Source organism: Sphaerodactylus townsendi, linkage group LG03 (assembly GCF_021028975.2).
Source record: "Sphaerodactylus townsendi isolate TG3544 linkage group LG03, MPM_Stown_v2.3, whole genome shotgun sequence".
In the NCBI taxonomy this organism is placed as follows: Eukaryota; Metazoa; Chordata; class Lepidosauria; order Squamata; family Sphaerodactylidae; genus Sphaerodactylus; species Sphaerodactylus townsendi.
In genome coordinates, this window is record NC_059427.1 from 65,271,201 (window position 1) to 65,343,289 (window position 72,089).

At 42.4% G+C, this 72,089-nt stretch overlaps 1 protein-coding gene across 1 annotated transcript; it reads right to left on the reverse strand.

The window, feature by feature from the left end:
- Positions 1–29,515: 29,515 nt before the first annotated feature.
- DUSP7 (dual specificity phosphatase 7) lies at positions 29,516–39,705 on the reverse strand. Its single transcript, XM_048490303.1, has 3 exons — positions 38,793–39,705; positions 34,717–35,145; positions 29,516–31,910 (listed from the first exon to the last, which is right to left on the reverse strand). Exons 1-3 carry the CDS (start codon positions 39,205–39,207, stop codon positions 31,603–31,605), a joined length of 1,152 nt encoding a protein of 383 aa, XP_048346260.1. The 5' UTR covers positions 39,208–39,705; the 3' UTR covers positions 29,516–31,602.
- Between the last annotated feature and the right edge of the window lie 32,384 nt (positions 39,706–72,089).

A 72,089-nucleotide genomic window follows, 5' to 3' on the forward strand; every position in this document is an offset into this window, starting at 1 on the left:
CACCATTTGGAGTGTGTCAAACTTATGTTTGAATAATTCAACCAAGTAATAATTCAACCAACTAACAAAATGAATTTCATCAGAGATAAATGTAAGATTCTACACTTAGGCAGAAAAAATGAAATGCACAGATATAGGATGGGTGACACCTGGCTTGACAACACTACATGCGAAAGGGATCTGGGAGTCTTAGTAGACCACAAATTGAACATGAGTCAGCAGTGTGATATGGCAGCCAGGAAAGTCAATGCAATTCTGGGATGCATCAATAAGAGTATAGTGTCTAGATCGAGGGAATTGTACCACTCTACTCTGCATTGGTCAGACCTCAACTAAAGTACTGTGTTCAGGTGCCAACATAGGACAACCAAAATGGTAAAAGATCTGGATTCCATTCCCTATGAAGAGACACTTAGGAAGCTAGGGATGTTCAGTCTGGAGAAGCGGAGGTTAAGGGGGGACTTGATAGCCATGTTTAAATATTTGACGGGATGTCATGTCAAAGAGGGAGCAAGCTTGTTTTCTGCTGCCTCAGAGAGTAGGACACGGAGTAATGGATTCAAGGTGCAGGAAAAGAGATTCCACCTAAACATTAGGAAGAACTTTCTGACTGTCAGGGCTGTTTGACAGTGGAATTCACTGCCTCGGAGAGTGGTGGAGTCTCCTTCTTTGGAGGTTTTTAAACAGAGGGTGGATGATATATGTCAGGGGTGCTTTGATTGTGTGTTCGTGTTCCTGCATGGCAGGGGGTTGGACTTCATGGTCCTTGGGGTCTCTTCCAACGCTATGATTCTATGAATTATTGGAAGTAGGCATTCTCCCCTTGCATTTGCTTTGCTTGCAGTGCATAAAAATGAAAATTGTTCAGTTCTGAATTTATGTTTATGTTTAGCATTTAGTATTGTCTAAACCTTGTGCCTTTTGAAGTGGCAAGACTTTAAATGTTATGAAAATTGCAAGTTCTTTATTTTACAAATTAATAGCCTTGCTTATTAAGTTGCAATATATTTCACAGTTTAAAAGTTTGTAAGTGCATTGCTAACTTGTGCAAATAGATAGTGCTGTGAGGAAATAGTTTATAGGAACAGGAAGTTACATAATTACAAATCCATATATTAGAAAACAAGCATGTAGATAAGGGAGTATTTCACAAGACTTGTGTGACATGGTTTGCAACACTTTCTTATTTAACCACTGGCTGTTAAGCAAAAGAGCAGAGCTGTGTATCAGATAACCACATCTGCACAGTTGGAAGCTCTAAAATGCAGGGAGGGCTCTCACATTTTTTTCCCACAGCAAAACCTCTCAAAACAGTAACCAAACAACATTGCTGTAATAGGGGAAAGGAAAGGCTGATCCTAAGTTAAGGGAGAATTTCAATTGCGCTGCCCATTGAGACAGACAAGCAAACCTGCTGTACTCTGACTTAAGCCTAAACCAGTTCTAGAGATAAAACCTATAACAACAATTACATAGAGTCTGCCCTTGTATCATTATCTCTCACTGCAGAACACAACTCTTGCTGCTCTCACATAAACTTGCCAACTACCAGGCAGGGCCTGAATAGGGATGCCAGCCTCCAGGTGGAACCTGTGGATGGTCTGGAATTGCAGCTTATCTCTAGACTACAGAGATTTGTTCCCCTAGAAAAATGGATATTCTGGAGGATGGACTCTGCAGCATTGTACTCCACTGAAGTTCCTGTCCTTCCCAGGCTCCATCCCTATATCTCCAGGAGTTTCCCAACCTGGATTAGGCAACCCTACTTCCCTGTCTCCTGCCAATGGTCTGGGGCAGGGGTAGGGAACCTGTGGCTCTCCAGATGTTCAGGAACTACAATTCCCATCAGCCCCTACCAGCATGGCCAATTGGCCATGCTGATAGAGGCTGATGGGAATTGTAGTTCCTGAACATCTGGAGAGCCGCAGGTTCCCTACCCCTGGTCTGGGGGGATCTGGCAACCCTAGGTCTGAAGTTCTCCTGGAATTATAACTGATCTCCAGAGAAAACAACAGCTTTGGAGAGTGGGGTCTATGGCATCACATCCCCACTGAGCTCTCTCTCCTCCCCACATCCTGTCCTCTGAAGGCACAACCCCCAAATCTTCAGGAATTTTCCAAGCTGCAGTTGGCAACATATTGCCTATCTGAGCTTTTACAATAGGCTGGAAAGCTACATCACAGAACTGAACAGTGGTGAATCTGTGATGGGTCAGCAGTTTGTATAAGTACTATGGAGCTTCCTATCTGAAGAAGAAATGGGGCCCCCACAAAGGACAGATTATTTTTTGCCTGGGCCCAGTTCACTGAGGAAACAGGAGGAAAAAAATAGCCTCCACATAGTAACAGAATAATTTCCAATAGTCTCTATGGTAAAATCCATAGAAACTACAGAGGCAGGCTGAAAGTGACATCACATCCTCCCCAAATGCTGCCCTCCCCAGGTACCAGAATTTGCTAAGACATTTTGGGAACCCTAAAATTATAAAACTATAATAAACAATAATACACTAAAATATATAAAACATATAAAGATGGTACTTGGTCCAACCAAGGATGGAATGGCTCAGAAAGTTCCCAATCCTATATCCTAAAACAAATTCAGTATAAACATGAGAAAGGAAAGGAAAGGAGGCAAGCTAGGATGGAAACATACCAATTGCTGCCCTTAACTGAGGTGGGTTCTACAGGGCCCTGTTCTCATTTGAGCATTCCACCAGGTCAGGGCCAGGGCAGGGCAGGCCAGGGCAGGGCAGGGCAGAAAAAGCCCTTCCTCTAACTGAGGACAGCTGGACACACTTTGGGCCGAGGATCACATACAATGTTCTCCGGGGGATATATCGGAAGAGGCGGTGCTGCAGGTACGCTGCTCCCAGACCATTTAGAGTTTTAAATGTCAAAACTAAAGCCTTCTACCAGATTCAGTACTCCACTAGGAGCAAATGCAGCTGATGGAACACAGGTCAATATGGTCCTTCCACGATGTCTCCCTGAATCCCTATGCAACTATATTTTGAACAAACTGGAGCTTCCAGATCCAACCCAAGGGCAGCCCTGCTTAGACCAAGTTACAGTAATTCAATCTGAAGGTGATCATTGCATGGATCGCTGTAGCAAGGTCAGGGAGAGACAGGTAGAACATGCAGGTTCTTAAAAAACATGTGATAAGGGGGAGAGGGAGCACCAGATCCGGGATGAATCCATGTTCGGCAGCTAAGCAGTGGGGAGTTCTTCCTGAAACCTTGATATTTTGTGTATCGCGTGATAAATTGACCATGGGGATTCGACCATTATTTCTACTGCCCAAATGTCTTACTTTCATTTTTGTCATTCACGCTCCTCATTTTGTGTGCTGCAGCAGACATTCTCTGTGAAGGGTCCTTACAGAGGTTTCCTCTGCTTGCGATTCATTCATGAGTGATTTCTGTGTAAAAAGTAGATGAATAAAGTTTGTTTTGCCTGGTAATCTAGCCCACATGTCATTTTGGGAGGGAAATGTGTGCGAAGCTACACATATATGTCCTGATGATGTGTGGTATGGCCTATGAAAGTTTATGGTACAATAAATATGTTAATTTTTCATGTACTGCAGGACACCTTTTTAAAAATTACCTCTCATAATAGTTGAATGGGGGGGAGATCACCCAATAAAACTTATGAACACTAAGTTTAGAAACATTTTTTCACACATCAAATCCACTAACATGTAATGTGGCTGTGACCTTTAGCATTAGAGAGCTATTTAAAGGTATTAGACAAATGAATGCAGAAGAAGAACGACTATTAGCCCTGGTAGCTAAATGGACTTCCACATTCAGTGGCAGAACTCCTCTGATAACTAGGTGCTAGGACAAATGCTCTAGAGTAGTTGTCACGCCCTTACCTTGTGCCTGTGAACTTCAGAGAAGCATCTGGCTGGTCAAGCACTGGGTTAGATGGACCTTGATCAGTAATTCTTCTGCTATTAAATATTTTTGCTCATTAATAATTCCATGGTATGATTCATTGTTTATACTAAGTCCGTGATGGTGAACTTTTTTGAGACCGAGTGCCCAAATTGCAACCCAATACCCACTTATTTATCACAAAGTGCCAACACGGCAATCTAACCTGAATTCTGAGGTTTTAGTTTAGAAAAAAACAGTTGGCTCCAAGGCACATGTTACTCAGGAGTAAGCTTGGTGAAGCAACCGTGCAATGCTTCGAATGGGTGAATCACGACTCTAGGAGGGTTTATTCAGAAGCAATCCCCATTGCCAGCAACCGAGCTTACTCCCAGGTAAAAGATCATGCCCAGGCCAGCCTAGGGGTGTATGTGTGTAGGGGGGGTGATTCTCCCCCCACATGATTAACTCTGTGCACACGTGCCCACAGAAAGAGCTCTGAGTGCCACCTCTGGCACCCATGCCATAGGTTCGCCACCGCTGTGCTAAGTCATGGTTCTGTAGTGAGTATACTCTAATCCCATTCTAAATAAACATTTCCTTTACCAAATATTAGGATCATGCTCTCAGTATGACTTCCACACAAAATCTACTCTTTAAGAATTTTGTCAACTGACCATGCCATGATTTACAATATCAACCTTTCTGTCTTACATTATAACCCATCACTACTGTGCCAACATCTTAGCTAAATAAAATGGAAATTAACCAGGAATGACAATAAAATATATGAAACCCAACCAACAAATGGGTCACTGAACATATTCTCATGGCCCAAAAAACAGGAGGATGTTCAAACAAGTTCAGACATGTAAGGAGACTTGATTGGTTCTCAAGAACTTGCAACATTGTCTTTGGGGTGTGAATACAATAATAGGAGTTCACACCCTACAGAGTATTACTAATTATTCAACTGTGTTAAAGAATTAGCCCAATAGTCATTGCATTGCAAAATTTCTCCCCTTATCTAAACATGGTCCTATTCAAGTTTATTATTGTTAATTCCTTTTGTTGAATTTATTGAAAGCCAATACTTGAAAATGGCATCTATCTACTAAAACATTTTTTAAAAAACCTAGAGTCAGTGTGGTATAGTAGTTAACAGTAGTTAACAGCTGGTCAGTGTGGTATAGTAGTTAAAACCCTAGAGTCAGTGTGGTATAGTAGTTAACTAGTATCAAACTAGTATTAAATCCCCCCTAATGACATGGAAGCTCACTGGGTAACCTTGGGCCAGTCACAAGCTCTCACCCTAATCTACCTGACAAGGTTGTTATGAGGATAAAATGAAAGAGAGGAAAATAATGTAAGGTGCTTTACATCACCATTGTAGAGAAAGTTGGGATATAAATGAATGAAATAAAATACAAATAAATAATTAAATAAACAAATAGATCATAAGTTCACCAGAAAAAGGTTGACAAAGGAAACCAAAACCAGCCATTGTAGTGCTTCTTATTTATTTATTTTCCTAGAGTCCAGGGAAGTGTGCATGCTCTCTCTCTCTCTCTCTCTGTGTGTGTGTGTGTGTGTGTGTGTGTGTGTGTGTGTGTGCGCGTGCGCGCACCTCCCCCCACAAATTTTATCCTCATAACAATTATTTATTTATTTATTTATTTATTATTTAGACTTTTATACCGCCCTATCCCCGAGGGGCTCCAGAACAAGTGGAGAACTGCAAGAAACTTGCTGGAGCAGCCATCCTATTGCTCTGACTTTTTCTTTCTTCCTTCTCCCCCTCGGTCTTTCTCCTTTCTGCAGTGGCGTAGCACCAAGGGAATGGGGGGTGATGCAGGGGCAGTGATGGTGGGGGGCAGACGGGGGGCGTGGCAGGGGCGCAGGACGCAGGCATGCCCCGGGCGCAGTTCCCCCTTGTTCCACCCCTGCCTTTCTGCTACCCTTTTTCTTACTCTCTCCCTCCTCCATACCTGTCACTTTCTCTCTCATTCTGCTCCCCATCTTCCTCCCAGCCTCCCACCTGCCTCCTTCTCTCCACAATAGCAGTGGCAGCAGCAGCTCTCCTGGAATCACAGTGGATCACCCAACTACAGACATCATTTTCCCTTAGGGCTGTCAGATCCAGGTTGGAAAATTCCTAGAGATTTGGGGGTGGAGCTTTAAGAGGTTGAGGTTTGGGGAGGGAAATGTCCTCAGCAGGGCATAATGCCATAGAGTCCAGCCTCCAAAGCATTCATTTTCTCCAGGGGAACTGATCTCTGTCATCTGGAGAGCAGTTGTAATTCTGGGCGGTCTCCAGCCCTCCCCTGGAGATTACAATCACACCACTCTGCACCAAATGCTAAAGGATTAAAACACCCTGCACATTCAAAACTACTTCTTTTTACTCACTGTTGTACAGCGTACCTTCCCTGGAGGTTGGCAACCCTAGTTCCCCTAAAAGAAAGAAATCATTTTCTGACTTTCAGTCTTTAGTGACTTTTTGCACCAATCTTCTGCTGTTTCACAACCAGTAGGGTTGTTGTTGCTGTTGTTGTTTTAAAAAATTGAAATTTCTCTTTTATTGCATACTGCTAACTAATATTGATCTGTGTGGTAAATACTGTGATGTCATAAATTTAATTCAGCAGAAATCCTTCCAAAATATAGTTGGCCTGAGACGCATGAAGTCAAGTTGGTTTCAGTCCTATGAGCCACAAGTGGAGGTGCGCACAATGACAGGCCATTCCCTACCTTCTTTCTCCCTTAAATAGCTCCCTCCAACATGCCTATGCAGGATGTAGCACAGGATGAAACATAGGTATATAAAAATGTTATCCCATCTGCTAACCATCTGGAATTATCTCCAGCAAAAAAGGAATGGAAAACAGGGCCAGTCAAATAAAAGAGCTAGAGATAGAGCAACAGGCAGTTTAAAACAGGTCAGGACAAATCAAATAGTCTTTACCTGGCATGAAAAATAGTTGTCATGTAAAATTATGACATCTTTCCTAACAGTAGCATGTACATCTGGATATTATTTTACAAATATATTTCTTCTCTTGTATTTCCCACATAATCATTTCATAATTTGCATACCAATTAAAATATGTAAGTGCTTCCAATTCCTTTGTTGTTACTCCTCAAGGGAACCACACAGTACAGGATTATCTTCAGCACTGAACAACAGTAATATCTTGAATAGCGTCAAAAGCTATTTTTGTGAACAACCACCCCAAGTAAAGCTATTATAGTACTGAAATACTGTATAACCATAGGCCATGTATGCCTTAGAAAAGGATATCTTGAGGTGGTCCAGATTTTAAATTCCTGTTTTTCATATCCAAATGCCAGTTACTGATACTGGATTTTCTACCATGTTAAGGGTTGCTGAATCTTTCACAGATCTGTCTTTTTGACAGAGCTGTCCTCACCAAAATTATATCCTTCTGAGGACACTGGGATCAATGGGCTCTGAATGGGCAGGACAAATCATGACTACCTTGTCCCCTGCTTCATAGGGGGAGTCAAAGGTATGTGCTCAGTGCCCAGAATCGAAGAGGGCAACCCGATCAAAGTCCTGCATTGTAGTTTAAATGTTGAACGTTGAAGTTAAATGTAATATCTGAAGAGCATATTTATTAAATGCATTGAACAAGCTTATCATCCATATAATAGAGACATCCAGTTCCACACTCTTCCTTTCCTTTGATATGGTGTATTAGATTTTTATCTTGCCCATCCTCCAAAGATGCTGTTTTCTCCTCACATGTCAGCACTTGCAGGCTCTATCAGCACAATCAGATCTTCTTTTGAGGTTCCTCCCCATTGATAAGGAGTATCTAATATCTGCACACTAGGAGTATCTGCTATATGGAGCCTGGCATCAGTTTAAAAGATTATAATCAGTACCAAAAAGAGGATTGCTGCCAGTTTAGCAGAAACACAACAGGAGAGCAATGGACTATCCAGAGTCTTGTTCTAAGAGACATAAGGGAAGCAGAATAATTCCTCAAAACCAACCACCTCTTACATTAGAACATGACCAAGACTTTCACTTTCCAAGTCTCACTAGTTATTAGTTAACAAAAAATCTGGCAGTGACAGTTAAGTTCCAAATAAAACACCTTAAAATTGGTCCCATCCTGTATTTGGGAGCAAAGTGTAGAAGACTGATAATTTTGGTCTGTGTGATCATACAGGGAGTGGGGGCCTGAACATACCAAGCTATCTGGCAGAACCTGTGACAAACACTTTCCCTGGGAAATGACAACTTGCCAGCATAGTATATCTGCCTCAGGACATTACATGTATGTGTAAGAAAGTGTTATGATGATGCCATGACACAGGCCCTTTCCGCACAGCAAATGTATAGCGGGTTGAAGTTGGGATAAAGTAACCCGTTTTCCTGTTTTTGCATTCACATGCATCCGTGCGGGCAGTGATTGGAGCCTACGGAAACAATGTGGGGATGCTATACAGTGAGTTGGTTCCACCAGAAGTCAGACACAAATGACATAACCTCCCTTTTTCCTGACATCATAAATACCCAAATGTACATCTTTTATTCCATCACTATTTTTTTAAAACAACCAGAATAAAATTATTCTAAGTACAAAAGGAGATCCCTGCAGGAACAGTCAAAGGGTTCATTTAATACAATATACTTGTACCCACTAGATCTAACTTGTGGTTCACAGAAATCCACAAGATTTGCCATCTCAACAGATCAGTATGTTAGCATATTATGTTAGAAACAGTATGTCAGGATACTATTACACTGAGATATTGTTTTAAAGAAAAACTGTCTCGGGCTGGCTGTCACGGAAGCGCAGGAGACAGATTGCAGCTGACAAACATTTACTAACTTTATTTAAGCAAGTTTGAACAGTCTCTAAAGCACCAGGCAAGCACTGGTCAGAGTGCAGGGGGGTGCTTTCATCGTCACTCTCCGACAAGGACAGAACAGCTGGACATGTGTTCATGTGCTGTACTGAAAAGATATGTGCTATCTGTGACAGCACACATTATTCCTGATAGTACAGGCAAACTCCCTTTTATTAACACTACTCATCAGTCATCCATATTGACATAATTTATCCTACAATATGGACTTGTCACAGTTAATAAAGCAAGAGGTTTAAGGCAAAACATGCCTAATATTACCATTTATTGGATGTGGCTCTTGCAGATTCAGGAGGAAAGCAGCTGGCTAGAAGAAAGGGCCTTTCCTGTTCAGTGCAAAGGGTGTGTCTTGCCACCCAACTGGTTAGGTCATGTATTACCTAAAGCACTGGAAGCAGGTTAGTTCCCATGAAGGCTAATGATAGTGGTGAAAGCCAGGTAGAGTGTAGGCAAGAACTGTTCAATCTCATAATGAGGAGCATAGTAATTTGGTTACTTCGATCAGTTCTGTTCAAGCTTTCACTGCTGATGGAATGTGATAGCTTAATTAACACATCTCTCTACTGACCTACAAACAAAACACGTCTCACCAATAAAGAAAGTGTTCAGGTGAGTACAGTGTTTCTGCAAGAGGCTAGGAGGAAGAGACCTACTTTTCTGAGGCAGATGGCATCATTCATCATCCACAGTAGTCCAAGTTCATCCATAGAGAGAAGAATAATATTTTTGCCTTGAAAAGGCTTTCAGAAAGGAAAGAACTTTCTTAGCTCAGTATAGGTCCCCATTACACTACACCTGAAACAGAAGTTTGGAAACATTTTGGAATTTGTTGCAATTTTATATTTTGAACTTAAGATGTTTTAAACTTTGACTTCAAGAACAAGATCTACCAGACCATAGCCACACAGCCCAGAAAACCCACCACAACCAGTTTGACTTCAATATTCAAAAACTAAGTATGTGTCAGACTTTTTACTTGAAATTTGTTATACATCAAAAGTGATTTACAACTTAAAATGGAATAGTACACAATTAGATTAATTAAGATCCTAATATTAGTTGAGTACAAAATACTAAATGTTTCAGTTGCAGCTGTTTCTTGATTCAAACCACGGGGGGGGGGGGATGTAGATCCTATAGAGGCCTCTATGCTCCTGTGTCTGATATCAACATGGCTGTACGTCAGGCCCTCATAGGTTTGCCAACTTCCAGATGGTGGGTGGAGATCTCCTGGGATTACAATTGATCCCCAGGCAGCAGAGATCAGTTCACTTGGAGAAAGACAGGATTTGAGGATGGGAGACTCTTCAATGGGATCTCCAACTACCATCTGTAGGTTGGCAACCCTACTTGCAGCCTGACTTCAGTTTCTCCATTTTAATATCAAACTTGACTTCCCTTCCACATTCTCAAATACCACATGGCCTGAGAAGTCATGAAGGGAGTCCAATATCATGGCTCCTGACTCAACTGTTTCCAGGGTTACAGCCTCTCCCCCAACGGCCTATGTCTTCAAAGCCACCTGATTGTTACGACACTCAGATATCATGTATACATCTAATGGTGTGTGAAAATATTACTGTTAAGACTACTATTCACTGTGATATCCACCAGAACTGCCCCACCATACTGCTGGACCCCCCACTCATAACATAATTAGGTCCCACCCAGTGAATCACTGAATTTAAGGTGAAGGGCAACTCTACCCACTTCTCCTTCACACTTCTCTCATAAAATTTCAACCTGGTTCCCGGCTTGGAATGTTTGACAGTTTTAGAGGCAAAAGGAGGAAATAGGGACACATGGCAGCCAATTTGTAGGCCAGTCCCTCTGCTATCCCTTTAATGTAAGTTTGACCTGCAGCAAATATGAGGTGATGTTATTTACCTCCATGCCATGAAAAGATTGAATGCCCATCTCCACACACTGAGCCCCTGTTAAAGGATGGGACATTTACTCCCTGAAGGCCAGATGTCAGCCCTAGATGTGATTCTCATTCATTCCCTTCAACCCTAAGTGTTTCATTTGCTGCATTTTCTAGCTTTGTGGGGAAGCCACCCATGCCTTTTGAAGTGCTGAAATAGCCATGGTGTATGGGGGAGGGGCTACTGAAGCATAAGAAAAGGCTTGGGTGGGAAATAAGGCCATCTGATCTCACTGCCCTATGGGCCTGATCAGAACTGGGCCCTCATAGCATTTTTAAATGGCCAGAATGCTGCACATAGCAGTGGCATTCCTGGGGCATCCACACTGACACTGTAGTCTAGTTGTGTCCCAAGTGACCATGTCTATTGAGCAGCATCTTGCTACTGCTTAGAATTTAAAGTTATGTGGCACATGGCGCTGGTGTTTGGTTTAAAACTTGTTCCCAATTATCCTTGCTTTCATATACTTCAAAAGGCTGACTAAGCAGGGGCAGGGACATTGAGTAATACACAGAGAGAAATATTACTCTTGGGGCATTTGTGCACTTATGGTCTGCTTTACAGATTTTTGATTGTGCACACATTTTCCCTGCTCCTAAACTCACCACACCACAAATGAGAGAATCCACACAGTTTCAAAAAGTGGGGAAAGTGCAACATTTTCCTCTGCCTGCAGAGAGAAAGTGAAGTAGATGGTCATGTGTTACTCTCTCTTTGGGTTTTCTTGTTCCTCTCCACCTTCCCCCACCTTAGTTCCACCATTGGAGGTCAAACAAAAGGACTTTTTTTTCAGGTCTATCGATGAAGCAAAGGACTGTGCCGGCGAAGTAATGCAGAGAGGAAGGGGGGGTGGGGAATAAGTCAGTAAACAAACAAAATGGAAGAAGGAAGCAGCTAGCGGGTCATAGTTCCACCAGTTCCACCAGTGATCTGAAGGGTTTGCTTCTTGTGTTTTGCCTCCCTGCATCATCAAAGAGCCCTCTGAATGTGGCAGTGAGGTACTACGGCAGTGCGGGCTCCAACCTCTGAGGGCTCTTGATTGGACTGTTAAACTCTGTTTTGTGGTTATTGATTGTGTTTGCTGAGACCCAGCCCTATTTCAACATATTTTATCATTGCCTAATATCTTGCTAATAAAATAACCCTATATATTATTTCTCCCTGTGTCATTGGAATATGTACCATTTATTTTCCTTGTTGAAGGCAGAGAATGAAGAGTTGTGACTTGAGAAGCTCTGCTATCACCTCCTGCTCTTCTTGCCAGTACAGAAGTAGCACAAGTGATTAAGGGAGTGCATTAATAGTTTTCTTCCACTTTAAACACACTAGGGAGATCAAATATCTCTCTTTAGCGGGAGACCTCCCACTCCTGTTTGTCATTGACCACCAGCCTGCTGAGACCCAGCAGGAGGAAAATGCTTTTTAAAATGGTACTGCACGAGCTGTACAATGTTACTTCTACTGAATACCTGGAAGTGATGTCATGTTACCGGTGTGATGTGCTAGGATTAAAAAAAAAACACTAGAGCATCATTTCAGCATCACACCAATGATATGAAGCCACTTCTGGGTAATTGCTGGAAATGATATCACACTACCAGAATGCTGCCATCCCCCCCCCCTCCACACTTTTTCCTCTCTGCTCTTCAGTGGATTACATCAATCATCCAGTATCAGGTACCAGATATAAATATCGATATCTGTTGAATATTGAGTGTACATGTTCAAGGTATCAATGATCACTGAATGTAAAATATTACATATTGGATATTAGCTAGACCAGCGGTCCCCAACTTTTCCAGCCTGTGGGTACCTTTTGGATTCTGTCACAGGGTGATGGGTGCAGCCACAAAATGGCTGCCACAAGAAGCAGAGCCATATGCACAGAGGAAGCCCAAATGCAATGCAGAAGAAGGGTATTTTTTTTAAAAAAAAAATACACTGGCAAAGAAGAGTGAGATAAACTAAAATGAATACTGTGGTGGCAGCTGCTGCTGAAACAATATTCTTTGAATGGGCATAACCAGTCATATTTTCAGTGGTCAAACCAAGCTCTATCTGGTCCCACCTACTTTCTAAAAACACTTGGTGGGTGCCAAACATGGTGCCCACAGGCACCATTCTGGAAACCCCTGAGCTAGGCAGGCTATAAAAGAATATTTTGAGGTACCGGTATATCCCTGAAAATTAAGCACATTAGTATTAGCCTATAAAAGCCTTGTATGTGCTGAGATCCAGCCTTCTCTGTTGGTTTCTTTTCTTAAAGTTAAAAGATTATAAAATAAAATAATATAATCACCATCAAAAGCAAACATGTAAAAAAGGATGGACATCTCATGTGAATAAATAACAGACTCAATTTTTACAGGAAGTCTTTGCAGGATCGATAAAGTAGGAAAAGGAAATATTTTTTTTAATTAGAGGAACTTTTATCCACTATGAAAATTTCCCAGCCTTGTCATGTTTGGCCTGACCTGGAAGAGGTGTCTTCCATTTCTAGTGTGCTGGTATCTGTTAATTGCCGTTAACATAATAATAGTCAATTCTCTCCTAATTTTAAGGTATTCATTCATTATCACAGTTCAGTTTCTTAGAATTAACTTCCAAGGGAGTCAAACCTTACCCCAGAAAAGGCAATACCTGTTCTGAGAAGGACTCATAACTTGGCACCGTGACTACCATTTAGTAAGTTGAGTCAGCTTTTGGATCAAAATGAGAAATGTTGCTTCATCTGCTTTTAATAACAGCCCCCACTCCACGCCCTTCAAATGCTCCTCGCTTCCATTAACAACAACAACAGAAAGCTCTTGGTACATAAATAATCGCAGTTGAATTTTAGCCCTCAACTAGGTTATCACTGCATGCTTGGGCACAGGCAGGTACAGACTGAAGTCAGCACAAGTTAAGAAATACAAACACTTCCCACACAAATTGGAGACAGAGGAAGCAGCAACAACTTGTAGACAGATAGAGACCTGTCAGAACAGGACTGGACTATCCCAGCAGACGGAAGCTGGAGTGCTATATGGAGAATAAGTGAACGCATACCAAACTTTATAGTTACCACCTCTAATTCTCTTCCAGCATACCTTAGTTTTCTTCAACCAAAATGGGGAAGGCATGATTATTAAGGAAATTTCTGTGGCTTGCAACAAAAGACTGTTGGTCACTGACAGTTAATCTGCTAGTAAGATGTCAACATAACATGGGATGGCTAAGAATGGTGAAACGCAAGTTCTAGGTTAAGATTTTACTATAAGCTCAGTCTTATGGTAATTCAGGCAAACCACTATCCAGACAAACCACTATTGTGTTTTCTCAGATCAACTTCCTATCTATGGTTCTTCATTGCTGTTTGTTGTAAGGGTTGCTGAGAAAATGTTTGTGAAATGATTAGAAAACTCCAAAAGTACTACATGAAAGTACAGTAGTAAGTAGGGGTTGCCTTGAGTTTGGAAATACCTGGAGATGTGAGGGTGGTGTCTGGGAGTTTGGGATAATGCCATGCAGTCCATCATCCAAAGCAGCCATTTTCTCCAGGAGAAGTGGAATACATGTTTTAAATAAATAATAACCCCAAAACTGATAGGATCATTTTTCATTTTAAAAAAATCAGGCATAGGCTATCTCTACCAAACATGCTTATAACAGATATAAAACATTTTACCTATCATGGCTTTCTTCCAAAGGATCTTGGAAACTACAATTCAGTGAACTTTTTATATAGAAGACTATTAAATTATCCCCCAACCAGAGGTGGGATTCAGGGGGTTCTGAAGGTTCTATAGAACCTGTTGTTAAAATTTAAAATACTTAATTTTTTTAATACTTAAAATATTTTATTAAGTATTAATATTTTAATACTTAAAATAAAAAAGTGATATTAAAAATATTTTAAAATACTTTTAAACAGTCATTATTTGAATCCCACCACCATCGGAACCTGTTGTTCAAATGTTTGAATCCCACCACTGCCCCCAATTCTTTTTAAAATTGAAATGTAGCCACAAGAGGGTACCACTTCATTCAAAACAGGAGTGCTCATGTGTATGTGTTGTGTGTGTGTGGGGGGGGGCGTTTAATGCTGTTCTCTCAGTAACATTTTTTCTCATTAAAATCTCATAACACCTCAAGCTGTACCTGTATTTTTGCCTTGGGAGGCAAAATGACACTGGCGAGATCAATTTTGATCAGGAGAATTGTAAAACATCCTCTCCCCATTGCTACTGAGAGCCTCTCCCATCTGTATTTTGTTAAAAAACAATTGTCAGAACATCAGTCTTGTCTATCCCATGTAATTTAGCCTTAGGAATTCTCTATTTGAGAGCATAAAGCTTTCCTCAAACAACTACAGTTCTCAGAGTTCTCTGGGATGGTGTGCCTTTTTTCTATTTTTTGCCTCTTTTGCTGGAGGAAAGAAAAAAACATCATGTTTGGAATCTGACATTTCGGAGGGTTGCTGTATATCACTTAGTAGTTAAGGCCAGACTGGCTGTGGCCATATGAGCTTCAGATTCCCTGCCACAAACTCTTTCCCCCAGTTTTCTGAGCTGCCTGTCTTGGAAATAGTAGGACTGAGGCCAGTCTGTTGCTGCCAATCCCCTGCACAGGAGTGTCAAAAGATTTCAGGAACAGTGGCTACCATATACTCATCATGCCAAATTAAGTGACAACTTTTCAGGCTCCCAGTAGGATTTGGAGAATCAAGTAAGTGCAACTGTTAAGTGCATTTAACAGCGTGGGCATACTTTACTGTAATTTTGTTTATTGGAAGGGTGAAATAAAGAACAAAAAAGGGGGAAAGGGTGGAGTGGCTGAGAAAAGTAAGGAGAGTTGAGAAAGGTAACAGGTCTCAAGCTCCAAGGTGATGGGAAAGGAAGGGTCACAACAGAGGAAAAGGGATCAAATACACAATTGATCAATTGTTCATCACATTCCTTTACAGACAATAGAACACTAGCTATTTTTTTAAGAGTCCAAATCTCAGTGTTTGTATACACAGTCCATATGCTATGATAACTCTCTTCCTGGTATTGCCAGTGACATATTAAGAATTTATGGCCACTTATGCACTTGTGGTCACCTTTGCATTGAGCATTCATTCTCTGGATTCTTGGATATACACACATTTTCCCCACTCCCAAACTCACCATAACTCAGATCAGAGAATCCCCATGCTTTCTGACACTTCTGAAAGTGCAACTTTTCCTTTGTGAAGGGACTCAATACGCATTTCGCTTTCTTTGGGTTTTTCTCACTCCTCCTGGCTTTCTCCACCCACACGGCAGCAGTTTCTCCTGCTCTTCCAGGCACCACTTCAGAAGGATCAAGAGGGCTGGTTTGGTTTTTTTTTTCATGCTGAGTGTCTGTTTCTTGAACAATAGATCCTTGTAATTGACCTAAAATTAACACTAGACCAAAGGCAGCACCAAAAAGAAAAAGGCATCAGGCAACCTCCCCAGCTGCAGCTTGCACAGGTAGAACAAAGAAGTGGGGCCAGCTCAACTGGGGACATTTCATGGCAGGAGAATCCCCTGTTTAAAACACAAAAATGCAGGGAAAAAACCCACTGAGAAGCAAAAAGCTGTGAGCCAAGCACTGTATGCAGAAATGGCCTGTGACTGGAAGACTCAAATCCCTTCCTCCTCCTCCTCCTCCTCCTCCTCCTCCTCCTCCTCCTCCTCCTCCTCCTCCTCCTCCTCCTCCTCCTCCATATGACACAAACATCAGGCAATAGAAATGTCTTCTAGCTTCTTGCTGGCAAAGACGGTTCACAGAATCCATAATGAAAGACTTATGTTTAGGTTTCAAATAACATATTCCAATAATAGGAATGTAGCCACTGGCAGAATGAAATGATACTAACATTAAATTAATGTTTTTCTAGCTATTAACCAGCCACTGCTTGGCAATTCGATGACATGTGCATCAAAGTACCAACACTGGGAGGAAATACTTTATCAGCTTATATAGGGCATCCAATATACTCAGAAGAGCAGTTTCACAATAAATTCAGCTCAGTTTAAGATCCAGAGTAGAAGATCAAACAAAGCACATTTTAAAAAATCCATTGTTCACACAACGTTGGCTATTCCATTTCTAAGTAGTTAAGAACATAAGAACATAAGAACAAGCCAGCTGGATCAGACCAAAGTCCATCTAGTCCAGCTCTCTGCTACTCGCAGTGGCCCACCAGGTGCCTTCGGGAGCTCACATGTAGGATGTGAAAGCAATGGCCTTCTGCGGCTGTTGCTCCCGAGCACCTGGACTGTTAAGGCATTTGCAATCTCAGATCAAGGAGGATCAAGATTGGTAGCCATAGATCGACTTCTCCTCCATAAATCTGTCCAAGCCCCTTTTAAAGCTATCCAGGTGAGTGGCCATCACCACCTCCTGTGGCAGCATATTCCAAACACTAATCACATCGCCATGCGTGAAGCAAGTGTTTCCTTTTATTAGTCCTAATTCTTTTCCCCCCAGCATTTTCACAATGGATGCCCCTGGTTCTAGTAGATTGTGAGAAAGAGAGAAAAAATTCCTCTCTGTCAACATTTTCACCACCCATGCATAATTTTATAGACTTCAATCATATCCCCTCCTCAGTCATGCTTCTCCTCCTTCCAAACTAAAAGAGTCCCAAACGCGTGCAGCCTTCTCCCTCATAAGGAAGGTGCTCCAGTCCTCAATCATCCTTGTTAGCCCTTCTCTGCACTTTTTTTCTATCTCCTCAATATCCTTTTTTGAGATCACGGCGACCAGAACTGGACACCCAAGTACTCCAAGTGCGGTTGCAATTCACTGCTTTTTATATAAGGGCATGACAATCTTTGCACAGTTTTATTCTCAATTCCTTTTCTAATGATCCCCAGCATAGAGTTTGCCTTTTTCACAGCTGCCATGCATAGAGTTGACATTCCCATGGAACTATCAACTAAGACGCCTAAATCCCTTTCCTGGTCTGTGACTGATAGCACTGACCCCTGTAGCGTGTATGTGAAGTTTGGATTTTTTGCCCCTATGTGCATCACTTTACATTTTGCTACATTGAACTGCATTTGCCATTTCTGGAGCCCACTCACCTAATTTATCAAAGGTCCGGCTTGGAGCTCTTAGCAAGAATCCTTTTGTGGTTCTCCACCCACCCTCACATAATTTGGTATCATCTGCAAACTTGGCCACCACGCTACCCACCCCTACTTCCAGGTCATTTATGAATAGGTTAAAGAGCACTGGTCCCAAAACGGATCCTTGGGGGACACCACTCCCGACATCTCTCCATTGTGAGAACTTCCCATTTACACCCACTCTTTGTTTCCTGTTTCTCAACCAGTTTTTAATCCATAGGAGGACTTCCCCTCTTATTCCTTGATTGCTGAGTTTTCTCAACAGTCTCTGGTGAGGAACTTTGTCAAAAGCCTTTTGGAAATCCAAGTAGACAATGTCCACCGGTTCACCCCTGTCCACATGCCTGTTTACACCCTCATGCCAGACTTGAATTTACTGGAAAGTTTCCTACAGAATGGCTGCTTTTGAAGAAGCCCAGGCTTTAAAGTCCAGGTGTCAGGCACAGAGCCAGCTCTTCAGGGAAGGCAGTAGCCTCACCTAATCAGATTATCATTCCATAACTGAAAACAAAGGAAGGGAGACAGGAACCAACCAAGCCCTTCCATTAAGTGAAGCTGCACTATAGAAAGCCTTCCTCAAGCTTGTCATTGATATATATCATGAATACTAGGCAAGGAGGGACATGCCAAACCAAAACAAGACTACGGGCTAACTCTGAATTACGGGCTAACTCTGAATTACAGGCTAACTCTGAATTACGGGCTAACTCTGAATTAGGATCTAGCACAGTTCCCTCCTTACTTTGTCATCCATACATGCAAACTGAATAATATGGAACTCAGGGCTAGCATCTGTAACATGTATAAAGCCCCCCTAAGATATCCTCTCACTTAGTAGTCCAAGATACATTCTTTCATTACTGGTGGTGTTTCCAGACAGTTTTCAGAAGTGGCCCCATGTTATGTTAATGTAACCTGCATATGATCAGACTGTAGGTCACTGACCAAATCATACTAATGTGCTCCCAACTTCCCCTAGTGTTAGGACAGTGCTAATTGGGTTTGGTTTATTTTGAATGGGAAAACACTGGACATTTATGGTCCCTGTTCAGTACATTTGCAAATTAAGCAAATATATTGAAAGTTTTGGGCTGTGTGACCTTGGTCTCGTTGTTTTTGCTCCTAATCCTTTGCCTGCATTTATGGCTTGCATCTTCAGAGGCATGTCATAGTAAAATGTGTTTCTCTCTGTGGCACAGTGTGACATGCCTTACTATGATATGCCCCTGAAGATGCGGGCAAAATGCTAGAAGCAAAAACTACAAGATTATGGCTACACAGCCCAGAAAACTCACAACCACCAATTGATTCCATCTGTGAAAGCCTTCGACAATGCAAAAAAGAACTAGGTTTGATTCCCTGCTCCTCCAAATGAGGGGCAGACTAATCAGGTGAACCAGGTTTATTTTCCCATTTTCCCATTCCTACACATAAAGCTTTCTTGGTGACCTCTCAGAACTCTTGGCCCCATCTGCCTCACAAGGTGTCTGCTGTGGGGAAAGGAAGAGAAAAGAGTGTGTAAGCCACTTTGAGACTCCTTATGATTGGGGGATTCTGCACAGCATAAATATAACATTCTTTTTTTTAAAAAAGATCCATTTTGGCAATTTGTGTTCCCACAAAGGGAGAACACAAGTGTTGCCAGCCAAAATGGATCTTTTTTTCCTGCCTGCTTCACAGAAGTCTTGTTTTTTTCACAATTGCTCATCGGCATGTGATTTTGCTGCAAAAAGTCAAAATCCACTATTGAGAAAAGCAGGGTATAAATCCAAACTACTGCTGCTGCTGCTGCTGCTGCTACTGCTACTACTATTCATCTTCTTCTTCATGTCAGGTTTCTTGTGTACTGTTAAGTTCGTGCCTCACTTGCTTTGACAATATCTGTTGTCCACGCTAAACATCTCAAAAAGATTCTTGTGCCAGTTTCATTTCTGCATAGGACACACACGGTAACTCTTTTCAGTTTACACGTGGGAAAAACATGTAAGTGAAGAGATTTCAAGACATAAATATTTATTATTTATTATTTATTTTATTGGACTTTTATACCGCCCATCCCCGAAGGGCTCTGGGCGGTGTACAATATATAAGGATACAATATAAAAAGAAGTAGACAATTAAGAGCAGCGATAAAAATTTACATAGCTGTAGTTCTAATTATATAAAAGCTCAGTGGGTTAAAATGGCGTCCAATTCAGATCACAGTCCATTAACTATTTCCATTTACTTTTTCAACTAATAAATTAATGCAAATTTAAATCCATTCTGGCAACAAAAAATCATGTCTAGGGGCTTACTAAAATATTTATCATTTGCTTTTTAACAGCTGCTTTATTTTTAATGCAAGGCTCAGGGGAACTGGTTCATGTGAGACACAGCTGCAGATTCCGTTGCATGATATAGCTTTACCAGATTTGGTTCTATAATCTTTGAGCACTGGGTAGATTAAGTAAACCACAGCCCTACATAATCCATTTCCAGAGCTTCTAGCTTTTAGAAACATTTGGGGAAACCAGTAGGATCCTTATATATTTAGATGCTGCCCCCTGGCCCCATTCTGGCTGTACAGACAATATACACATTCAAAGAGTAAGGGACAGTTTCCCCTCTTCTTGGTCAGTGTGAGAACTGCAGTGGCTGTCCTTCTGTCTAGGTTGCCATCTCCAGATTGGGAAATACCTGGCGATTTTCAGGGTGGAACTTGAAGAGGGCAGGGTTTTGGAGGGGAGAGACTTCAATGGGGTATAAGGCCATAGAATCCACCATCCGAAGTGGCCATTTTCTCCAGGTAAACTGACCTCTATTGGCGGAGATCAATTGTAATTCCAGGTGATCTCCAGCTACTACATGGAGGTTGTATTGTTACCATTCTGCCATTGTTACTATCTACCATCCCTGTTACTATCTACCATCCCTGGCTCAAGTCAGGTCATTCCCCCATCCTGCCTGGTTCATTAAAGGAAAATTATTAATCCTCAGAGGGGCAGCTAATGTGTTTCCACACTGAGGAGAGTTCTCTAGCGGCCTAATCATAGTAATAGTAATAGTAATAGAATTCAAGGTAATAGTAATAGAATAGTAATAGAATTCAAGGTACATCCATATTGAACTGCATTGCCTTGGACTGTGGTTGGCTCCACTAAGTTTATTTAGGTTTTTCATTTTTTTATTTCTTTAATTTCTTTTCTTTATTTTTTAAAAAATGTATGCCACCTATCCAGGTCTGCAGGGGGTGGCTCAGACTGATAAAGCAAGGCCAAGTAGCAATAAAAACAAATCATAGCAGTATAAAATATTCTGAAGAAGAATGTTACTTTTTTTACATGCTTGCGCTGACAGAGGAGTTGGGAAGATATATTAATCACCTCCTCCAAGTGCTCAGCATGCATTTATTTATTTATTTATTTATTTATTTATTTATTTATTTATTTATTTATTTATTTATATTTCACCTTTCACCCCAATATTCTCCTTCACTCTATTTTATCCTCACTACTACCTTATAAGGTTTTAATTTATTTTATTTCCAAAATCTGTATGCCACCTTTCTACCCTTACAAGGACCACCAAGGTGGCTAATAATTTAAACCATACATAATAAAACCACATTTAAAAACCATTAAAATTAACCCACCCCCAAATACACACATATAATTAATACAATTAAAAAGAGAATTAAAGTACATACAAAATATAAAAACAGCACTTAAAACATTGATTTGAAAGGAGTGATCACTGATGAAATGCCAAATGAAACAAACAAAAGTCTTCACAAACAAAAGTCTTCACAAAAAAGAACAGGCAAATTTCCTTGGGTAGAGAGTCCCAGAGCTTTTGTGCTGTGACTAAGAAGGTCCTCTCAGAGATTGCCCCTTATCTAATCTCAAAAAGTGGGAGCTCTAAAAGCAGGGCCTCCAAAGATGACTGTGGTGGTTGGGCAAGTCCAAAACAGAGAAGGCAGTCCTTTAGGTGTATCTACAGAAAATGGTGCCCAGGACAAGCACTGAAATTGTGTCCTGCCCCCAATGCATCTGGTCTTCCTCATTTTGGAACCAGTTCTCCAGTGGCCAGATCTATCATTACTTTCAAAAACAGGTAACCAGCTCTCTGGAGGGCTAATCGACCCACCTTTAAGAAGTATTGGCAGACCAAGCCTCAGCGGAGGTCAGGACTACCCATTAGTTCCAACCGCAGGTTGACATGCTCTCCGGAGATCTGGTCTAAATGCCATTAAGAAGCATTGGTAGACCATTCCTCTTTAATGACTGGTAGACCAGCCCTCCAAGTAATGGTGGCTTTTTGTTTTGGACTTGATGGCCCTTGGGGCCTCTTCCAACTCTACAATTCTATGAGGCAGCTAGTGTGCCTTCCCTGCCATAGCAGCCCTCCCATTAGGAAATGGGAGATCATTCCAGAGGCCCTTATGATATCATACTCACCAATTTCCTGATGGGGCAGCCACTTGAAGGAAGGGAAGCATACACATGTCAGTCATATCCCACTGCCTCCTGGAGATGCCCCCTTCCACCAGGAATTAGAAGAACAGCTCAGAGGTCTTTGTGATATCATGGGAGACTTCAAGGCTCCTGTTTCAAACTACATCTCCCACTACATGCCTGTGTGCCAATTACTGTCTTCAGTCAAATCTCTGGGAAGAAAGACGGGGTATTGATTGATTGATTGATTGATTGATTGATTGATTGATTGATTGATTAAATGGTACTCACAGATAGCAGTTACAGTTTGGCAGCAGGACAAGGGCATTCTCTGCAGTAGGCCCATTTCTCAGGAATACCCTACCAGAGTGGGCACCTTCATTTGCCATAGTCAGACAGCCATGTAAGACTGTTCTATTTTGAAGAGAATTTGATAGCGGGTAATTCTTTCCAGCTGCATTTTTAGCTTTGTATATTGGGTTTCAATTATGTGTTTTAATGGAGTACTGGTTTTAACTTGTTTATGATATCTGTGTCCTTGCAGCTTATGCTGTTTTGTTAGGTGCCTTGAGTTTTTGGAGAGTATCAATATTTTATGTTAAAGAAATACATATTTCATGAAGTGAGATGATGCAGTCATCTCTGATCAATGGGCCATTGGCAGTGCCCGACTGTACCAGTCCTTGACTCGGGACCTGGAGACAGTCGGCTGCAAGGCACAGGATATTCATATCCTGTCTACCTCCTTGTTTTGTTCTCAGCACATCCAAAACAACACAAAATGTACTGTGCAGCAACAACATTATTCAAGACTGCAGGTCCACAAGCCCTTGCGATATTTTCAGAATTATATCTTTCTACCAAGCAAAAGTTAAACGCACGCACAAAAAAGGTGCTTGTGTGTAAGAAACCTAAAAGTAACGGACAGCTTGTGATTGCAACGCAGCACTTCGCACGCAGCACTTCACAATAGGCATGCGCCAGTCTGCTATAAATACACCAATGTGTTGATTAGCAGAACTATTTACACATTCTCAAGCTTTCAAGGCTATACATGCGAGTAGGTGGAGGAGGAGGAAAAAATTCCAGCTGCATTAGAGAAAGCAAGAGTTAAAATTTAAATTTTGGACAACAATTATATTTTTCATGTTTCATTTCCTGGATTAGAACCTGCAAGACTGCCTTCTGTAGCCAAAGTGCCACTATATGACAAACACTGATTGCTTGTGTGAGGTTATCAAGCTTGCATGGAAGCAGAGAGAGCTGGTACAAAATGGACTTGCTGCTGTGTGCCAGGTGCCGTCACGTATTGAAGGCAACACAGTAGACATTGTCAAATGCCGACTGTGAACATGTCAAACATGGTCAAGAGTTACTGCATGTCTGCTGACAGATGCTGTTAAATAATTATTGCTGCATGTCAGATAATGTAATGTACTGAACACTGAAAGCTACTGAAAAAATGATCCACATAATATTTTTCTGTCATAATGGGGCGGGGGTGAGGAGAGAGGTCATTTTAACTCTGTTCAAATCCAATATATTCCAGAGTTCACAAAGAATGAAGGATATTGCTGTTCTCTCCTCTGAGGTAAATGTGACTCCCATTGTGTCTCCCAGTGAACAATAATCTGAGTTATCTTTTTGTTTATTTAAATCTATTTTATTCATATTAAATAGGTATTTATCAACCCATCTGTACATACTTGAAATGGAGTTCACTATACTGGCTTTAATGAGAGTTAATTGAGCTTAGCTACATAAAAGATAGGAACAGTGGCTTAGCTTTGAAATAGCTACATTCTGGTTGTGGTGGGTTTTCTGGGCTGTGTGGCCGTGGTCTGGTGGATCTTGTTCCTAATGTTTCGCCTGCATCTGTGGCTGGCATCTTCAGAGGTGTATCACAGAGGGAAGTCTGTTACACACTGTGTCCAGTGAGAATGGAATGTTTTAGTGGGTTATATATTGTCCATGTCCCAGGGTGGGGAACCAATCAGTAAGTGTTTGGGTGGAATTTGCTATGCAAAGATCTGGTTGGTAGTATTGTATTGCAGGTGGGATTCTACATTCTGTTGAACTAATACATTTCATAGCTACATTCTGTTGAACTAATACATTCAGTTCTTATAACAATTATTATTTTGCCTCAATGCAGTCAAGGTGAAAACAGAAGGAATGATGAAGGAATGATGGCCATAGGTCTCCACTTACCTTTGACGGCCTTGGAAATTTCAACTGCCTTTGTTCTCTCATAATTTCACTAGTTTCCTTGCCCTTTGTCAGATAGCCCACCATCTGGGTCCCTCTCTACTTGCAAATAGTAACAGTGCTGTCTCTTTTACTCACTAACCACCACAGAAAAGTGCTTCTGTCCGTTAGTTATTCACTTTGCATCCTCTCAGCCCTGTTTTAACCACCTCAAGTCCCAGTACCACTCCCTCAATGTTCCTTCCTCTTGATCTCCACTTTCCCCCATCACTTTCTTCTTTTCTCTTTTTCTGTGCCCCCCTCCCCAGCACCATTTTTTCTTACAGCAACAACAGCATATAACTATTTCACTCTCCCACTCAAACATTCCTACAATTCACACAATAAAGGGATGTCAGACACAAGGAGGTGTGGTTGGCTGTAAATAGGCTGCAAAAAAACAGACGCCAACTCCAGCACGTTTCTTAGAATCCATGCAGAGGACTAACCTGCTTGCATTGGTGCATATATTCTTCCGTCCTCACCCACATTTGGAGGATGCTAACATTGGCAGGGCTACTACAATATGGATCTTTCCCACACTATCTGGGTAACATAAGAACCTCTGGCTCCTAAACTTCACCATTCCTGGAAATTGAAACCACATGAGAAAGATAAGGAGCCACAATATGGGCCCTTCCACGCAGTCAAAGGTTTCTATGTGGGAAGGAATAGCACTGTATACCCAATATAATCCATGCAACGAGGTGGGAAAGAGGGTGCAAGCAGGGGAGACAGGGGGCCATACTACTGTGCACACAATACGTGCATACACTAACCACAAATATTTATGCAGATATATGCATTTGCAGTCAGTTCCCACATTAAGAACACAAGAACGTAAGAACATAAGAACTAGCCAGAGTCCATCTAGTCCAGCACTCTGCTACTCACAGTGGGCCACCAGGTGCCTTTGGGAGCTCACATGCAGGATGTGAAAGCAATGGCCTGCTGCTGCTGCTGCTCCTGAGCACCTGGTCCTGAGCACCTGGTCACATTAGAGAATACAAATGGGAAGGTTGCAAATACGATCTCTATGTCTCACCAAGGGTCTGCTGTTCTTCCTTTGATGTGCACGTCTTCAGTTGTCAGTGTCCTTATTGCCTGCGTGTGCTTCCTCTCCTCCACCCTCCAACAGGGTGCACTTGAGTAATCTTTTCTACTTCAGTTCCAATCCAATGGCTACTGGCTATTCTAACCAGCTGCCTTTGGTTCTTTTCTCTTTCTCAGCAGTCAATATTTCAATAACAACACAATCCAGTGAGAGCAAATTCCATGCAGTAAGGAACTGACACCCCCCGCCCCCATGAAGAAGAAGAAGAAGAAGAAGAATTTGGATTTATACCCAACTTTTCTCTCCTGTAAGAAGTTGCAACGCGGTTTACAAACTCCTATCTCAACAACAGACACCTTGTGAGGTAGTTGGGGCTGAGAGAATTATGACTGGCCCAAGGTCACCCAGCAGGTTTCGTGTGTAGGAGTGAGAAATAAATCCTGTTCCCCAGATCAGAGTCCACCACTCATATGAAGGAGAGGGGAATCAAATCCAGTTCTCCAGATCAGAGTCCACCACTCTTAACCACTAAACCATGCTAGCTCTAGACGACAATGTTTAGCCACATGATACAGTTTACTCACCATTCTGTCCTTGATCCTTCAACCAAGGCCAGGAAAAAAATTTGGAAGTTCCTCTCTGTGACCACTGGAAGTCAGTACTCATTTCAGGAAATAAAGATACTGTATGGAAACAAACCACATCACGCCTAAGAGGAAAGGTCATTCAAATGCAGCAATAAAATTTCTAGACAAGGGAGGTCATCAAAGAGCACTCTTAGGATCTGAATATTGAAAGGCAATGCAGCTTCTCTTGCACAGAATTTAAGTTTGTTCTTATTTCTTCCAGTTAAATGGCTAAAAATAACACTGGACTGCTCCAGAAAGCCACAATCAAGCTACTGTGAAAAAACCCACACAGCTGATGCTAAATGCTATTATTAACCTGAATCCTGTCCAAGGATGTCTTAAGAGGAAACCAGGAAAGCATTCCAGATCAGGGAAAGAGAGAAAGCAGCTATTACCTGTGATCATCTGGTAGACGCACCCATATAGCATTTGCACATTTGTACTTACATGTGCTTTTGAATTTTTTTCTCAGGAGCCATTTGTACAGTATAACAGAGTAAAAAGAGTATGAAAGTAGCTCCTCCTCTACCTAAGGAACATTTTCCCCTTGCTGATTTTCAGTGAAATCCAGTGATTTCCATGGAGAGCCAGCGTGGTATAGTGGATGAGAACGGATGGACTCTGATCTGGAGAACCGGGTTTGATTCCCCACTCCTCTACATAAGCAGCGGACTCTTATTTGGTGAACCAGATTTGTTTCCCCACTCATACATTCCTGCTGGGTGGCCTTGGGCCAGTCACAGTTCATCGGAACTCTCTCAGCCCCAACTAACTCACAAGGTGTCTGTTGTGGGGAGAGGAAGAGAAAGGAGTTTGTAGGCTGCCTTGAGTCTCCTTACAGGAGAGAAAGGTGGGATATAAATACAAAACTCCTCTGAATTTCTTCATAATATATCTGTGCTTTTAGAAGTCTGTGAAGAGGCCCACAGTGCCAGAGTTGCAATGTGGCCAGTTTTAAAAACACATACACCCTACTGACCATCAAACCTTTGCTTTAAGTTCAGCCACATTATGAAATAGTGGACAATTTGAATGAGTTGGTATATAGAAATGGCAAATTGTCAAAGGTTTTCACGGCTGGATTTTACTGGTTCTGGTGGGTTTTCCGGGCTGTGACTTCCCTCTGTGATGCACCTATGAAGATGCCAGCCACAGATGCAGGCGAAATGTCAGGAACAAGATCCACCAGACCACGGCCACACAGCCTGGAAAACCCACCACAACCAAATGGCAAATTATTTTTCCTCTTCTTATTCTTCTCTCTGTTCTGTCCCCCATCCCCAGCATATGGGGTAAAACATTAACAGAAAAGGATGGATTTGCAAAAAGATACAGCTGCTCTGACCTGGAATGCCAAATTCCCTCCTTCAAACTGACCAAAAGTACCAAAGGCAAATAAATAAATTACTGTTGCAAGATCAGCAAGAGAGTGAAGGCCAAACACACTTTGGTGGCGCACACCTGGGGAATCAGACATAATCCGAGTCTTGTTGGTGGTGATTAAGCTTTCTTCTTGCTAGTTGTGTCAGTCAGAACATAAAATCCAGCAAAATGCCTCTTCTTCTGTCTCCATCGCATTATTTTTCTTGACTGCTTAATCCTCCCTTTTACCAGATTTATAGGCTACTCTGATGGTAACTACAGAAATGTGCATCGTCCTATTTGATTACCATTTGTAAATTTACTACAGCCTGTGCTCTAACCACATAGGAAGCCAGTAATCTCTGGGGACCAGCCATATGGTATGATAATATTTACAGTCTATGGATACGACTGAAATCCAGGGAAGCAGAGGGACATTCTTATCACATGCTGAAATTCTAGGCTTCTTCAACAATTATACACACACAACTTACAAACACTGACTGTGTGGTACAGGGGCCATTTGATTCTAGAGAATGTCACTATAGTTACAACTGGACCAGCACAAGAACTCTGGTTTAAGCTGGTTTCAGGTATTTGCTTTTAAAAGCCCCACTTTGTTGTTCAAAAGAGGCAAGCTAATTGTCCTCACGACTGCCACCATTTGTACTGCTGGTGCCTGCTGGGAGCAGGCTTTTTCCTCTCACAGCAAAGGAAAAACATGTCCTCGTGTTTGTGGTCGGATGGGGGAACTGACTAAAGTAAGAGAAACTTTTGACACCCTTGACCAAAACTATGTGACTTGAGAGATCAAGAGTGGAGACTTGCATAGGGTGAAGGATATAATAGGACAAGAAGTGGTATGAGACAGAAAGAAATTAGGTTTCCAGTCTGCTGTTGTTGGTGGCTATTGTCCAATCAGGGGTCTCCAACAAGGCATCTGCCACCTTTCCTGGAGTCTGCCAAATGTTTTTAGAAAGTGGGTCAGGTAAGACTTTCGCCCAGGAAGGCTTCTAACTACACAGGAAATGTGATTGTCTTGGCATGCAGTTGCGACCACAAGCATCTTCACAGTGTGCCCCATTATGAGCCCTCTATTTCCTTAGGTTCTCATTGTATTTATATCTAGTCATAACAGATGTCTGCTGTGACTGACCAAAATGGAGCTTTTCTCTGCTTAAAAATGCAATGAAAACTGGCTCCCAAGGGGGTGGTGTGTGGCTATTGCACATTGAACTGTACATGTGTGGCTACTTCAAGACTTGATTCCTGTCAGAAATGCTGCTTCAAGGCCGGATGGACTGGGTCTGAAGCTAACATGAACTTGAGCTTCTCTCCAGTATGATTTCATGAGGCATCCAAAATACAGCTCACCTTTGCCAAATGAAACAGCAAGATGCATGATCCCATCACAGGTCATAAACACTTGTTCCCCAGGCCCTCTCCCCACCAACCTCTTCAGCACTGTTTTTGTCAAAAGCTCAGCTTACCCAAGGATCAAACCCAAAAGGCTGGGTTAGCTCTGGTGTTAGGTACCAATACAGCCTATGGACTTCTGTTTTGTATTTTAAGTGGTAAATACACCTTCAAACACAAACTCCCAACTATGTTAAGAGACATAACCCACCCATATCCACTAATGACGCTACTGGCAAAGTTCCAACAATAGAAGCCTGTGGCACATGTACTCAGCCAACAAGTTGCATCTCTGCCAGAAATATGATGTCAGGACTTTCCAGTTGCTTTTTATTCGTTAATTCAGACTCCTTTCCCCAAACTTGACCACAGACCTTGAAAATTAAACGGTGTAAAGCCAACCACCACATGAACGGTGTCCAGCAAACACTAGTCCTCGTCAGACAAGTGGGTTCAAAACAAAGAGAATCGTGTTTCCTTTTTTTTAAAGGAAGGAAACCAAACTAGCAACACACGTATTTAAACACAGAAACATGGTTTTAAAGAAAAAATAATATTTATTTGCAATATAAACAGAGTCCCAATATTGGGTTCAGGATATATAGGGTCACTCATTTTTTTTCCTTCATAACACAGAAAGCAAAGCTGTCTCACTAACAAACTCTCATTTATACGAGGAGGATGCATCTTTAAGAAGACCACCATTGGCACAGGAAGCCTTAATACAAACCAGCTTAACAAGATACAGATGCACAGTCTAAATCCCTGAAAAAATAAAATGCCTCCTTGAGGTAAGATGCAGTTAAGAGAATCCCCATTTGCTTGCTCATCCACACACAGTGCTCCACTTCTCTTGCCCTGATGACCCCAACAACCCCAACATTATTACATTTTTTTTAAAAAAATAAGAACAAATGACCAAACTGACAAAAAGTTCATTCCAATAATCTGGAATGAATATTTAACAAAAAACACACCACAATTTCTTGATGAGACAGCATTAAACATTCGTTCACATGAAGATAGTTGTCATTTCTTGAAAAAGTATAAAATTGAATATTTAGGGAAAAAATCCGTGGCTTATAGTTACTTTGAGAGTGAAAGTGGAAAGGGAAGCGGGGGAAAAAAGGAGGGACTACCCTGAAGCCAATACATTTTTTCCTTGTCTGTTCAGTCCTCCTGAAAAAAATATAAGCACCACTTCTCCCTCTTCCAGTATAATAAAGATGTATCCCCCCCACCACTCCCCATACATTAGTGAGAAATATAAACAAGTCTTCTTGTTGTAGAAGGCACAGCAAAGAAGTTACCCAGAAAACGAAAATTCACCAAAAAGCTCCAGTGGCTTTAGGTATCAGCTGCTTCATCACCCCGTTCTCAACAGTGCAATCCCCTGCCTTCCTCTGGTTCAAATTCAACACCCTCCGGGATTCTGCACTTGAAGAGTCTTTACTCAGCACAAGCCTACTTAAATAGCAGGCTGACAGGCTGCACTTGGCCTCACCGCCATGCTGCTCCTCCCACCACAGTAGAGGGCAAGCGTGCCAGATAAATGCCAACATTGTTGAAAAGATTTTCATTGCTTCGGAAGCTGGAATGATTTCAGGCCAGCTGGGTGACGATAACAGTCATAACAGGCTGAGCAGAGCAACTGAGAGCCTTAAACTTGCTTCTGCCAGCTCTGGTTGGAGGTTAGGCAAGATGCAATCTCAGATAACACCAAACAGAGTGATAACAGGAATTGGATAGGGGTGTGGATTTGTTTGTTTTTGGCAAAGGTGGTGTTTTTTAAGAAAATGCACATTGGCGCTTAGTCACCTTGGCTGATCAGTGCAGAAGAAATTGTGGGCATGGTAGAGGGGGTGTTACCATCAACTGGCTCACACAAGTCATGAAAATTCCACCCAGATGCCAACAGCAGCAGCAAGGTGTCTTGTCTCGCTCACCCCCAGTACCCAGTAACATGCCAGTATATAATCAAGGCTTTACAAAGTGTGCAAAATGCATTTGGTCAATAGAAACATTTGATTCTTCTCCTTTATCTAAAAACATGAAATTGAACAATAACAGAATAAAATACTGGTTTTGCAACCGTGTCTGTACAAACAGTCAGGAACGTACATATTTAAAAAGAGCTTGAACCCAAGAAAGAGTAAAGGTGACCTCCTTGTAAAAAAGTAAACTGGATTTTTAAAACAACAGTCTCAGGTCAACACTTACTGGTCAAGGTTGCCAAGTGCTTGAAGATCTCCTTTGCTTTCCAGTCCCAGGTCACATACCCACAAGCAGCTTTTGCATGCAAGTGTGGTGTGCACATGTTGTGTGTACTGCATCAGTCTCTACACACTCAGGAAAGCAGTTATTGCCAGTAACAGCTGCATTCAGAATGCCAGGCCATCCCTCACCTTAAATAACTCTGATAAGGTAACTCCTCTGAACTCATTTTGATTAGCATCAGAATACTAATAAACGGCATAAGCCTTTTCAGTGAAGCAGCAATTAGACAGCTCTGCTTGGAGAAACCAGTTCTTTCAAGGCTGACCGGAAAGACTTTTTCCTTTAATGAATTTGAAATGATCAAGAGAAGCTTCTCAAGGCTCAGGGAGCCCCAAAGAAAATCCCCTTCATGTGGACTCCAAAGTGTTCAGCTGAAACAAGTTGTGATTTGTTGAGGTGGTGAAGTAGAGCTGCTCACTGGGGGAGCAGTTATCGCAAGGGCTGTTGAGTCCCAAAGTCCTCTCAAAATCCAGGAGTTGGCCCATAAAGTTAAAGTTCGGGGAGATATTGGACTTTTTCCGTTTCACAAAATCATAGGCATCATTCAGAGACAAGTTGAGCTTCTGCATCAAGTAGGCAACAGTTACTGTGACGGATCTGCTGATGCCGGCAAGGCAGTGAACAAGGATACCACATTTCTTGGAACGGGCCTCATCTGGAATCAGGAGAAGAGAGGGAGGATTAGCATTCTGTACCAAGGAAGTCACCTCACTGACTCAGGGCTCATTCGAAACTGGCCTCTACCTTGTTCAGTTAAAGACTGAAAAACAAGACCAAGGACTAAGCTAAGCCATATCCACATACAACTACCATTTCAACTAAATGTCATCTGCAAGTCTTATATTATGTACAGTTACATCAATAGTGGCTGCTAGTACCGCAGAGCCAGGGCAATTTACAAAGATTAGTTCTTTAAATCTTGCATCATCTCCATGCAGCAGGAAATAGTGGAAAAGACAAGGAAATAAGAATGAGAGGCAATGCCAGACTTGTACTCCCTGTGTCTTGTTAAGATGGAGGCTCAGAGCTCTCCAGTCTCAACAATGTTTAGCATTAAGCAAAATTCTGGTTGGTAGCCAAGATTCTGCAAAATTGACACATGACTAAATGCTACTACACAGGCCACATTAGCTAGCTTGTGGAGGCTCCTCATTTTCTGAACACAAAGCCAGCTTCACGCAGGAGTTGAAGTTTACTAAAAATGATAACTTTTTCTCACTCCCCACAAAATTACCATTTTTTAACAAAAACATTTAAGCACAGAATGGCAGGTAAGAAAGGCTAACTGCATTTTAATGATGATCAAAGAAACACATTTCCCAAGGCTAAAGACACTGTAAAGGATTACTAATGACATCTCCATGTAACTGACAATGGAGGACAAGGACCTGATGTTATCCCTTCTTAAGTAAACCAACACCATGACCCAAATGACAAAGGCCACAAATGTAACCATACACACTCAGAAGGTCATTTCATTAATGTCCCCAGGATTAATTTTAGAGGACACACACTGAGGCCTATGTGGACTATCATCTAGCTACCCTGCAATTCAATCCTAAACTCCAGTGTAAGAGCACTTGGACTGGACTTGCTCTGTAGAAGATCGCATCTTGTTTTCTTATGAACAGCGGAAAATCAAAAGCTACACAGCTGAAAGAGGGAAATACAGAATGAAACCACTTGACTTCTTGTACTACCTCACTGTACAAGCCACTAAACAAAGGCTGTTCAGCTCAGTCATTTATCTAGCTGAAGAGCTTGAGGTCTGCTGGTGTTCATAGGTGTTTTTTCCCGAATTCGGGTTTCATAGTGAATGAATGAGGTAATTATTTCCTGTCAGAAAAACCAAAAGCACAAAGTGTGGTTTCCACAGAAGGATGTTTTTGACTGAGGCAGTGTCTCAATATCACACTCTAGCAGCAAGCCTTCAAGTAAAAACAGGTTCTGATAAACTGATAACAGAATGCAGTTAAAGGAATAGATCTTACAGATTTTTAAAATCTGTGGTAAAATATGTCTAAATACATTTGGACACCAGCTTGCCTTTGCCTCCTCATGTGTTAGTTTTACAACAGGAAAGCTGTCTAGAAAAAGGAACACAGAAAACATGAGCATTCCTGGCACATGTTTTTGTATGCCCAGGCACATCAACATTTGCCCAGTGCTTCTACCACAGTAAACACATCTGTGGCTAGTATATGTGCCACATTATGAGCCAATTACAGCATATTCTGCGCACTTTCCAAGCTTCTAAGCAGTACACATTCTATACACAGAGCAGCACTACCAGTCTAAAAATTATGCTTGAGGCTTCTGTTATAATAGCAATGTTCCACCTTCAAACAAATCTAGTCTAGTATGCACAAGGAAGAGATCCAACCTCCTATGTGCCTTCCCCCTGACTAGCAGTATAAAACCGGGTTTCTTTTCAGGATCCTGAAAGCAGACACGAAAGTCAGTGCATTTGTAAAAAGCAAGTTATTAGCCGCCCTGAGCCAATAAAATCTGTGTTCCTGCACCAAATTCATCTTTGAAATCTAAAGAGATGCTAGCAAGTTCCCATTTAGACACAGAGATTCGCAATTCACTTTTGATGGTTACATGAGGATTTTCTCCAAAGTACAAAAATAAATCTTCATGACATCCACCAGTCTACCAGTTGGTTCACGCATATATACTCATCACCTGGTAATTTTGGCACCAAGATAACCTGCACGTGTGAATAAACCATCATGTTTCCAACATGGACAGTTCTAAATTTAGTAATCTAGCAACAAGTACACAGGGGTGTATTTGCATTATTTTATCTCAATAGCTTTGAAAGTGTTCCTGAAAATTCAGCATTTGCTTCATAAGAGTAGTCAATAATCTTTCCAGCAAGACAGCATACCACCTGCTACTGATCTTCCCCTTCTGTTTATAGATATCCTGATGCATGGCCACACTCACAGTTGACACAAAACAACAGTGAGGCCCAAAATGCCTGGCCATATTAATTGTTTGAATGCCTGGCCCATATTAATTGTTTGAATCTTAAAATATGCCCCACTACCTTCAACATCAGACTAGGGAACCACAGCAGATGTTCAATAGTTCTTCGTCAGCCACATCAACACTGACATGGTTGACTGGACGTAGAATTTTAACAGCACATATATGAGGAAAATGTATAAAACACACAAGCTGATCTCCAAATCTACCATGTGCAGACATATCCCTAGAAGTTTCACAGTGTGTGATCTTTGCTCCAATTAAATTAACTAATCTATAGCCTATGTAGGTTATACTTCAGTACCAAATACTGGCACACTCACCAGGAACCGGGAGGTGTAAAATTGGACATACCAATTCACCAAAGGAGAATGGAAGAAGCAGTTAAAGAACGCTCTAGACTACTTATGGAAAAATACTAATTGCTAAAGGGCTGTTCCGTCAACAACAGGATGTCCAACACCTACCAATGAAAGCAATGGCCTCAGGAAAGAACTGGGAGAGATTCTGACTCCAGTGATCCGAGATGGGAATCTGTTTGTACTTGAATTCTCCATCATGCTCAAACATGTTGGGAAGGTTGGGAGTAACGTTCAGGATGTACTTGATGCCATACTTGCCCAAGACATCCAGATTGCTGGAATCTTTGGCACAGCCCAGATACAAGTAAGGGAGAATCTGGACAGGAAAGGCAGGCTGGTTGTTCGGGATTGGGCTTCCATCAGATTCTGTGGCACTGCTTGGCTCCCGATCAGATTCCCCATCAGAACAATCGGAGCTTATTCTCAGCCCACCCAGACCAAGAACTGATGCAGGGGGAGAGTTGGTGGGAGAAGAGGTGTCAAGACTGGTTTCACAATGCTCTGAGTATTCTGTCTGAAACTGGTTGAATCCACCTGTGAAAATAAACAGAAAATACCACTTACTGCTAAAGGTAACAAGATGCTTATTACCAAAGGAACACAGTACTTTCAATTATTTTTTTCCTAGTAGTAAGAATGACAAAATCAGGTGGTTGGCTCCCCACCCTTTTCTCTCATGCCTCCTCTTCAATAGCACTTCAGGTTGCCAAGTGTCCAAGAAATACAAGTCTACCCAACTACTGCACTTGGTACAGCAGCTTGATTGGTTCATGCCCTTTCATAGCATGGAGTTAACTACAGCACTGCAGGCATATGAAATATTAAAGGCAGAACAGCAAGAGAAATCCAAAAAATAAATAAATTAGAAGTCCAATAAATAAATAAATAAATAAATAAATAAAGAGCTGATGCCCCAGCAAGTGCCTATAAAGGAAGACCTTTTAAATGAATGCTTCACTTTGTAGTCAATTATACCCAGCCTACACTGCAGGACTCTCCTTTTTTCCTGTCCCACTCAGGTGTAGTTCTCACCCAAATGTGATAAAACCCAAGTCTGGCCTACACCACTTCAAACTGCAGGTAGAGGCTTGCTTCACTGAATACTAAAAAAATAAAAATGTTACCATATCATGGGGTTGTAGAATCTTTCACATCATTACTTAGTTCTCTAATTAGAAGAATTGTTCAGTATGGAGAAATATCTCTCTCTCTCTCTCTCTCTCTCTCTCTCTCTATATATATATATATATATATATATATATATACACACACACACACACACACACACACACTTTGCAATCTGAAGTAGAACTGTCAAGAAATAGGTTACTAGAGAACTCAGGTTTTTTTTACTACCTGATTCTGAAGTAGGAACCCACAGACACAGATTTGACATGTGTTATACAAGCTTGATTTGTGAATAAAACTGTCAATCAGAAAACGACTGAGCACAATTGACATAGCTATCTTTTTTCACTCCTAGCAGGACCTCTGTGCCTTTGACAGACATGAAACTGGCAGAAAATCAGCCATCGATGCCTGGAGGTGCAATGATGGGAAAGCTTTACCTGTTGAAGGATTCCTATACAACTGCTAGAAATGTAGCAGCTACTGGGTTTGAAAAACACAGAAACTCAACAATAAAGTCTCATCTCAAGAACAATAGGGTTCACATTAATTTCCCACAGACATTACTGAGGGAAAGTCAGTTTAGCTTTTGATAGGGCAATAGATATTATGAAAATAACTAAATACTTGAAATAAAGAACTAAATACAGGCAAATATATATGAACCTACTTTTAAAGATAGTACCTTCCCCACATGCTGACAATAACATAATAGTTCTGGGGACAAGGATAAGAGAAAAGGGCAGTCAAATTTCCAGTTTTAAAATCAGAAATTTTTAGCACTGCGCCACATTCGCAGCAAGATCACAACTGTCAGTTTAAAAAATGCCAATGTGAGACCTGAAGCATATGCTTCAAATTTAAGTAAATCGGAGGCCTTGCTGATGCACAGCCAACACCAGAAACTATTTCTCTTCCTAATTATTTGTGTTTTTTCGAAGGTTCATTTTGATTTAGCAATTAGGAAAAGGGAAAGTTACTTTCTCCTTAATGTACATTAATGGGTATTTAACCATCATTATCTAAATCTGATAAACAGTGCCATTATAAAAGTCGCCTGGAAATTTAAGGAGCTGGGCATAGCTGCGGTAAGGTCACTGAACAGAGTACACAGCCCCTGCCATATTCATTCATGAAGGAAAAAAAACAGGTTCCCTTTTTCCTCTCCTCAAAGAGAAAGACAATATGGAGAAGCCATTTTGGAATTTTAATTGGAAACATTTCCCACTGAGGCCCCAGAAAAGGGAAGGGAGAAAAACATAGCAGCTTTAACTCTTCTTTCTTCTGTTACATATAAGTTAAGAACTACAGGAGGAGGGGAAGGGGAAGCCATGAGAGAGATTAAGTATAAAATAAAGGTTAAATACTACACCTCTCAAGAAGTAAAAACATAATAATAAACTACTGAGGGATGAAAAGGCTGGGCAGTGCACTCAGTCAAAAATAATGTTTTTTGAATCAAGAAATGTTCAGGCAGCTTTAATTCAGCTCCTGAGGAGTCTACGGTAGGCAAGAAAAATCCCACCACCCATAGGGACAGTTTAATCCCTCCTCTAGAGCCCATACATTGTCCAAAAGTCTTGCTCCTCCCTCCACTACAGAAATCCCATTTAAAAAAACAGATTTTATTGAGAAGGATCATTCTGATTCAGTGTCGCCTGCCATTTCTGCCTCAACCCTGCCACCCAGTGACCGTAATGATTGGTGAGAGCTATCCCTGCTCTCCTGGGCAGCCTCACTCACAGCAATGCCCTTTCTGAGAAAACTGTTCTAGATCTGAATGGGGAATTTAATGAATCGAGATCACCATTCAAATAGGTTTCATTCAGAGAGATGAAAAGGAAACAGAGAACCAGACATGTCACCTAACACAACCTCTTTGCCAGAGGCAAGGCCAGCCAACCCTGTTTCTCCCATTCACAGCTGGAACATGTACACAAACACCTGGATCTGACCTTAATAGGCAGGGACTAATCACCAATCAGATAGGGGTTTTGAGAATGACAGACAAGCTCCAAATGACCATATCCCTAATTATCAATCAAAGCAACTATTCTCAGGCAGTAAAATATATATAAAAACTGTATTTCAAGCAAGTCTGCCAATGCACACAAAGTTACAACCACAAACCAGGCTCTACATGCCTTCCCATTTTCCTTTGCCCAAAAATTCTGAAGATCTGTTAAGGGGGCTATGGGGGGAATGGGGAAAATCAGAAACAGATAGTTGACCACAAATCCTTTTTAAAGGTTGGTGGTAATAAATCAGATACACTGCAAAAGGTAGATGGAAAACCAGCTAAAAACAGACACAGAACTCTCCCAAACCAGATTCCACAAAGATACTTGTTTTATGTTCTGAAAATTCTCGATTCACAGACAGAAATCTGACAGAAATAGTCCTTTTTTCCAGTGTGTGCCAGAAGGGAAGTAGGAGGGACTAATACTTCCCACGCACTTCACGGGAGAGGGAAAGATTCCCTCCTTTTTTTAGCGGAGAGGGGGGGAATGTAAGCGCAGCCCCGAGGTTCAGTGGTCAATGTCTCAGCACATGGACCCAGTCTGCCTCAAAACACTCAGACACACACATCAACGGGAGATTAATGGAAGACCTTAATCCTTCGGCCAACCCCCCCCCCCCCAAAAAAAAACCCTTAATCCCTTTTGGAAACCTTCTTTATTTGTTTTTAAATAATAAGAATGTCCTTTTAAACCTGGGGAAGAAGGCTTTCTTAGAAGGAGCAGCCCATAGCCCCCCAGGACCGGAAAAGGGATTTTCAGGAAGTGGGGAAAGAAAGCGCTAAGATTTGGAGCACAGGCACGCATGGCGGCGGTGCTTACAAGCGATCCCAGGAACCGCTGGTGGAGGGAAACGTGGACATAATGACAGATTAAGCGGGGCGGGAGGGGAGGCTTAGGCGGGAATCGCGCCAGTGGCTCCGACTGGGAGCTAAAGACCCGCAGCCTGCTGCCACTCCGGAGGGGAAAGGGGGGCGCGCATAAATCCCGATGTGGATTCCCGGGGGGTCGTCCCTCCCTTCCCCGCCAGCGCACCTTTCAGGTAAAAGGCTTTGCACCCGTCGTCGCGCAGCTTCTGCAGCAAGAGGCCCAGCACGGAGGTCGGGACGCCGGGATCCTGCTGCCACTCGGCCGTGGCGTCGTCGTACAGCAGCACCGTATCCGCCTTGCAGCGTTTGACGAAGCGCTCCTTGTCCTCGTTGTTGGGGATGATGGAGCGGATGGGCAGGTTGCCCTTCTTGAGCCGCCGCAGCATCAGGCCCGGGATGGCCAAGTTGATGGCGGTCTCGATGTGCGACGACTCGAAGAGCTCGTGGGGACGGCAGTCGAGCAGCAGCAGAGAGCTGCCCCCGCCGGACTCCAGTTCCTCCTGCAGCCACTCCACGCTCTTCCACGGCATCGCGGCAGCCATGGGAGCCCTGGGGGAGCTGCCCCAGATGTGATTTTTCATCAGGAACGCACGGGGCAGGAGGCCAGAATTGGGGGAGGGGAGTGCGAGATGAGCAGGCGGGGAAACCCAGTCGCCGTGGCCGGGAGGAAATGCCCTGCAGCCTTCCCCAAGCCGCTGGAGACGGGGAAAAGTAAAGCGTCGCTAAAAAACAATAAAAACAAAAAGCGATCCGCGAGGTCTCCTGATTTAGTGATCCAGAGGCTCGAGCAGATCGGCGCTATCGTGCTCTCGATCTCCTGCTTGCTGCAAAGACGTTTCCTTCCACTTGCAGGAGCTGGAAGTGGTGTGTGCGTGGTGGTGGTGGGGGACACACACGGCGAACGGCGTGGCTCTTCTCCCCACCTCCGAGAGGAGGATCCTGGCTGCCGATTGCAAGCTTCGTGGCTCACTTTTCCCTCCCTTGGAAAGGCAACTCCTTGCCCCGGTTAAAGGCGCTGCTGCAGCCGCGGCATCCTCCCGCTCGCTTCATCGCGGGTTCTGCCTGACAGCCTCAATTAAAAAGGGGCTTCGCCATCGAATCGGCGTATCGGGTTGCAAGAGGCGGGACCTGGGCGGGAAAGAGCAAGCCCAGGAGGCGGACCTTAAAGGGGACGCAGCAGACGTTTCCCCTAAACCCGTTTTTGGGAAGGCAATTCTGAGCAGCCTTCAACACTAGCAAAGCAGTTGTACCATCCTCGCTTACCTCTTCCTCCTGCAGCGTGTGTGCCTTTGCTTTGAGCCCCGCGAGATTTGCTTGAGAATAAACATACCTAAACTCAAATACCACCACCCCTTTCAAAAAAAGAAAAGAAAAAAGAAGCCTAGATCAACTGAGCAATCCTACTCAATGGGGCTTATATCCAGAAAAGTGCTTTCAGGAGCAAAGAGTAAGAATGGCTTTTCTGGTTATTTGCTATGGGCCACCTATGACATTCCTGTGACTTTAATTTCTATGCAATCTGGTCAAAAGGAACGCCTGCAATTTATCCTTTGCGGTAGAAGGGGATGCGCTTTGTTTCTTTCGCGTGCTGCATGCATGTCCCTGGCCTCTGGACTGCTCCCGTGTCACGTAAAAGGGGGAGAGGAACAGGAAGGACTCTTGTACGCATAGTACTTGTGTACACAGTGCTGGGATGCTCCAGTGTTCAGAACGCCCTGCTGCATTCTCTCCGGCAGAGGACTGGAGAACAGGACACACCGGGTCCCTTCCTTAGGAGTAATCGATAAACTATCAGATCACAGCCACACAGCCCGGAAAACCCACATTCCATAATCTATTCTTTCTTAGACTAGTCTAATAGAAGTCTATGGAGCTGTTCTAGGTTTATAGACTGCAGTTCTTCTGGCTCTGAAGAGGAGACCTGTAATGCTCCTAACTACATTTTAAAGCATTCAAGCCACAGGATCTTCTAGACATTTCACTGTCACCACCGTCGCAACCTTGTGTAATTGACAACCGATCGCTCCAAGTGCCTATGAGGACGGCAGCGCGGGACGGAAGGGGGCACGTGTGATGCAGAATCTGCTAGAGGTTTTCCACTAGACGTACCCTAGTGCTTCCTCTCCCCCTCCCCCCAAAGGGAATTCCCTGCCTTTGGCCCTAAATTCTTTGGCGCCCTCAACAAATTGAGATCAACCAATGGTGGTTGTGTTAATGTTGCTGTTTTTAAGGGTTTTAATATCACGCGTATATTTTGTATTATTATTATTATTATTATTATTATTATTATTATTATTATTATTATTATTATTAATTGGGTTTATAGACCACCCTCCCCCAGACTATAGTAATGCACTGTTTTGTTGTACATAGCCCAGAGCCCTTAGGGGGTAGGTGGTTTATTAAATATAATAATAATAATAATAATAATAATAATAATAATGATAATAGACAACAAGTTTCGAGGGCATTTCAGAGCCTCTTGTCCTGAGAAAGAGGAAGCCACACACAACAGGCAATACAGCCTCAAATGTACAGACAATTTAATTTCTGTAACCAGGATGATGAAGTCTGGATGTGAGACTGTATTTAGAGAAAACAGTTACAAGATCTTTGATCATAGACTGGGAGTGCAGTTCACCACAAAGGCTGATTTTGCATGCCAAAATTGCTCCTCTGATGGCACGGGGAATACCCCAATGCAATCTGGAGTTTTGCACTGTCCCCGGTGCTGCAGCGTGGCTGCCATGTTTCTGCCCCGGAGCCGCCCCACAGCATTGGCTTTACTCCGCAAATTTCCTGAACCGCAAAGGTTGAGGTTCTTTTGAAATGCCCCTTTGTTGCTCTGGAGGCTTCCACCGCCGTGCAAAACTCCTTCGTAGCAGAAACGGGGCCAGTTTTCCTGCTTTGCCACTCTGTCCTACCCCACCAATGGACAGACGCTGAGAATTGGCGCCCCCCTCTTGCAGTGGAAAAAAAAAACAAAAGTCAGGTTTTTGGCTTTTAGAAAGGAGGGAGAAACCTTGGGCAGAAAAGCATGGAGGGAGAAACCTTGGTGCAGGTGCCGCAAATTGGAGGGCAGCAATTCTCTTACACACACAAGGACTGTAGATTTAGATTTTAGACCGGGAGTGGGGGTGGGGGTGGAGGACAGCAATCCCGTCACACATGCAAGGATTTTAGATGGGGGGGGGGGCGAGGGTGCCTGTTTTTTGTTCAGAGTCATTTAAAACTAAAATAGTGAAAGTGAGTGCGGGGAATGGGGCAAGATTCAGCCAATCCGAACGCAGGAAAAGGAGGCTGCCTACGTGTGCATGAAAGAGACTGCGGAAGAGCTTGCAGTCCTTAAGTGGTGCTTATGGGAAAGCCCCGGGCTTGTGGGAAAACATTTGTGGCTTCTCTCATCGGCCCTGACTTGAGCGGAGGAAAAAGCCGGGCAGCAGTGGAGAACAAGCAGGGTGAGAAGCCCTGCAGCAGGTATGCTCCCTGGATAAGCCACAGAACAATTTCGACGTGCAAATCGGCCAAAGAGGATGGTCTCTATTTCTATTTGAGGAACATTGGAAGCTGTAAAGAGGAAACGTCCAAGTAAGAGAGAGAGAGAATGCTCTCACAAGAACTGTCTTTATGCATGACATTTGCAACTGGGACACAGAAATTATGATGCTGTCAAGAAGCATGTTCAAAATTGTGGCATGCACATAATTGAGTGTGATTTAAGCAATCAGAAATGTCATATGTTTGTTATACAAATTTGCAGAGACTGAGCCCACGAGCTGGGAGAAGCACAGCAATATTTGGGAATACAAACGGAGAGACCCAAGATGGAGGTTTTCTTCTCAACCAGAAGCTCAACAATTGTGGACTTCATAAGAGTCTGTGAATATGATGGATGCTAAGGGAGTGAGCATACCAATGAATCCTGTATACCTGAATCTCCAAGATGGAAAGCCACTAACCAAGATGAAGTTTGAGAATCTTCGTGATACATTGTGTTTGCATGTTTTGTGTGACTGACACTTGGCAAGGGGTTTGTGGAGATTTTGAAAGCGTCTGTTACAACTCAGTTATAAAAGGGTAAACTGTTTGTATGTAAACAAGTTGCTGAAGTCACTATTTATGACCTGATCTATTGATTAGCTATTGGTCAGTCAGACAGCCATTGCTTACATGATAGTGACCACATCTGAAGTTATAAAGTGACCACATCTGAAGTTATAAAGTTTCTTTGTCTGAGCAGACACAACACCAGAGAGGAGACACGAGCACAAGACAGGATGTAACCAAACATACAGTAATATAGATATGTAACAGGAAAGAAAGGATTTTCTTTCATATACTCCATCTTAAGTTGTGTATAGGGGAATCTTCACAGTCAAAAAATCATGTGATACTCACGGTAATAGTCCCAGTTTGGGCAAGGAGTCCCCACGTCTTCAGTGCCCAACTTGGCTCCATCCTGGCCCTGGCATACGCTCTCCCCCTCATCCCACGTTTTTCAAAAAACAGCAAGAAGGTTCAGCTTTTTTGAAAAACACGGGTTGAGGCCACATCAGTGGGGAGGCAACAGAAAAATAATATGGTTTATTTTTCCCACCTTAGGAGGCATGCACCAATCAGAGCGCAGTGGGATGGGCGCAGAGCACGCAAAGGGGCTTATTTTGTTTTGTTTTGTGTTGGTCGTGGCTTCATAGGCCTGAATATACAAAGAAGAGGAGAGCTAGCGCGGAGTGTGTGTACCAATGAAGCTGCACAGTCAAAAAGTTTAAAAAATAGAACTTCCCATGTTTCTACAAAGCTGCGCAGCCAGAAATTTTTTTAAAAACTTCCTCAAGCAGAGGGGAGGGGCCATGGGGTTGTGTTCCTGCCCCAACACAATCAGAAAGAGCTGTAGAGTAGATTGCGGGCTCATGGAAATAGTTTTTGATCCTGGGATTACCTTTGACCCCCTCAACAGATGCACTGAGGCAGAGACTGGGATGAAAAGGTGCTGTATCTTATGGAACCGGGAGGAACATGGTTTATTTTCCCAGTGGGGATTCGCCCTATGTCTATTTGGAAGAAAGACCCTGGATCCGTTTCCAAGGCTAGCCTCACTGGTCTGCAGAAGAACAGCTAGATTCGAGTCCCACAGCACCTTAGATTTTTGGGTATGAGCTTTTGAGAGTCAGACATGTTGTCTGTGTTCAGTGGGACTTACATTTGCAGATATATTTGCAAATGTTACCAAATTCTCTCCATCAGAAAGCATATAAGCCCGCGCACCACCACATGCTTAAGTGAGCTCTACCACTATAAGTCTGTTATGTCCTGAGCATTCCAAATGGATGGAAGGAGTTACATGGGGCTTAAAGTGAAAAGGGTCAGGCGCTTCTTGGCACTGCTTTGCCCTGGTAAAATAACATGAATTGCCTCCATCAGCTGAAGGACGGAAGAGGAATTTTGCATGTGTGCAGCTTATATCTGGATACAGAAACAAATTCTCAAAATTAGATATGTATATATTCTAAAATCAATCTAGGTATAAAATGTTCCTCAAGCAGTACCTATGCTTCTGTCTCATGACCTATATAATATCAAGTGGATTCTAGCTCTGTAGCTGTTTACATATTAAGTCCTTGATTGCCAGAACGTTGTTGTTCCACTTGATTTTTGGCTTTTAAAAAACGCTTCCTTTTCTTCGCTCATCTTTTCACAAAGAGTTACCGATAATCAACTATTTGAGTAGACTGAGGAGCCTACCCAAAGAGGAAGAAGGGGCTATTGTAATCTTATGTATCAAGTCGCCCAAAACCAAGCACAGGAAGGGGATTCAGTGGAAATGAATGGAATATCAGATAGGAATGTGGTAGCTTGAAGTCTGCAGCAAGCTTGCCCTGAAGGGCTGATAATGATCCTTGTAAGAATTACAACTGATCCAAAGTATTAGCAATTCCTCCCTGTTTCCTCTGCTTCTTGGCCCCTGATGCTCAGTGTTTAATATTTTGGGACACTAGACACTGCAAAAAGGCTTCTCCGGAGGCTATATTTTGATAGATGATCCAGATGCTTAAAATGTATATCTAAAAAATTAAAGTATTAGTACAAGGAAAGAACTTTGCAAATGTATCATATGGATACACTAGTAAGGCAAAGTGCTCACTAGCTATAGTTTTGAATGTATACTTGGAAGGAAACCAGAATATACCTCTATTTGGTAGGTAAATGGTGTTGCTGCTGCTGAAGCTAATAAAATGAAGCAAAATCTACCTGTTTTTGTAGCAAATTTAACAACTGTTTTATGTCATAGAACAAAAAAACACAGAAGGCAGGTTTTATTTAAAAGTTTAATCCTGCCAAATTTATAAAAAAATATGGAATTTACAATAAATAATATGAAGCCCAGCAATTAATAAAATATTTTCCTGAAGTAATCAGTGTCAAACTATTGCCACATTACACCAGTATATGGCTTAGTTATTGCCATCCCAGAATACAGTTTGGCCTTAGGATAGTGTTCTCAATCACCTAAATACAAATAATTTACGTTGTCTCAAAAATATATGCTGGGAAAAGCTATGCTAGGCCCCAGAAGGCATTTTCTTTTCTTTGGACCAACCAGCATTTAATAAAACTCTGACCAATTTTCAAGCTATACAGGACTACAGTCTATTTCACTAGGTCACATACACACAAACACAGAGGGATACAGAAAGACCTGTGAAATGTAAGGCCCCTTCCACATGGGCCAATACACACGGGTATAGGATGGTAAAAGAACCGTCGGGGGGGGGGGGCCTTCACACAGATCCCACCCCTAAAACGAGTCTGCCCCGTGTTACTTCCCCTAAATTGGGTTTTTTGAGAATCGCACTATTAGAGAGTCTTTTCAAAAATCCTGTGTTGTGGTCATTTGCGAATGAACAACTGAGCAAGAGGTGCTTTGTTTGCCTTTGTTTTCCTTTTTTAAAAATTTGTGCAGCTTACATCTGTGTAGCTACGCAGGTGCAGATGGTTGTATCATGAGACATCAGCATGGCTGTGAGGGTTCATTTGTGCATGCATTGTGTAGCTATGCATCAGTGGGAAGTAAATAAAGAAGATACATCTCTGTGCAAAGGCACAACACCAACTCGGATTGTTTCCATGGGCTCCAATCACTGCCTGCGTGGATGCATGTGAATGCGAAAACAGGAAAACGGGTTACTTTATCCTGACTGCAACCCATTATACATTTGCTGTGCAGAAGGGGCCTAAGATGTGCATATAGTAGTGACCATTCAAACAGCAGAAGCTGGTAGTAGCATACCATGTTTCCCCGAAAATAAGACAGTGTCTTATATTAATTTTTGCTCCCAAAGATGAGCTATGTCTTATTTTCAGGGGATGTCTTATTTTTCTGCGTTCTGTTCGTCAGGCATGCTTCCAAACAAAAACTTTGCTACGTCTTACTTTTGGGGGATGCCTAATATTTCGCACTTCAGCAAAACCTCTACTATGTCTTATTTTCCAGGAATGTCTTATATTCGGGGAAACAGGGTACTTTTCCTAGCCATACTGGTTCCTGGGAATAACCTACTACTACAGAGAGGTACAAAATATCATTTGTTGTCAGCTGCAACTCCAAACTAAAACCACTCAATGATCCACACCCCATCCTGGATAACAATATTCTTGTCTTATAAGCCTAGGCTTCCTCTCATTTATAGATAGCCCCTCAGTTTAAATATGCATCTTCCTAATCAGGTTGTGCAACAAACCCAAATGTCAACCCTGTCCTCTTCCATTAAGGACATCAGCCACCCTGGTAGGGATTGTTCACTTGCTGATCTTCCAACATTATGCATATTATCACAGGTTCACAGTACCCTTAATGTAGATTATGACAGTGAGTAGCTATACAAAACAATGGATACAAGTATGAGGTTAAAATGGCAGCATTCAGAACTAGTGGGAAATCATTTCAATCCATTGTGATACGCTGCTGCTGAAAGTCACCAATGTTTAATAAAAGAACTTCAAAGAAATACTCCAATATGAAACTGCTGAATTAATCAAGAAGCTTAATTGTATTTGCTTAGGTCTGAACTGAGATAAAGGGCTTTTTTTTTGCTCATGATAGATATTGGATCAGTCTAGCAAAGGTGGACAATTGTGTTATTACCAATATTATGAATGGTTGTTGTGCTTATCTTGGATTGCAAAGAATGTGCAGAGAAATGTCATAAACTGCTTTTTACATTGGCTGGCCTTTTGACCTGACTGTTTATCTTTTGTTTCCTCTGTCTCTGACTGCCAGCATGCAGCATTCTTTATGCATTGAATGTGGGCTCTGGTCCATAAAGCTTATGTCACGAAAATCTGTTAGTCTTCAGATTACCTCAATACTTCTTGGTTGTAACTGACACATTTGTCCACCTATTTGCAATTTCTATTTCACTGTTAGAGTTTTCTCAGTATACTATGAAGCATGCCTGAACAAGGATGCTACATGCTCCACATCACCTGGAGCAGTCAGCCTCCCTCTCTGCAGACAGAGGGCCACCTACCTACCTGTAGCTAAGAACTACAAGTAACAGTTTTGAAGAAGGATAGATGCACATGCATCAGGATCTAATTCCCAGTACTGCTGTGCAGGTCACTTGGCCAGAATACTGTTCAGACATACAGAACTTTTTTTTCTGGTTTCCCAAACTTCCTCTGTAGTGCACAAGCATCAAACTAGTATCAATCTTCCATCTGAGCAGACAGTTTACTTGGGAGTATTTGCACTTGTGGGCAGCTCAAGTGCACACCAGCTCTGTACCACCTAGATAACATTCCTGGTCTTTGCAACAGATAAATTACCCCTAGAAATATGTACATATTGCAAAATGTTAGAAGGAAACACAGTGTAGTCATTTATACAAGTGTGTTTAATAATTAAAAAGCCCTAGACAATTCAGAATTTGACTTGAGGGTACAGAATTCACCCTGAAAACATCACCTTCCTTCCTTCCTTGGACAGAATTCAACCCATTTGACAGCAAATATAGGCTTAACATTGGGCAGGAAATGCCAAAGGCTCAGCTAGACTTCTGGCATCCAGAGCTTTAGCTCCCTGCACAGTTTCTTTGCCCATGATTAACAGAAGCATAAACAAACATGTGCAAATATAATTGATTAGCACCACTGATAAAAGCTGCCTAATTCAACTTTTCTTGGCACTGAGTTTGGGTTACTTAAACTGTGTTGTTGTTTTAAATTTAACATCAACCACAGATAACCCTGAACACACAGGTTCAAATGGACTCTATAGCCAATGGAAGTCTTTGGGCTTAAATAGGTATAACTCTGGTAAGGTTGCACTGCAGATGCCTGACATGGCAAAGGTTTTTTATGCCAGGGTTTTATGCCGTTTTATTTGAGAAAGTCAAAACAGCTCTACACGTCTCTTTTCTCCACAGTTTGCATATAGCTTATGATTGAACTGTGTCCAGCATGAATCAACTAACACTGAAGCTACAACTTCCAGTGTACTCCTAGGATGTAAAAAAATTAGCGTTTGCAATTCATCAACCCATTATTCTTGTTACCAAAGGGCTACTGCTTTTTTTAGTCATGCAAATTGGCTTGCAAATTTCTCAGTCAGCCTTATTCACTGGTGCATTTTAGATGTGTAAAAATTAAGTGCATCATGCTACCATATCAAAATGAACATTCTACATACCCACTAATTCCATAAACAAGATAGCCAGCTGCTTCTGATTTCGAAACCACCTAAAACACTCTGCAACCGTACAGCCTAAATAAGACAAAGAGATTTCTTGGACTCGCCATTTTAACTAGTTTCAGTTGTCCAATTTATATCTGTTCTAACTATCATAATGGCACATTTCTACTTGTGTCATTTGAAGAAGAAATTGGAAATGATTCCCCTGTATAGCCATTGAGGTTAAGACTTGCACAGAGGGACCACACCTTCCCCCTCCCCAGTCAACCATGAAGGGGTTGGCTTGCATGGGGCTGATGAAAGCCCCCAAAGCTGGCCACCAGTAGACAAAGGCTGCTCTCAGGGATCATATTGAATTGCCAGGGCCTGAGTACTTGCAGCCAGGCTCAGACCTCACTCCTCCCACCTTTCTTCTTGTGTGAGTGCAGTGAAAGAATCCAGATTTGAAACTAGGTCCAGTTACTATGACACATGAATGTGGGCACACAGCTTTGGTATGGGGGAGAAATATGACTGCAAATCCCTAACAAAAAAAAGACCTACTCTTCCCCGCCCCCTACCAAAAAACCCAGCCTGATGAGAACTGAATATCCTCCAGGAGCAAAGAGTTTTGAGGACAACTGAGTGTTAGTTGAAACAAAAAGGCGAAGAGGCAAAATGGGCCTGCTGAAGCCCCTGAGAGAATTCTAGGGTTTCCAATCCCCAAGTGGGGCCTGGGGATCTCTCAGAATTACAATTGAGCTCCCATTCACAGAGATCAAAATGGCTACTGTGGAAGGTGGACTCTATGGTATTATATCTCGGAAAAAACCCCACCCTTACCTTTCTCCACCCCCAAATCTCTAGGAATTTCCCAACGTGAAGTTAGAGCCCAGGGCCTAGAGAATTCTGGAGGCAGAGATTTTGAGCAGTGGGGTGAGATTTTTCAAATGTCCCCGCACAGCCCCTCAACTTGTATTTATTACATCTGACAGGAAAGAATGCTGGTTTCTTTGGTGATCTGTGAAGCCTCAAGTTCAGTCCTTGGGGTCTCCATCTGAAGAATGGTAAAGACCTTGCAAAGTTGCTGTCAGTCGACTTAGTAGTACTGGGCTAAATGAACATTGGGGAAATGCATACAAACAGTATATAAAATATATTCTTTTAAAAATCCTGTCATTTAAGGTCTGATGTGTTGCTCTTTGGTTTGACTGTTCCTTTGTTAGTGACAGAATCAAAGGAGGAACTTTTCTGGACAGTTGCTGAGCTGGGCTTCCAATCTTCATGTTGCATTTTTAAGGCTTTCTCTCGACATTATGAAATCAAAAAACAATACTTGAGCCCACATAAGGTAGTGGGAGATGGAGTAGGAGGATCTTACTCAGCACTGCAGCAGTTGGTGCTCTGAAATGCTCTGGCTCCCTTCTCCACAGCATTTCAGGGATATTGAAGGTATGGACTCTTGCTATATCAGCCAGCAGCAAGCTGTCTCTGTCTGTCTTCTGTCTGCTTCTTCCCCTGTAGAGTTTATCATTCCAGGTATGGACTTTCTACTTGTAGATGTCAAATGAGGTAGATTTTGTTACTTCTTTTAAGATGGTTGGATTGTTAAGGGATTTCCCTTTAAAATAGAAAACACTATCTGCCTCTTGAGCCAACTTGAATGTTTTCTTCTGAGATCGAGTTATGTGAAGCTTCCTGTGTGTCTTCTCCTCCCAGGCCAGAGCAATTGGAGTATAGCTCTTAAATGGGTATTTTCAGGAAACCATAGGAGCCTGCATCTAGAACTTGTCATATTCTTCCTATATTGCCACGAGTAATACACAGGCACCAACAGTACACATTCAGCTGTAGGAATGCCAGCATCCAGGTGGGACCTGGGGGTTCTCTGGAATTACAGCTCATTTCCAGAGATCAGTAACTCTGGAGAAAATGAATGCTTTGGAGGGTGGACTATACAGCATTGTGCCCTGCTAAGGTACCAGTCTTCCCCTAGACTCTATCCCCAAATCTCCAGCAGTTTCCCAGCCTGGATCTGCTAATGCCCTAATGATGGCCAGGGGGCCTTGCACCCCTAAGCAGGTGTGCTGCAGGGACCAGATACATTAAACATACTGATCAAAGACCCATCACAATCACACCCCATGGAATGTAGTGACACCAAAGGTTTATCATTTTGGCCACTGCTATATACTAAGCAATAATGGGCAATATTATTTTAAAAATATCCTCAACCTTTTAAATAAAACATTAGGCTTTCTTCAAATATGGACATTTTCTTGAGGATGTTGTGGACCTTTTCACTGTATCATAAACCACATTTATGGTCAGCTTTTCTTTCTTACTGGAAGTTTTATTTCTCTTACCAGATTTTTTGTAGGCACAAACACTCAAGAATGACTGTAAGAAACAGCACCCATTTGGATCCGGGGAGCTTTAACAATGTCAGTGTTTTCTTTGATTTCCTTTGCCTCCCAAAAGAATCTTTCAAAAGTAGATTGTCTGTGTTTGTGCGTGTGTGCGTGTGCGTGTATTACTGCCCTCTACTGGACTGAATCAGTGAGGCAGGAGCAACAACTGGAACATTCACGAGCTCACCATAGAGTGCAAAGTATAAAAATGTCACAAATTACTGCCTGATGGTTAAGATTCTGAAGACTGAAAATTATTTAAATTGCTGGTAGCCCAGAGGTTCAGAAAGGACCTTTTGAAATGGCAAGTGAGTAAACCTCTGCAGGAACATTTTGGACCTTGGAGAAATAAACTTCCTTGCATTCCCCATCTGCATTCAGACCGCAAGCATCATCCCTGATCCCTTGTCAGGGCATTCCTGATCCTACTTCAGAATCTGATCAAAGGACAGAGGAAGAGAATAGCAGTTCTTCACTGTGGGGCTACGATCCCTGATGGCATTTGCAAAGGCAACAAAGTGTCCACAACCTTGGGGAGGAATGAATACTTTCTTCACAATTCCCCCACCCTGAGTTTTCCCATCCACACAGCTTTGCCAGTGCTCTGGATTGGCTCTTGCAATAACATTTATATCATGGTTGTGGTGATGATTTGCATGCCCTTAAAAATGTGGTTTTTTTAAAATATGTGCACTGCGTTGCTGTTATGCAATAGCACTATACAGAAACCTCTGGAGTATACCTGCATCCCATTAATTGTCTTTACTTGTATTCAAAGGAGTCAGTGAATGATGTACTTTGTAATGATTGGCTGCAAAGGATTCCCAGCCTCCTACAGTCTGAAGCAATTGGTTTGGTACTTATTCCCACTGTGGAAGTTTGAAGCATTGGTGGGAATATTTGTGGCTAATGTTCGAGCTCTCAAAATGTCCTCTGGTTTGTACTTTCTGTTGTTTAAACTCTTGCTTAGTGTCCTGAAGAGCACTGTGGAACTTTGTTGGGTACATCTGCATACCCAGTTCAGGAGGCACCATGATGCTCAATGGATTACCACTCTCTGCCAAGATCTCAACACAGCGGAGGTGCTTATTCTTGGCAAAGGAATGTTGGTATCTTCTTGATGGTCAGAGGCCCCTTTTGGTGGGTGTATCCCCACAGTAAGCAAAGATGAAAGTCCTTTGTGGAAAGCTGTGATTGCAGAACTTCCATATGACCAACACTAAAGTCATGTAAGTCCTCAGACTGCATATAGAGTGCCTGGGCAAGGTAATCAAGCAGCCAATAGTGATGGATCGGGGAGTCAATGTTGCTGTGTGGTGTCTTACCACTGCATGCTGCTAGTACCAAGTAGTGGCCAGCCAATTTATGTTGCCAGATTCTAGGTGGCAGAGATAATCAGGGAGGCATTCTTCATCAAAGAACTAGACTTGTTGAAGAAGACCTAGGGAGTTAAGAATAGCTAAGGATTCCTTTGTACCTACCTTTTCCCACTTCAATTAACCACAATATAGTGGACTGGGATGGATCTGTAGGCAATTTCTTTTCATATGTTTAGTCCTAATCTCTTCTGATTCCTTTACGTGAGAACGGTTGGGGTTGCCTTTCTTTTCTAATGGAATTTTCTGTTCATGCTGTTCTGTAATCCTGGCTTCCTGTCAGCTGATATAAACCAAGAATTTGCTTTGTCCTTTGCAGGGCATATGGGATAGCTGGGCCTACCATCCTGCTGGGGTGTGGGAAGGGGCAAGACATAGCCTCTGTGTCTTAATCCCACCCCCATTTACTGTGGATACAAATGAAGTGTTGCTGCTGCCTGCCTAGATTATTGGATGCCGCCCTGGATAATAGAACAGCCCAGGCAACCAGGGATCCCTCCTCAAACTAGTGAAATGGAGCAACAGTTGCCAGAAACAGAGGGCTGGAATCAGCAGTCCATCAGCAGAAGGCACTATGGGTGCAGATCTTTTTTTCCCTTCCTCCATTAGTCCCTTCTAGTTCCAGTTCCAGCAATGGGACCTTCGTGGACAAATAGCCATGTGGGTTGGGGACTCGCTGAGGGGTGATGGATGAAATCTCCTCCTTCCATCAGTGAAGCTGCATTTGCAAAAGAGGGAAGAGGCAGCTATTTTGCCTCTTTTTCCCTCTACAGTGCAGCCCTCCAGACCTGCATGGCTACTATTTTATGGAAGTCCTGTGACTTCTGAAATCAGGCTTCTGGGTGTTGGAAGAGACTGAGATAGGGAGGGGAACATGTCAAAGCCGTCTCCCCAATTCATTGCACTGACAGATAGGGACAGCCTTAGTGATTCTGGGGCCCTGGGCAAAAGTCCAGGTTGTGGTCCCAAAATCACTGCCCTGCCCTGCCCTCCTTTATCGCTTATGGAAGAGAGCTCTTTGGACTTGCTTCTGCTACTTTGCAGAGCCCATTCTTCTACTGGATTTCTTGTAACATGAAACTGCTCTCTACATGTTGCTTCATAAATAGCTATAGATCTTCATGCACTGTACTTGTACTGGGTCCATAATAGGACTGCAGGACTGATAACTATGAAGCTGTTTGTGATAAGCCAAAAAACATCAGTTCATATGTGGTAAGGCAGGATAGGTTTGTCAAAACTTGGATTTTGCACATTCTGTCTAATACAAGCAAGAGGGTAATTCTCTCCCCCCACACACCAAAATATATATTCAGACATTTTATGCAAGCCTTTCTGCTCCTGGACTAATTTGTGCCTATTTTTGTCAGTGCTAATATTGTGCCATGATAATAAGATTCCAGAGGAAAGTTTAGAATTCAAATTTGCCATTATAACTATTCAGCAGAAAGTTAGTTGTGCAGCCTCCACAGTGCCTAATCCTGATTCATTAATTTCATCCACCCCCATGAAACTGTCAGGTGGCTTTGGGCCAGCAAAAAGCTGTCTGCTGCAGTACTGAACAAGCTGAGGATGAGCTCAAAAACTCTGTTAATTGAATTCATGCGATATCTGTTGGAATAGGCAATGCCTGGTGTACAAAGATGAGAAGACCTTGCAGGGGGCAGCAAGCAGGTAGTTAGATAGGACAGTAAGGTTAGGACTTTCTACCCTTTTAAGTGTTATCCCTTGTCTATCTCCAGATTGATACTCTTAGGGCTTTAATAGATAGTTTAATACGGCCAAAGGCCAGCAAAGACAAAACAAAACAACAGCACACATTCACAACAGCAAATTACAACAATTATTACAGCTAACCATTTACATGAATGTTTGGCTTTCAGCTCATCCCTGATTAAGTAGGCCCTTGCGTTTTTTATATGCCAATGCACAGAACTTTGCTACCTGCTGGGAGATGGTTGCATCCTTGTCTTCCAACAGCATTTTCCTAATCTCTTGGTCAGGATCCTTTGCAATTATCAAGCTGTGTTGCACAAGCAGAGGTAAAATAAAGAGCTTCCCTTCTGCCTTATGCAGCATGCAGTGTAACAAGATATGTATCATAGAATCAACGTCCCCAGAGTTACAAACACATTTCCTCAAATGCCAAGGGGTTTTCCCAAATCTGCCTATAAGCATAGATGATGGAAATGCGTCAAACCGTGCTCTAGAAAAGGCCCACCGGTATTTGGCTATGGTAATATGTTGAATGTAGGGGGGCCATTACTGCAAAATTCACTACCAGATTTCAAATGGTCTATATAGAGCAGGAAATGAGGCATTATCATTTTGGTAGTCAATGTCGTCCAATCGTTGATATACCATCTTAAGAGCTAAGGGCAAGTCCCATTCAAGCATCAGCATAGGGTCTAGCCCAATCTGTTTAAGCTTCAGGATAATCTTCTCTGACCATATTGGGTATGGTGATGCCACAGAAATGCTGGGTAATAGGCCCTGGGGGTGTAGGGTGGACTTTAATCCACATTTGATGGCTCTCTCCCAGACTATAGTTTCCACTTTTAGCTATTCCCAGTTTCCAAGGTCTCCAATACAGTGTTGGACGGTGCATTTTGGTGTATTGAAGCCAGAGACCTAAGGGAATGTTGTTGTAACTTTTTCCAGAGGTGTGGTGTTGGATATGTTGCCTAGTTGGGCTCCATATGTTAATTGTGGGAATGGATTTTACTGTAAACAATTTAACAGCAGTTGGAATGTATCCTCCCCCCTGGGTAACGGTAGAATCTCAGTATTGCATGGGCGCACTTTTGAGCAGATTTGGACAAGGGATTGGATATGAGCTCAGGTTTGCCATTATACTGGAAAATTACCCCCAAGTATCTGAAGCATTTTGACCTGGATCGATTGGATGCCCTTCGATTGTCCATCTTTCCTTCTTGAACCTGGCATTAAAATGTACCATTTTGGTTTTAGAATAATTCATTATTAGATGTTCCTCAGCACATTTCTTTAAGTTATTGCATTTAGGGCTCCCTCTTAATCCTCCCACTCTTGTTAGTGAGAGGGCTTACAATATCAACCAGATACATTAGAATGGGTAGTTTTTTTCCCTGAGAAAGTGTAGGATACGAACGCCCTTATTCTGCAAATCTGTCATGAAGGAGCTGGGACATAAAAGCCGCATAGATGTGGTGCTAGAAGGCACCCCTGTCTTACCCCCTTCTTGTAAATTGGTATAGATGGTGTTAGATGTCCCTCTTTAGCTACCCTTACTCGCAAAGAGGTGTTCTCATGCAGTTGGATTATGTGTACAATAAACTTTGTCAATATTGGTGTTTGTTAGTTTGGCCCATAGGGAAGTCATCACAAGTAAGGCTAATAGTCGAAGGCTGCCTTTGAGATCGTATAAAGGTTGCATATAGTGAGCCTCTTTGGAGTTTACCATATTTGTCAATCAGATGGTTTAGGAATCAAGCAGTGGTCCATTGCTGATCGTCTCCTTTCTCGGAAGCCAGCCTGTTCGCCTCCTAACAGCTTTTCTCCCTCGAGCCATACCTGTGTCCCTTGTGCACAGGTAGTTGGTATATATCTTACTTATAACATTAAGTAAGTTGATCGCCCTGTAGTTGGCTGGGTCCGCGGATTACCCCTTTTTTAAATATAGGGACTATTATGGCTTCTTTCCAATCTGTTGGAATATAGCCTGTATTATTGGCCATACATGAAAAGTTCAGCTAGGATTGTAGCCCACCAGTCAATGTTGACCTTCAATAGCTCTGGGGATATATAGTCATTCCCTGGGGCTTTCCTAGATTTTACTTTGGAAATCATAAGTTTAACTTCTGCTTTGGCTACAGGGGGCCATGTAGGTGTGTTATCCAGCTTAGATAAGTAATGTCCCAAGGGAAGGCTGGATGGTTTGTAAAAAGTTTGGAAAAATGCTCCACCCAGACTGCTATTGTTATTGGATTAGCTTAGGCCCAATTTTATATTCTTAGGATTATTATTCTGGCTTGTTAGTCTCCAAAAAAGTGGCAGAATCATCTCGATCTAACCGCCTTGGATTAGAGATTGCCATTTTTTGTGCATGGACATTTTTTTCTTATATTTTAGCATGGCCTCATAAGTTTTTTTTTTCCTTCCAGTACCAGTTCTTTGTTAGTCACGCCCTCTTTAAACTGATGGAATAGTCTTAGTGCTTTCTTTTGGCCATTCTACAGTCATGATCAAAACCATTGTTTGTCAAATGTCCCTTTTTGTTGACTAGTCACATTGCTTTTTGGACAGGAGGGGTTTAAGTATTTGCACAGTTCGTTCATAGGTCTCTAAAATGGCTTCTGGTCTCCCTTCACACATATCTAATAGTACTTTTATGATACAGCATTTTACCTATATCTGAAACAAAACCAGTTCACAAAATAGCTTCTCATATCATCATTCCATTTCCTTTCTCAGACTGTTCACTTTCACTGCCAGTTCCGTATGCATAACTTCTAGATCTTAGCCCGGAAACAGTAATGTGATATCTAAACGAAGGGTTAATGGAAAGTGGTCGCCTTCCGATCATGGCATAACTTCAAAATGGCTGATCATGCCCACTCAATTCTTGTGACACAAAAAAGTAGTCAATAACTGAAGCTCTCTTGCATGACTACTAGGTACATTGGGCCGGCTACTCACCTGGGTAAGTGCCATTCAAGATTACTAAATTAAAACTTATGAGACAACTGATATAAAAGTAGCCCCAAGTAAAATTATAGCCTGCATCCAAAGCTTTTCTCTTTGGTTGGGCTGAAGTAGGCCCAACATCCTCTGGCACACAAGAATTAAATCTGTCCAGTAGCAAACTATCACATTGGCCCATTCTAGCTGCCTCAGGTTCCCTCCTATTATTGGCAGGCCATAGGATAATTTTGTATTAGGTATAAAATCATCTCTTCCAGTTCTAAATCCATTTTCCTTTAGTCTGAGACCTAGGATTGGGAGGGAGAAAGATATATGTTTGCACAAATTATATCAAAGTTCCTTACAAGGCAATAGTACTACCAAAGCCTTAGAACAAGGAGAGGGAATTTTTTTGATGCTTAACTTCAAGCTTCAGGATATAAGTATCCCCAAGCCTCCTGAGGGTCTACCTCCTTTTGCACTCCCGGAGGCCCCAGATGTTATTACTACAGAGTAGTTTGGAAAAGAAAATGTGGCCATCATCCAAGTCTCCTGGAGGAAAAATTATATCAAACAGTTTCAGATAGTGGGCAAAGTCCGTGATCTGTGGCTTTGGCTTCTCTCCAACCCATGCATATATTCCAGGAGGCTATGTTAACTGATTGTCAATTTAGATTTTCTATGATGTCTAGGGTTCCTGATGGGTCTTGTAGGTAAACCATTACTTAAAATGAAATCCTAGGTTCCTTTTCTAAGGACCCTCCTACATGGAGTTAACGGAATACAATTAGGATTTGTTCATTATCCAGTAGGCTAGCATCACTTTGTGAATTGGTATTCAGTTTCTGGGACCTTAACTTGTCCAGACTGTAATTGAGGAGTATGCCTTATTACCTCTAATTCTTTAAGCTCCTGGTCCCATGTCTTCCCTTCCATTGGTAATTGGGTACTGGATTGGAAAACTCTTTGTGAGTGCTGCTCCAGTTCATACTCATACGCTTCCTCTGTATCTTTATCAGTGGTGTTAAGCTTGTGCTTCCTGTAATCCCTGTCCACTCCATCTTGAGCTTCCATCGGAGGGGGGCATCTAGATTTTATTAAGTCTGGTTGAGTAATGGGATCACTAGAGCTCTTTCTGGTGTCATACCGTCCTGCTAGGTCTTGTAGTTTGTCTCATGAGATCGTTCATTCGGTTCAAGTAGAATTGCATCACCTGTTCAAGTTTAGGCAGGAGTTTTGGAAAGACAGCAAAAGGAATCCTCCTCTCACCAATGGAGTTATTCTAAGCTGATTTGTATGCAAGTGGGTTGGCAGCTTGCTTTCTCGATCTCTACTGTGTTGGCAATGCTATGCTCCCTTTGAGACACAGGTTGTATCAATGATCTTAATTTCACATTATAGAAAAACTCGTGTTAAAGATATATATATTTAGGAAGTTTAAGTTTCTGTTTTATATTCCACAGCCAGGTTGGTATTTTTTTTGAGCTGAACTTAAGCAAGATTTTCCGTTGTTCTCTATCCTTATACAGAGTCTCATAGTTCGTAAGTTTATTCCCTTTTGGCTTAATTTTCTAATTAGTTGCTAAATGGTTAAGAATTTCTCTTCTTGAGGCCCAGTAATGCATTCTGCCTCTATGGAGGATGGATGATTAGGCAAATTTTTATTTTTTTCCAGGATTAAGTTCCCTGAGTTTGGCAGGGGTCTTTGATTGGGCTGTACATGCTGTTCTCCCCACATTTTCCAGTTCATTCCCCTCATAGCACCCTCTGCTTTGTTGAGTTAAAAGGAGTCAAATTGTTGTTTTGGGGGGTATTAATTGTTTCTAAATCTTTAAAAGTCAAAATCAGTTTTGTGGAATAAGTAGTGATAGCACCTCTTGAATCATTTCTGGTAGATTCAAGGATCATTGACAGGAGTCTGGCCTGTAAGCTTAGCTGTGTAGCTGGGATTAACAGAGTCTCTTGTCCAGGAGGCAGATGGAGACTCAGGGCGTGGTTTTTCCCCCGTTAAAGGGTTATTGAAATGTGTTGTTTCTTGGATACTGTCTTCTACTTGCTCCAATGCAGCAAAACGATTGGTAGTAGGAATTCCAGCGATAACATCCATCACAGGTTCAAAGAAATCTGAGATTTTTTTTTGCTTGTTAGCTGGCAAGAGTTTTATGTCTTCATCATCTTGTTCATTATCAGAAGACCTTCTCCTTTTTATCCACACCCATAGTTTAATTTTTTAACAGCTGGCAGCTAGGTGGTCTTTCAAATTATCATAAATATCACCAAAAAAAAAGGGGGGGGGGGGTGAGTGAGGGGTTTCTATGCAAACAGTCCTAGGCTACTCATTGCAGCTTGTTGTTAGAGAGCGCGGGCTGATTGCGGCAGTCTCAGTTAAAAAACACAGAGGCTCTGTTTGCTTCAAGGTTAAAACTTCTTATTAATTCCAGCTGAGAATAGCGGTTGCCAAACTAAAACAATAAAGATAGCAGGTATCGGAGCTGAATGACACTGCGTTTAAAAACTAATTAAAAGGCTTAAAAGGCTAAAAGTAGCGAGCATAGACGTGATTTACTACCTCCTTCAAGGCACACCGGAACCGGAACCCTACTCTTAGGGCAATATTCTGCTTATTCTCAGAAATCTGATTCCCTCTCAGTTCTCTCTCAGTTAGTTATGTAGTTAGGAGACTACCTCTGCCTCTCCTTTTTACTATCAAGTATGATAGTTCCTGAATATATCCTCACTTTAATCATAAGAACATAAGAACATAAGAACAAGCCAGCTGGATCAGACCAAAGTCCATCTAGTCCAGCTCTCTGCTACTCGCAGTGGCCCACCAGGTGCCTTTGGGAGCTCACATGTAGGATGTGAACGCAATGGCCTTCTGCGGCTGTTGCTCCCGATCACCTGGTCTGTTAAGGCATTTGCAATCTCAGATCAAAGAGGATCAAGATTGGTAGCCATAAATCGACTTCTCCTCCATAAATCTGTCCAAGCCCCTTTTAAAGCTATCCAGGTTAATCAGATGATCAGATGATACACCTTTCCTGTTGTTGATCACTCTGCCAACAATATCCCACTAATCACTGCCCTTTATGGCATAATTTCCCTCCTTTAATGCCAGCCTAATAAGCGCTCAACCAAGTAATCAAACTGAACACGCTTGACCATCACAAGACAACATACAGAGAGAACAAAGCATAGAACAACACATAGAAGCCAAAGTTGGCTTCTTATCTTTCCTTCATCTCTTTGTACATGTTATACATGTGCTATTTTAATATAGTCCAGAGCAGTGGGCGACACAGCAGTCATGGCTGCCACCACCTCTTCTCTCCGAGGCTCCGTAATCTGCCCCACTTCTTCATTTGCTGTGTCAAACAGGTTTCTTGATGTGGAGAAGGGGGAGGCGGATGAGAGGACTGCAAAACAAGTGGGTGAAATACACTGAGGCTTCTGCCATAAGCAGATGTATTAGTTTCCAGGATAAAAGATGGCAATTCTACTAGGGCATATATCTCAGTGCAATCATGACTCAGTGACATCAAAAACAGTCTAGGCTTCTGCATTACTAAAATAATGCCATATGTTCACCAGTTAGCTATTACATAACAAAAATCAAACACTGTAATGTACATCAGATTTCCATTATCTCCACTGAAAATGTGTAGGAATCATCAGCTTTCCTGGATTAAAAATGGTTATCAGCTTGAAGCGGGGCAAATCTCACCATCCAATTTTCTACTTGACTTTCCTCAAATTAGACCTCACAACAACCAAAACTGACATAGCTAGTAGTGCCCTTGTGTGCAAAAAACCCACATCCTAATCCCCCTTTCCAGCATGAGGAAGTGCTGTTACCATGAAATAAATAATTATATTTCGATATAAGGTGGGGGGGGGGGGAGAATGCATTCAATACAGGAAGATAGGGGATAGTAGATAACAATAAAAAACAAACAAAATCTCAAAATGTTCAAAATCTCAAAATTAGGAGCAGGCTGTCAAGTACAGAATTTTCAGTCAAATAAATGTGTCAAGATTTAGGGATGTTTGAAATTTACACCATCTTCTCAGAAAGCCTTCACCCTGAGCCCAAATGTGTAAGGACAGTCTAGCCATGGGGCAGCATAAAGCTATGAATATGTGAATCTTCCTAATATGACATCAGCCTATTGAGCCTCATAGAAGGGTCTAATCCATTTTGGAACAATCCTTCAGACACTTGGACCGTCATATGTTTATCTGAGATCCTTTCTGTTGGTGGTGCCAGGTGTCAAGCAACAGATACATAAAATTTAAAAGGCAGACTATTTGGCGATACCAAATAAAATTTCATACCCCTAAAAGTGCCAACCTGACCATAGTTCTACAAGATGGGGGTGGGGATAATGATATCTCTAGGCAAGCTCTAAGGAAGCATCAGCCAGTGGTCAGTGCTGGCTGAATTAATCCTCAGGCAGTTGAAGGGCCAGCTCTGTAGGCCTGTTTGGGATTATTTAGTAGTGTATATTAATGTGATTTTAAACTGGATTAGTTAAATTTCTATATTTGTCTTGCAAACCACTTAAAAGTCTTTGGGCCAGTCCCTAAAAAGCAGGTGATAAATCTGAAAAGCAAGAGAACCACAGTTGTGTATTATTAGGCCCTCCCTTCTTTCCTAGGCTGACCAGACGTCCCGCTTTTGGCGGGACAGTCCCACCTTAAAACAATTTGTCCCGCATCCCGTGGGTTTTTTCAAGTGTCCCGATTTTTGGAAGGCTGCTGCACTGCCTTCTGGGGCGCAAGGCAGTGCAGCAGCATCCTGCGCGCGTGGCCACAGGAGCGCACGGCCTTCTGGGGCGCTCCCGTTTCCCGCCCTGTGACAGGCCTTCTGGGGCGCTCCCTGTCACAGGGCAAGAAACGGGAGTGCCCTAAAAGGCAGTGCACTCCTACGGCTGTGCGCGCGCCGCCCGCCTACCCACCCGTCCCAGTTTACAAAGGTGACCATCTGGTCACCTTATTCTTTCCTAATATTTCACAATATTTCCACTGAAAACCTTTTGTAGGCATAAATTTTAGGAAGGCTGGCTCAGTTAAAACTCTAAAGAATATTCTGAAATGCTCCAGCATTGCCTCAGTCCTCCTGGATCCATTATGGAGGCAGATTTCCTCCTCCTTGAAACAGCATTTTTTGGGAAATGCTAGGCTGAAGCAACATGACCTCTTCGAAGCGTCCTGCTGCAGGAAACATTCAGAAAGGAAACACTGCAAAAACTGACTATAATTTTTCATATGGGACTATGACCATGCCTTTCCTAATTTAGCAGGCTCTCCAAAACTGAGCCCCCTCCATAGCCATTTGTACCACAGCAGCACATTTTAATTCATTGCAATCAGGTTTTAAAACATCTTATTGTTTTATTTATTCTTTTGGCATTGAACTAAATATATATTATGCAGAAGTAAGATTGATTTATTCTTCGCCCCCACCCCCAGTTAATTTTATAATTCTTGTAGCACGTTCCTCAGCTTTGCATAGTTTTACTGAGAACATGTGGCTTTTAAAAGTAACTTTTTTATTTTAAAAAACAGTTTAACCTGTTGATGTTTTCATTCAATGTGTTTTGATAGTTTTGATGTGTGTGGGAGGACATCTTTCTAGGCAAGATTTTTATGTCATTTTTATTTCAGAATATTGATCACCTTGACAAATATAATACATTTAATTTTCTAACTGGTTAGTCTGGAAACTATTAAAAAAGTATTATTTTAATATAATTTGTTTCTACAATAGTTATAAAAACATAATATGAACATATATGAACATGTGACTATTTGTGGCAAATACACTGTAATAAATGGCGTTTAGACATTTTAGTGAGTTAAAGCTGATTCTAGTCTTTGAATATTGTAACATTAAATATCTATTACAAATTTTTGCTAATTGCATATGACTGCCAGTATCTACAAATTAAAATCCCACAACTCTCTCTCTCTTCCTGGTGGTTGCTCTGCTTTTCAGCCAAAAAGATGACTCCCAAAGTGATATAAAGCAATTTAAAATATAGGTATAAATAAACATAATAAGGGGTACTTGAAGAACTATTTCTTGGTTGTGGTAAGACTGGGGTGGGGGCAGACTGCTTCCTCTTCTCCCTTCGACCCCGGGACTGGCAGTTGGTACCACACAGAGAAGGAGGCATTCTGTGAGAGCAGTATCTATCAGTCTTACATATACGAATAACTCTCAGCACCAAAGGCTTCCTGACTTTATTTGAATATATCTCTCAGTGGAAGAATAAGTAATTCTAGCAGCACTAGAATTCTTTGAGCTAAATCCTCACAAAAGGAATCCCTCTTTAGAGGAAAAATGAAGGATGTCTGTATCCTTAATGTTTGCAACATTACTGTTTGGTGAATTAAGAGGGAAAACATTAAGATCTATGATCAAAAATAGAAGAAAAACTTGATTACAACTCTGCCTTTGTGTTTTTCTGGTCACATACTGAAAGTCAGTGCCTATCAGACATAGACGTATGTCCAAGGGAGGTGACTTCTCAGCGTGGGTAGGAGATATAAAATATTCCTGTGCCTACCTTTCGGTTTCCTTAGCAACTGAAGTTTCAGATCTTCCAGGAATATTATAGGGATACTTACAGCCAACAGTGCTGTATAGTGCACAGCAACAGTAAACAAGTTCGACTTCGTCACAAGAAAGTAATGTAAACTTTTTTCTGTGTACTGATAATTTCTTGAAGTAATAGCTCAAGTGGCAGAGCAGGGAATCAAACCCGGTTCCTCCAGATTAGCATGCACCTGCTCTTAACCACTACGCCACCCCAAATAATCCACCCCAAAACAGCATCACTTTCAAAATTGTTTAACTAGGGACCCCAGATTCTCCCTTTAAGGTGGATTTAAAAGGAGAATTTGGGCTCTCTAGTTTAAACACCATTGAAAGTGATGCTGTTTGGGGGTGGATTCCAGCATCACAGCGGCTGCCCGGGGGTGGGGGGCAAAACTCAGATTTTGCACTAGGCTCCATTTTCCCTCTATGCCTCTGCCCAGAGGGGAGGGGCAAGGGAGGGCAGGGCAGGGGAGTCTGCCATCCCCGACCTCGGAGAGCTGCTTTTATAAGCGCTAGGTCAGGGCCGGGGCTTGGGGAGGCGTGGCCATGCCCTAGGGGTGGGTGGGAGTGTGGCCCCCACCCCCGAACCCCCCCTTAAAAATCTATACCTACATCTCTGATGCAAAGTGCTGGACTTTACCTTTAAAGTCTCAGATATCTCAGGCCAGGGCTTGAAAGACCTCTTCCTCCCATATGGTCCAACCTTAGGGCTTCCAGTCCCTCATTGGGGTTGGGGGATTGCCCACTCGGGGCCCTTCCCTGGTGCCATTCAGTTGGTTAGTAGGAGATTTACCAGCAGCAAATTGAGGTCCAGGCCTCTGTCGACAGCTACGTGTCGACGTCACTTTTAGCCCTCACTGGAAATGACATCATCATGTCGCTGTTGATGTGGGGATGCTCTGGTATTTGGGCAAAAACTCTATGGTAAAAATAGGTTCTACCATAGAGTTTGTGCCCAACTACCACAGGTGATGTCACTTCCCGTGAATGCCAGAAGTGACGTGTATATGTTGCCAACGACAGAGGCCTAGGCCTCAGTTTGCCAAGGATAGGTTCCCCTCCATCCCTCACTGGTTGCCAGCCCTATCCAACCTGCCAGCTAAGATCTGCCCATTAAAGTCTGTGTCCCTGCCCCACCTTCAGAGGTGAGAGCCAGGACTTTTTCCAGTAGTGGCACTTCACTTATTGAATGCCCTTTCCCTTGAGACTGGCTCTTTTAGGTTCCAGGTCAAAATGTTACTGTACACCCAGGCTTTTTTTATACAATTTAAAACTGTTATTTTAAATTCCTCAATGATTTTTTTTAATAGTGTGCTGGGTGATGCTGGATTTTATGCTTACTTACTAGCTTAGCATAGTTACTTAATAAATTGAAATTATTTTGTTTTGATTATATTTCAGTTTGTAAGGTACCTCAAGAAGGTTCCCTGGAGAGATGGCATAAAAATTGCTAAAGAAATAAATAAAGCAGTATTAATTTGTGCATATATTTCACCCAGAACTCATTCCATGACCAGTCCTATTCTCCCATGAGGACTGTTCATTTATTCACCACGTAGAAGTGAATAGGGATCATGTAATCTGGCCACAGGTCATTTCCCACAGTGCACTTCTTCCATTCATTGGCTCAAGGGGCTGTACTGAGTGGTCTTTCTGCTAAAGATTAGTTGCCTGTCATATTCTCAGCTGGCTTTAGGTTTCCTATTGTCTGCCTATTCATATTTCTAGGCAGAATTTGACCAAACATCTGTAGCTAGTTAAACTGACCTTGCAGGATTTGTTACATGCTAAATAAGATTTTAAAAAATATTTAAAGTGACTCTGTTCTTGATATTTGTTTGTCAATTCTCCAAGCTAGAGAAAACATCATCTGTTCCAAGAATAGAAGCGGACCATTGAACTTCCATGTGCTCATTCTTTAGCCATGTTGTTTCATTTATATTAATGCCCCGCCCATTCCTCTTTAATACTGTACCCAACTTCTCCAAGCCTTTTCTATTCACAGACCTGCAGTATGAAAAGTAGAGTTGTTTTAACCACTGGAGGCCAAAATAAAAAAATGGACCAAAGTGGGCACGACTCCAGTGAAGCCATTACATTGCTCCTTCTGCTTCCACCACAGCTGGGTTTAGCTCTTTTATGCTTCCAGTCAGTTTGAAGAGCTTAGCTTGATCTAATGCATCAGTCACACTGGATTTCATAACATTCAACATTACAATGAGAGTGACTCATTTCTTCTTGAAGTGCATTGTGTGTTTGACTAACAATTAACTTTTGCTGAATGAGATGATTTCTGGGATGGAATTCAGTATTAATTAGCACAGGACTCTTACTTTCCCTAGCTGCTTTGCTGACCCACTTTTTAACTTCAAAAGCTTATATTCCTTTTTCACAAAAACAGAACCATGCAGTAGCTTACTTATGCAATTTGCTGCAATGCAAAATTCCTATTTTGGTTTACGGGATAGCAAAGGGAAACCCAGGAGTGATTGCTCAAATCTGTATCGACTCTTCATGTTAGAAGATCTCACAGTCTCATTGTACTCAGGTATGCCATGGTTTCATTTTACAGGGCTCACTAAGGGAAAAGATGAAATTATCCCTCTTGTGACAGTGGAAAACATATAGAATGTTCATTTTGCAAAACACCATTTATGACATAACACCCCCAAAGACCTTCAGGCCCTGTTCTGTCTTGCCCTCCAAGGGATTTTTCTCTCCCATTTCTGGTTCACTCACTGCCACCACCTGCCCTGTGTAGGAATCATGGGCACTGAGAAGACCAGGGCTCCCACCTTCCTTTCCCTGCATTAGCATCATAAAGCCTTGCCTCATGCCTGCACTTCCGGCTATCATGGAGCCAGTTTATTGCACTTGCGCACAACTGGAGAATCAGCAGCTTGCCTGTTGATTGACTTTCCCCTTCTCTTTGTGCCCACTTAAAATACTGTGTTAGAACCATGGAAGTCTAGATGTTACGGAGAACAGCTGCTTTCGATACAAGATATAAAACTTTTCTTCAAAAGAAAATGTCATGTTCATAGTCTCAGCACAGCAACAAATTGCGCAAGGGATCTATGCATAAGCACATAACTCCTGTGTCCTTCACTTTGTGCATGACCTAGTTGATATTGTTCTAAGGTAAGCTCCTCAACTTAGAAATTACAATAGTTCTAAAAGGTTCTCATTACCTTAGAATCTTTGTTCAGGCCTGATGTCCCTCACGTGGCAATGGTCACCTTAGCAGGAGCTGTGGTGAGATCTCTATCTCCATGGAATCATCAAAAGAGACCTTTCCCCCTGTGCCAAGGAGTTTTATTATTGCTGTATTTTCAAAGGCTTTCACATCCAGAATCAACCTACTGTGAGTTGTGAGTTTTCTGAGCTATGTGGCTATGGTCTAGTAATTTTTGCTCCTAATGTTTCACCCACATCTACTGCTGGCATCTTTAGAGGTATGTCATAGTGAGATGTATTTCTCTCCATGGCACAGTGTGGAGTGTTTGTATAGTGGGGTCTGTATGTGTAAATAGTCCACTTCATGGGGGCAGGAGGGGGGTGAGGCACATTTGCATGTGTCTTGGTGGAGTTCATTTAGAGTTGTATTTGCTGTAGCATTTGCAACTGCATTAGCACATGTCTGGGTGGAGTTCCAGTTGCCTTTGTCTCTGAATTTTGGTTCTGGTCTTTTTTAGTACTGGTAGCCAGATGTTGTTGATTTTCAAACTCCCTTCTTTTTGTTGAAACTGTTCTGCCGTTTGTGGATTTCAGTGGTTCCTTATGTAGTCTGACATAGTAGCTATGAGACTTATCTAGAATTTCTGTGTCTTCACATAAGATCCTATGTCCAGCTTGCTGAACATGCCCCGAAGGTTTCCTGCCCCTCCACGTCCCTCTGCTGCACTCCTTCAAGGCCAGATGGGGAAAGGAGCAGGGGTGAGGGCATGAGCAGGCCCATCCTATGACCTCTTTGGGGCAGGCCCACCACATGACCTCCTTTGTCTGATCCCACTCCTCTTTTTCCTGCATGTATTCAGCTCACCCTCTGGCCCCGAGTGGTCACCTGCTATGGTGACCAATGGACCCTAAGCTTTGCCCCTTGGCACTACTGTGCTGACATCCCAAATCCTGAGGTTGTATGGTTTCACTGCCATTCCGAGGCTAGCCATGGTGCACTTAAAAGGCAGTTCCACCATGCCGTTGCTGTGCCATCCCTGGCCGCGGCACAACTCCTCCCTTCCTTTGGATTGTACTGTTAGTTCCAGTGAGCCCTAGTGCACAATATATGCTCCCTCAAGAATGCAGAATAGGTCCAGACATCAAACTGTGTATTAGCCTTTTAAAAAAAACTCTTGATATCATACTTGCAATACCTATGGTAATACTGCATTTTTGTTTTAACACAAAGGGTTTTCTTCCATTACCTTGCCATTTAAGGTCATAACCAGAACAAGTGACCATTATTCAGTTTTGTACAGAATAAAAACTTCCACAGGAGTCCAGAAAGCATTTAAGCTAGATTTTTTAAAAGTTCTCAAAGGCATATTTTCTGATCTGATGTACAAAGAAGGAGCTGTTCTCTCATTGGCAGAATGTAATACATACAAACTTCACCATATGCTTAAGGGCATTGCTTGCATCACATCCTTAATTCTTATTCCCAAGTTTTAAATAAGGATCCACTGATCTAAACAGTGTGACTTGCTATGTCTAGAGAAAAAATATTCTTTTTCCACATTCCCTGCAGCATTGGTCTTTGAAGAATGAGCTTTAATCTAACTGATTATGTTTGCTGAAACATTTAAGAATAGTAAACGATGTTACAGTCTGAATAAAACTGAGTTCTTGAAGCCACTCTTTCTGAGCAATATGTTTACAGAGAACTTGGTTTAGTTTCAACTCTTAAAACCTTAAGTTCACATTTTATTGTGAGCTGGCTTTCTTGCAGGGGGAAGGGCTTCAGAAGTAGAATGAAGCAGGATCTCTCTCTAATATGCACTATTGAGCAATGGGTGCTATTTCATGGCCATTCCACAGGTCATGCAGGGGCAATTTCAGATTTGTCATTGGCCGTTTCCGCACGGGCGGAATATGGAGGCCTGGGGATGGCAAAAACGCCGTCCCCAGGCCGCCATTCGCACAGGGGGCGCAGCTGCTTTGCAGCCGTGCCGCCCTCGTGCCGCCCGCCCGGCGCCGAGCCGGCGTTTCCAGAGTGCGCTGGGAAGTGCACTTTTCTGAAAATGCCGGCTGGAAGCCGCTGCTGTGCGAATGGCAGCGGCTTCCCGGCGCTTCCCCCCCCCCCACTCCCTTCTTTCACTTACCTGCTCTCCGGCCCTCCGGTGCGTTGCCGGGGCCTGGGGACACACACCCCTGCTCTGCGACGCGGAAGCAGGCTCACAGGGCAGGGAAGGCGTGTCCCCAGGCCCCGGCGACGCGCCGGAGGGCCGGAGAGCAGGTAAATCCACCGGGCGACAGCGCCCAGCGGCGCCATCGTCCCAGTTCTTTCTGGGACCATCCATGCAGACGGTCCCAGCGTCGTCGGGTCGGCGTCGGAAACGCCGACCCAAGCCCTTCTGCCTTCGTGCGGAAAGGGCCATTGAGTCTCCCAGAGTCTTGCTTCACAATTTACCTGTAAGAAAGTCACAACTAGGGGGTTGCGTTCGGATAAGCGGAACCAGAAAAACAACAACAACTATCTAGATATAGCCAAAAAGCAAAAAAAAAATTTTCAGTTTTTTCAGCTTTTCGACTTTCCATGGCCCATGCAAGGGCACAAGGATTTTTTAAAATTAAAAAATGTTCAAAGCCCCATTGCGAGGCTGTCCTCACACCTTCAGCTACCTGACATTGTGTGGTTGGGCATGGGCTCTGTGGGGTTTGTACTGTCAGAGTGTGGCTGAATTTTGCAGGGCACATGCACATTGGATTGGCTTGTGGCTTTGACTGAGCTGGCTAAAGTACTCCCCTGTCGTGATTTTCTTATGTGGTGTTTCTGTGTTTTGGGACATTGGTTAAACTTTGTAATGCATTCTGCGTTCAGCGGACGCCAATCTGCTGGTAGTCCCCCGCCCCTCATCAATGCGGCTGGCCTCTACCCGGACCAGGGCCTTTACAGCCCTGGCCCCGTCCTGGTAGAATGCTCTACCATCTGCTGTCCGGGCCCTGAGGGACTTTGGTGAGTTCTGCAGGGCCCGCAAGACCGAGTTATTCCACTGGGTCTTTGGGAAAGCCAGCTGCAGTTTGCCTGCCCCCCTCTGAAGCCCCCACAATAGCTTGCCATCTCCAGCATTGCCTGGTTACTGATTCCATCTATTTTTGGGCAATGCTGACCCTCCTGGCATTTGGTCCGAGTGCCATCAGTACTTGTATTTGGATTGATATATGAACTGCTGATATGATATTTTACATTGTAATTGCCTTTTATGTTTATTGTACACCGCTCAGAGCCCTCCAGGGATTGGGCAGTCTATCAAGACTAATAAATAACAGTAACAATGACAATAACGACAATAACGACGACGACGACGACGACGGCGACGACGACGATGACGATGATGATGATGATGATGATAATAATAATAATAATAATAATAATAATAATAATAATAATAATAATAATAATAATACAAATCAAACCCATCAAAAAGAGGATACCTCAAACGAATGTACCAAGTCTGGAAAGAACTTCACCCCGACACAGAAATTACTGAGCAAAGACTTGCTGATCAAAGAAGATATATTGAAAGGAACAAAGTTTTTAGTGCACTAGAGCTAGCAGAAATCCAGCAGAAAGCACAAGACAATGGTATTGAAAACATACCAAGGAACACTCAAAGAAATTCAACAAAATTGCCAACAATTCAAGGATTGCAAGAGACAGAGGAGGAAGAGGAGGAAGAAACAACAATCATCACACCTCCAAAGGAGCCAACCCAAACAACCCAAAGTTCCCAATTGACAAAAAAGCAAGAAGAACTGATGCAGAAGATCCTAGAACACATGAGCAATACAAACGAACGCACAAGATTCCCACCACTGAAGATTGTTCCAAGGAAAGATCTGCTCAATTCACTGAAGGATGCAAACAAGGTCATTGCTGGAATCCAAACAATGTCACTGCATGAAACAAACCAGCTTATGTACAGCACTGCAGTAGTGATTACTAAAGAGCTAGGGGTAAAGATTCATCACCCAGAAAGAAGGCCGAAAATAGATACTCCAAAGTGGAAAATCAGACTGGGAAGAAAAATCAGCAAACTACGATCGGATGCCAGCAAACTGAAAAGCATGAAGGAGAAGAAGCTGAAAAATGACAAAATCAAAGCAGACCTAGTTAAGAGGTACCACCTGGACAAGAGGAAACTCAATGAGGCAATAGAGGTGGTCAAACAACAGATAGTGGCAGTTTCAAAGAAGATTGCAAGATTCGAAGCAAGGGTTGCTCAATTCAAGCAGAATCAACTTTTCTACTCCAACCAGAAACGATTCTACCAGAATGTAAGTGGAGATGTGAAACGAAACACAGGAGAGCCAGACAGAGAACAAACGATTGAGTTCTGGAGAAACATTTGGGACAGCCCAAAGAACTACAACCAAAATGCAAGTTGGGCCAAAGATGTGGAGGCTGAACTGAGCAACAACAACATGGACAACCTGGTAATAACAACTAAAATGGTTGGAAAACGAGCAAAAAAGGTGAAGAACTGGACTGCCCCAGGCAGTGATGAACTACATGGATTCTGGCTGAAGAAACTGACCAACTTGCATGAAAGAATTGCCCAACAGTTGAATCAGGTGCTGCAAACAGGCCAAATTGAAGAATGGATGACAACAGGGAAAACGTTTCTGATAATGAAAGACCAAGAAAAGGGAGCAATCCCTAGCTATTACAGGCCAATCACTTGCCTACCAACAACTTTTAAGCTTTTTACTGGCATATTAGCTGATGCAATACAAGATCACCTGGAAGGAAAAAACTTGCTGCCCCCAGAACAAACGAAACAGTAGGGGAACAAAAGACCAACTGCTCATAGATAAAATGATCCTTGAGAATTGCAAAAGAAGGAAAACCAACTTGCATGTAGCTTGGATTGATTACAGGAAAGCATTCGATTCACTGCCACACAGTTGGATACTTCATTGCCTGGAGATAATTGGAGTCAGTGAAAACATCAAGAAATTGGTCAAGAATGCAATGCACACTTGGAAAAAACAGAAATACTTGTCAATGGAGCAGGAATAGGCGAAATCAACATCCCGAAGGGGAATATTCCAAGGAGACTCCCTGTCCCCACTACTCTTCATCATTGCTATGATTCCGCTCTCTATAATTCTGAAGAAAACAGGTCAAGGATATGAGACAGCAAGAAACTCACCAAAAATTTCACACCTTCTATACATGGATGACCTAAAGCTCTATGGAAAATCAAAAGCAGAGATTGAGTCACTACTGAACACAGTGAGAGTCTTTAGCACTGACATTGCAATGGATTTTGGACTTGACAAGTGTGCAACTTTGGAACTCAGTAAAGGTAAACTTGCAACATGCGAAGGTGTGAATATGCCAAATGACATAGAAATAAAGAGCTTACCAGTGAATGAAAGCTACAAATACTTGGGGATACTGCAAGCAGAGAACATCAAGCATGCAGAAGTCAAAGGAAGGAATATCTTAGAAGGGTAAGAAAGTTTTTGAAATCAAAGCTAAATGGAGGAAATACAATAAAGGCAATTAATACTT

Bases quoted from the DNA above. Each gene is read 5' to 3' on its own strand.
- DUSP7 (XM_048490303.1), bottom strand. From the start codon at position 39,207: ATGAAAAATCACATCTGGGGCAGCTCCCCCAGGGCTCCCATGGCTGCC. The intron at 35,146-38,792 runs GTGCGCTGGCGG...TTATTTTCACAG, and splicing joins CAAAGCCTTTTACCTGAAAG to GTGGATTCAACCAGTTTCAG. The intron at 31,911-34,716 runs GTAGGTGTTGGA...TCCTGATTCCAG, and splicing joins TGAGGCCATTGCTTTCATTG to ATGAGGCCCGTTCCAAGAAA.